The sequence below is a fragment of the Chionomys nivalis genome, chromosome 4 (genome assembly GCF_950005125.1).
Source record: "Chionomys nivalis chromosome 4, mChiNiv1.1, whole genome shotgun sequence".
Classification (NCBI taxonomy): domain Eukaryota; kingdom Metazoa; phylum Chordata; class Mammalia; order Rodentia; family Cricetidae; genus Chionomys; species Chionomys nivalis.
Genome location: NC_080089.1, coordinates 76,675,045 through 76,747,133, shown reverse-complemented (window position 1 = coordinate 76,747,133; position 72,089 = coordinate 76,675,045). Strand labels below are relative to the sequence as shown.

Below are 72,089 nucleotides of genomic sequence, written 5' to 3'. Positions count from 1 at the left end.
CTGAGGAGAGGGAGGAGGGATTGTTGGAAACAGGGAGGGCAGGAACATTGCCGGAAAACCCACAGAAATGGCTAGCCTGGTTCATGGGAACTCACAGAGTCCGAACCAACAACCAGGGAGCCTGCATGGAACTGACCTAGGCCCTCTGCACATATGTGACAATTGTGTAGCTTGGTCTATACATGTGCGACTGCTGGCAATGGGAGCAGGGGCTGTCCCCAGTGCTTTGACTGGCATTGGGAACCTATGCCTCAGGCTGGACTGCCTTGCCCAGCCTGAGAACAGGGAGAGGTGCCTGGTCTCATGGCAGCTTGATGTGCCAGGCTTTGCTGAAGCCCATGGGAGGCCTGCCCCTTCCTGAGCAAATATGAGGAGGGGGGGCAAAAGGGAGAAGGGGAGAGGGAGTGGGAGGGAAGGCTGTGATGTAAAATAATTTAATTAATTAGACATTATTACTTCTTTGAAATTTTTTTTAAATTTCATTTCCTTTTAGTTACACGTATATGCATGTGAAGTGTCCTTGGAAGCCAGGAAAGGGTATTAGATCCCAGAGAACTGCAGTCACAGGTGGTTGTGAGCCACCTGGTGTGGATGCTAGGGACTGATCTCTGCTCCTCTACAAGAACCACTGTGCCACCTCTTCAGCCCTTACCATTTCTTTGCGATGTCCTTTTTATCTTTCCTTGCCCTTCAGTTCTTGCTACCTCCATCCTAATTCATGTGTATGTAGTAAAGAATTGCAATGCTAAAGATCTGTGTCTAAACAATGCTCCCAAGAGGAGGAGTGTAAAGGTTTGGGGGACCTATGAGCCTGCTCATGAGGTTCATGGTCTCTGAGCACACCGCATTAATGAGGTAGGTTTGGAGCTGCCACAAGTGTTGTGGAATACTAGTTGAAGATGTGTTACATTTGTTTATGCTGTGGAACATTTCTTTAATGATGCTGCATTTTTTTATGTTGCAATTGTTTAACTCTGTGAAGCTGTGCTATTTTGCTTGTCTAAAACATCTGATTGGTCTCATAAAGAGCTGAATGGCCAATAGCAAGGCAGAAAAAAGGATAGGCGGGGCTGCCAGGCAGAGAGGATAAAGAGGAGAAATCTGGGAAGGGAAGATCAAGGAGCAAAAGAAGGAGAGGAGGATGTCAGGGGCCATCCATCCAGCTACACAGCAAGTCACAGAGTAAGAAGTAAAGAAAGGTATACAGACTAGAGAAGGGTATAAGCCCAGAGGCAAAAGGTAGATGGTATAAAATTTAAGTTAAGGAAAACTGACCAGAAATAAGCCAAGCTAAGGCTGGGCATTCATAAGAAAGAATAAACCTCCATGTATTTATTTGGGAACTGGGTGGTGGGCCCCCAAAGAGCCAAAAGAATAAAGAGTAAAAACAACCAACAACACAAATGCATCTCCAAGCCCCAATATTCATAGTAACTTATATTGACGGCTTGGCCTGTTCATAAGCCATTTGAGTTGAATGTGAGGCATGCCTGGAGCCTTCTCTTCATTTGGAGTTGTCTGAAGGCAGTGGGATATCAAATTGAAACAGCCTTTATTTAGTTGCTCTTTGTTAGGCTGGGCAGCGTCAGGCCAGACGCTCTTCTACATGCTAACATTGTGGTGGTGAGCAGAAATTCTCCTGTAGGACTTGCATCCTACTGGGAGATGAGACCGAGACTGAGAACATACACATACATATGCAACTTAAAGTGGGCTTCTGGAGGAGCAGAGCTAGAGACAATGTGAGCACAGGAGCAGGCACATAAGAGGGGCAGAAAGCGCAATGGCAGTGGTGGGGCTAGAGAAGTCCAGGGACAGCAAGCGTCCAGTGTGACCCGAGCACAGAGACAAGAGTTCAGGGAAGGATCAAGAGAGACAGCTGGGGCCAAGTCACTGCAATATTTTCTGGCCAAAGAAGAGACATTGACCTTAGTTTTGAAAACAGAGAAGAATACGCAGGCGATTAGGAGATAAAATTCCGGGCAAAGGCACTATCGCATGCAGTGGAAACAGCAGATGCTGGCCTCACATGGCATCTTTGGGAAAATTCCCTAAGGGGTGATGATGGTAGGCTAAGGGTAAGGAGAGGTTAGCCTGCCAGGGAGGTCAGAGCCCAACCAGCATTGGGTGGCTGGTGAACTGAGCGTGCTAAATCGTCGGTCTTGTGGGACTGGGTGTTCAGATCTTTGTGTCTGAAACAAAACTGCAACTAATCTCTGTCCAGAATACATTCTGCAGCTGTTAGGTTTCCCCAAGTCCAAAGGGAGAAGGCACAGGAAACTCTGCTGCCTGAGAAGGAATCACTATCAACTAGTGGGATATTGCAAGAGAGGAGCTGAAGGAAGAGAAGACTCCTGAGCAAATGAGGGGTTTTGTAAGAACTATGGGCAAAAGTGAGAAAGCACAATAATATTCCTGGTTAGGAAACCAGAAATGACGTTGGCATGGTTGGGTTTCTATCGCTAAAAAGAGACACCATGACCATGGTGACTCTTAAAAAGGAGAAAGCATTCAGTTGGGTGACTTATAGTTCAGAGGTTCAGTCCCTTATCATCATGGTGGGACATGGTGGTGTGCAGGCAGACATGGTGCTGAAGAAGGCCCCGAGAATTCTACATTTTTGATCTGCAAGCAACGAAAAGTAAACTGTTTCACTGCATGTAGCTTGAACATAAATGAGACCTCAAAGCCCGCCTCTGCAGTGACATTCTTACTCTAACAAGACCATACCTTCTTCAGCAAGGCCACACCTCCTCATAGTGCCACTCCCTTTGGGGGCCATTTTCTTTTGAAGCACTGCAGTACAGAGTCAGACAACTAGCGTGTATGTCCTCTCTGAGGAAAGCCTGGCCCTATAGGCCTATAGCAGCTTTCTTCTCATGAAGGTGTTCGATTCTGCTTTTCCCATCCTTCTCCATAAAAAACAATTCCCACTATCGCGTAGCAGCTACCCTCATGGGGAGCCAGCAGTTGTCTCTGTTCTTCCGAGAAAGTTAGAACAGTCGAAGTGAATCTTTACTGCCTTTGGGGTCCTCTGGAGTCAGACCGTTGCTGTGGTCTCAGAAGGATGGTAGCTGATATGGCCTAATGTGTTATTGCTGTTCCAGATATCCAAATACCCTTGTTTTGACCGCCTTCAAACTACCACCGAAAGTGACTTTAGAAGATTGTTTAACTAAAGATTGTTTAACTAAAGATGATAAACAGGTGCATGCATGTTCACCCTACACGGTGACCATTGTGCACTCATTCACTTCATTGGCCAAATTTATTGAGATCTTTTACATGCCAGGTGTCATCAAGATGCCATAGTTACAGCTCTTATTGCCTATTTTAAATATGACATGGCCGGGCGGTGGTGGCGCACGCCTTAATCCCAGCACTCGGGAGGCAGAGGCAGGCGGATCTCTGGGAGTTCGAGATCAGCCTGGTCTACAAGAGCTAGTTCCAGGACAGGCTCCAAAGCCACAGAGAAACCCTGTCTTGAAAAACCAAAAAAAAAAAAAAAAAAAATGACATGGAGTGGATAAACATCAGGAGAAACACTTCTCTCCTTTGGTATATTTTGGCAGCAAGTTACTACTGAACATTCTCTAGAACAGGGGGGAGGGGGTTGGACCTGGCTCCATCATTGAGAAATTCCAGAACCTGTCGAGTATTTCTGACTGTTAACCCAGAGGAAGTATATAAGTAGCTGGTATCTCCCAAAGTGGGTAAACTTCAAAACAGAAAAGAGCTCTTTGAGGCAGTGAGCACCATGCTTCAGCTTTTCTTGACTGTCAGTTTCCAAGGTTGGCTCTAGAAAAGTACAAGAAGCTAGGTGGTTTCAAACAGCAGAAAGTTATTCTCTCAGGTTGCAGATTAGCAGTGGAAAATCAAGGTGCTGTCTGACCATATTCCCTTTGAAGGCTCAGGGAAGAATTTTCTTCTAAGTTCTGGTGGTTTCTAGAGGTAAATAATCACTTTGTAACATTAACTTCAATCTTTGCCTCCATGACCTTCCTTTTTGTATGTCTGTATGTCTCCATTAAAAAAAAAAGGACAGTGGTCATTTGTGTACAGCAGTCACTGTGGACAACAGGCTTCGATAGCTGTCAGTGGTGGACACCAGTCAAGATAGATAGCAGACATTGATGGACAGCAGACATTGATGGACAGCAGACACTGATGATGGACAGCAGACATTGATGATGGACAGACAGAAGACATTGATGGACAGCAGACATTGATGATAGACAGAAGACATTGATGATGGACACCAGATATTAATGTACAACAGACATTGATGGACAGCAGACATTGATGATAGACAGAAGACATTGATGATGGACACCAGATATTAATGTACAACAGACATTGATGGACAAGAGACATTGATGATGGACAATAGACATTGATGATGGACAGAAGACATTGATGGACAGCAGACATTGATGATGGACATCAGACATTGATGGACAGCTGACATTGATGATGTACAGAAGACATTGATGGACAGCTGACATTGATGATGGACAGAAGACATTGATGGACAGCAGACATTGATGATGGACACCAGACATTGATGGACAGCAGACATTGATGATGGACACCAGATATTGATGGACAGCAGACACTGATGATAGACAGAAGACCTTGATGATGGACAGAAGACATTGAAGATGGACAGCAGATATTGATGATGGACAGCAGACATTGATGGACATTGATGATGGACAGCAGACATTGATGGACAACTGACAACAAATTTAGAGCTAATCTTAACTTAGTTATACCTTCCAGAAAAACCTGTTCCCAAATAAGGCCATGTTCATGGGTACTGGAGGAGTGTGTGTTTGTGTGTGTGTGTGTGTTAATGATTCCACATGTCTTTTGGAAGACACACCTCAATGCCCGACACTGATTTAAATTAAAGACACACCTCACCAAAATGGTAGAAAGAATGGCCTTTCCTACATAGACATTAAGACAAAGCATTGTCTGTAGTTGACTTAAAAGCAACAATTAAACTGATTGAAAGTCAACTGGAAGCTTTTATTACCACAATCATTGACTTCTATTACTATTAATGGTCAAATACTCCCAAAGACCCTTGCTACCCTACAGGTCCAGTGAGGTACAGGCTGACATACCACTAATATTATTTGTACTGTTACTGACCTCCAAGGCTTGTTTTAATCTTGTCACATCAACAAGAGTAACCATGATCCCCAAGAAGTCATGTCACAGGGTAATAAAAACTCCTATTCATAAATGAAGTCTATTGTCAGTTAAGGTCAAGGAGTGGAGAGAGTAACAAGACTTAACAAACTGAGTTTTTACATTGGCTTACTCATCTATACTTTCTGAAAGGTGCTCTGTAGAATAAAGTTTAAAAAAAAAAGACCTCCTGATTTATGGCAAATACTTAAGGATACAAATGTTGTAGTGATCTTACTAAGAGTATGTGTGATAATGCGTGTTTGTGTGTATGTGTGTGTGTTACTACCATATAACCACATGAGCCTTGTAGTGACAGCAATGAGACTGTGTTTTATATCTAGAGTTTAAGACATGAGGAAATAGGCTTGAGACCTGAAGGGGATGGCATTGCCATTAGCCCCAGTGTCCACTAACTGGGAACTGTTGGCAAGCATCCCCGGTGCAGAAGAGATGGGATCTTCTGCAGAGGCCCTGGAGCAATCTTAGCTGGGACTACTTCCACTCATCGGCCCTACTTTAGTGTGCACATTACATATGCACTGACAGATATTATACAGTGTATGTGGTGTTCCTAACCCTGTTTCATGTACTAACTTTACACCAACAATTTTCTCATGCCATTAACAGTTGTTTGGAAATACATGGTCTACATGAAGTACATTCTATCAAGTAACATCTGCAACCATTTATGTATTATGTATTGCTAAGCTTTGGGTTTTCTGATTTTGTTTATTACAAATAACAGTGAGGAGAATGGTGTGGAAGGTTTCTTTTTTTGTCTATGTGTTTCTTTTATTGGTTAATGAATAAAGAAACTGTTTTGGCCTATAGCACGGTAGAACTTAGCTAGGTGGGGGAAAACTAAACTGAATGCTGGGAGAAAGAAGGCAGAGTAAAGAGAAGCCATGTAGGTAGCCCTGCTGGAGACAGACACTGGAACTTTACAGATTAATAGATATGGGTTAATTTAAGATATGAGTTAGCAAAAAAACATGATTAATCTATTGGCCAAACAGTATTGCAAATAATATGGTTTCTGTGTGGTTATTTCGGGGATGAGCAGCCGGGAAATAACTAGAAACCTCCTACTACAGGAGAAGATCTTTGAATAGATATAAATACACATTCAGTAGACACTGCATTTCTAATCACCTTTACTAGACATAATAGACAGCAAGAGCAAAGATATGGATATTTTAAAGCACTTGGAGTAATGCTTTAAAGTGAAGACTGTGGCCTTCTGCTTCATTAATACCAGCATTGGCTGTTGTACTGGCAAACAAGATTTGCTGTGAAAATCAATCCGTCTTGAGCCTTTGCTTTACATTGTGTGTATTTTTATTGTCCCATAGGTCCACTGACGTTCCTTTCCTTAAAATATTTTAACTATATATTTTTATCTTTAACTGGCAAAATACTTCTATAACATAAGCTTATCACTTTAACCGTTTTACATCTTCACTAACAATGCCTTATGAGCACTGTAGTTAAGTACATTCATAATTTTGCTCAACCAATTTTCATACTTGTTTTTCATCTCACAAAACTGAAATCCTAAATTCATTAGACAACAGCTCCCACTCTTCCTTCCCATAGTTGCTGGCAGCTACCATTCCCTTTCTGTCTCTCTGAATTCGACTATGTCTGTGTCTGTTATTGGAAGCTCTGATGCCGCCATGGCCTGTTCCCTGCCCCAGAGGCTGCAGGGATACTGGCCGGTCTTACACTGCCACCATGGGGGCAGTGCTGGAATTTCAAGGCGCTTACAATGCTGTTGTAGTCCCAAAAGTCAATTTTCAAAAAATGAAAGTGTGCAAGTTAATTTTACATTATATTATTTACGTAATATTAGATTTAAATTTATATATAGTTCATCAAAACCCATGGGGGCATGACCTGCCATCTGGAAGGCTTTGAAGGGGTAAAGAGAACTGGCATGTGTGCCTGAATTAATACAAATATGAAAACTCTCCAAAGATCCCTATGGTGAAGGCTTGACACCCAAACGTGGTAATGTTCAGAAGTGGGCCTAGAGGGGTAATTGGATCTGAGGTGCACTGAACTCATCTACTGAGCAGTGGATTTATCCATTGGTGAGTTCATAGTTGAATGGTTATTAGCTTATGGGGCCTAACTAGAGGGCGAAGGTTACAGGAAGAGCACCTTTGAAGGCCTTGTCTCCCCATCCCTGTTCACGTTCTCTGCCTTCTGCCTGCCAGGGAACCCTAAAATTTCATACTGCATTCCCCTCCCCATGGAGCAAGCACCAAGCGTTTAAGTCACTTTCAAGTGACTCACTGGCAGTGTGACCAGAGGCTAAGCTTTTCCACAAATCATCTAGCGCTCTGTATACAGCATCAAAAGGTCACTAAATCAAGACCTCCCTCGACTGGACAATTACTTCACCCAGCTGAGAGTCATTCTCTTTATCAGCAATAGGGATGTCCTGTTGCAGAAGCTGCAGTGGAGGTCTGTGAGATGCTGTGTGTCAAGCGTGTAGAATCCCGCATCACTTGCTACCAGCGTGAATGCCAGCAGAGATGTTATAAACTAATACACAGTTACAGGAAGTAATACCAAGACAAAACAAACAAACAACCACCCTGCATTGTTTATCATATGGTCTCCAGTGCCCATGGTTGTCCAGGCTGTACAGTATCATCAACTGGAGGCTGCCCTAGTTTTAACTCAACTGTTCTTCGTGTGTTATCACTGTACACAGTTCTGTCACCTCTGTAGGCTCCTGTATTCACAACCCCAGGCAAGATGGTGAGCAGCTCCATCATCCCCAGAATCCCTTGCACTGATTCACCAATTCTGACTACACCAGTTCCTCTCCTGTATCCTCATTACCTGTCCTGAAACTCTAGTGACCTAACTGACACGGGGCTTTGTTTACTTAGTGTGATTCACTGAGGATCCATGCAGATTGCTGCTCAGATTGTGAGTTCATCCCATTCGTTACTACGGTCTGAGAGGGTGGAGATGGACCACTGTTTGCTTAAGAGCCCTTGAAGGATAGCTGGGCCTCTTCTTGTGTTTGGCTTCCAGGAATAAGGCTGCTATAAACGGGTTTGTGCAAACAGGACTTTCCATCTCTCATCTGGGCCAGATGACAATTACATGCTCGGTATCAGAAGCTCTGAAACAGTTTCCCAGAGTAGCTGTTTCCATTGTCCTGACCAGCAACTTAGTTACACTATCTTTTTTTTTTTTAATTTCAGTGTTTCTAGTAACTGTGCCATATTCTTTTACCTTTCCATAGCAGCTAGTAAAGCTGAGCAGCTTTTCATGTGTTTATGTGCCCGCTGTTTCAACTCTTTGCTAAAATATTCCTTTCTGTCTTTCACCTGTTTTATAATAGCATTACAGTTCACTAATAAGTTTTTGTGAGTTATCACTACTGATGGTTTTTTTTGCATTTGTAAAATATATTTATTTTGCTACTACAGATGGTTTTTAAAAACGTATTAGTACCAACATTGGATTGTGAGCAACGTTGCCACCTCAGTTACTGAGGGAGGGCAGAAATACTGAAGATTTGAACATTTACAGGAAAATTCCTACCTGAATGTGTCAAGTGGACATTGTAAGGAAGTTAATATGGAATATTTCCCATGAAAGGGCAAATACTGAGCTATTTAAAAGTGGTTTTTTAAGTGTAGAGTACTAGAGTAATTCAGAATATTTTGGGAACAAAGAAATTTTGCTAGATATACAGCATAACAAAAAGATACCTAGACAAATTCCCAAAGATTTTAAACTCAAGTTACACACTTCTAAATAACACCTGGCCAAAGAAAAACTCCAAGAGTGGTAAAGCTCTGACAATAGCCAGGGGTTCTGGTGCACACATTTAATCCCAGGACTCTGGAGGGCAGAGGCAGGCGGATCTCTATGAATTCAAGATCAGTACATACTAAGAAGCTGTCTCAAAACAAAACAAAGCCCAAAAACAACAACCAAACAAACAAACAAACAACCCTCCCCCCAAACCAAAACAGAACAAAACAAATTCACTTATAACTGAATAAGGACAATGGGGCTTGTAGATAGTTCAGGGCACAGAGTGTTTTTGTGCAGGCCTGGAAACCTGAGTCCAATTTCTTGTCCTGTAAGGTGGTCACGAGAGTTGTCCTCTGACCTCCATGTGTATGCAGTGGTACATATGAGGGGTGTGTGTGTGTGTGTGTGTGTGTGCAGGCTACTGCATGCAAAAAAAAAAAAACCCAAAAACTACAGCATAACCAAACAACAGATCCCTGTAGCAGTAATGAAAACAAGCCCACGACTTACCAGTTTATGTTAAATTGGAAGGTCAGTCATATCTAAATATAAGAATAGGATTAAAGTACCTCTCAATATGGAGTTTCCCAGACCCAGAGGATCCAAGTGCACGCTTCTGGCTTCTGGGCTCACCAGGCGTGAATGTGATGTACAGAAATACACAAATAAAACTCCCATACACATAAAAACAAAAATTCAATATGCAGTTTCACTTTGCAATAAGCTGTTCAGAATAGGTCTATGAATTGGGGAGTATTTGTAAATGAAAACAGACAAGACCAATGTTGTAGAATATTATTGTAAGGTGTGTTACTTTTGGTTGTGCTATGGAACATTTGTTTAATGATGCGAAGATGTGTTTCATTAAATAAAATTCACCTGCGGTTCAGAGGCCCAGTCAGCAACTCTCAGACAGGAAGTAGTAGGGAGGAGCCAGAAGGAGAAGAGTTTATAAAGACGCGGAGCAAAACCACAAGGACTTCTTAGGAGACGCGAGGAGGTGAGCTAGGTGAGCTGCTTGCTATTCAGCCTCTCTGGGGAGCAGGGGTTTACCTCAACCTTTCAATCTTGAATTCTTTAGCGGGACAGAGATTTAGATGAGTTCTCTTAGTAGTTTTCAAAGAGTTGGTGCCTGAGGGAGCAGAATTTCTTCAGGCTGCGACTCTTGCGTCCTAGAAGCCGCTGTAGCGGTGGAGCCACAGTTGCTGACTAGCTTAACGGTAGTGTGCGAGGCAGACAATTAAAAGAGAGGGCCGCAGCCAGAACTCTGAATGAAACTGCATGAAAAGGCACCGACCGAATGGATGGCTCTCAGACCTAGCTACAAAAGGAGTGCGGTTTTAATGTAGAAACCATGTCGGCCCTGGAGTAAATCGGAGAGAGTATTGAGATTTTATACACTTTGAAAAGAAGAAAATTGAGGTTTAGAGAGAGCAAACAATAACCCTAATGTCAGCCATCCTGGAAGGACTGGGGACAGGAGCCCGCTTTGGGAGTGAGTCTCCACTACTCACTCAAATGGACTTTGCTGTGGACGCGTGACCCATGAGCACAACTGGTGTTGATGGAGCTGCTGTGGCAGGCTGGGGGCACACCTGGAGTTGATGGAGCGGCTGTGAACTCAGCCCATGGGCACAACTGGTGTTGATGGAGCTGCTGTGGCAGGCTGGGGGCTGTATTCTGAGAAAGCACAGACCAGCTGTGGCTGTCTAGGACTTGGGAACATAGTGTCACATTTTGGACATTTTACTATCCAGGCAGACAGATTGTTTTGATTTGAATTCCAGGCCAGTCAGCCCCAGGTTTTTCTGCCACCTACACCCAGCTGTTCTAAACATGCCCAGCACCTCCACCTTCTGAAAAGGCTGAGAGCATTCGAAACACATAACTCTATTTTGATACCAAGCAAAGCCAAATCCAAAGACTCTAGGAAACTCACTAGGCCCATGTTTGAGGTGACTGAAAAGAGAAAGAGCTTACAACGCCCTTTCCTTCCCCAGGAATCTCAGCTTTAGGCTTCAGCATGCCCGGGGTTTTTTATTGTTGTTCTGATTTTTCCTTGCATTGTGAAAATGTCTCCTATTTCAAAGGTGGCTCTTAGGAAGATGTATTAGGCTGGTTAGAGTCCCTTGGGCATGTCATCTGTTACAGAGGACCATCCTCTGAGAGGGCAATAGTAGGGATAAGACTCCACAGAAGGCTATGCTTCCTTTTTATTGCTCACCCATGCAACTTTTAGAAACAGAGGTTCGATTTGTTATTTATCTACTCACTGAACAGTATATGCAAACATTAGGTTTTTGTTAGGAACATGGTCGAAACCGTTTTGTTTAAATTAAAACACCATTTCGTGTGACTTGGAACATTGTGATGCCTGAGCATTGTCACCAGGCAGCTCTGGTAAGACCTAGGCAGGCCACTGGGCAGCTCAGATATAGCCTAGCCCAGGCCCTGCCCTGATATGCTAATGAGATAGCCTCAAGGTGGTGTTGATGAGTTAGTAAACTAGAGTCCCAAACTGTGAGTCCCTAGATAGCAAAGCTACCTCCTGATGAAATTATACACTGGAACTTTGGAAATGGTCTCTAGGATTGAGCTGCCATGCTTCTACCTCTGCGTTAGGAATATCTATCCCCAAGAGGGCTTGAGATACCGTGCATGGTCCTGGCTTCAGTGACCCTTGAACTTCCAACAGGGTCGCTGGGCCCATGCAGGCCCTCCTGTCAGCGATCTCAAGGACCTCGTGGGGCTTCTACCAGGCCATCCTCCCAGCCAGCCGCAGCTGGGCTTCAAGGTGAATGTGGGCAGAGCCTGTGAGCTTCTAAAGCGTCCTCGTGAAGAAGATTCCCCGGGAGACCCTGTAGCAGCCTTTCTGTCCCATCAGCGGCTCTTTGTCTGGTAAGATGTCTGCCTTACTTTGATACTATCATGATATTGTAAGAAATGTTTGTGTGAATAAGCTGAGCGTATTCGAAAGGTAAATCTTGTGTGGACATCCAAATCGCCAAGCACCTTCCAGCCCGTAGGTGTGCTCCCCACAGGTTTGAACTTGAATCTGCATGCCGCCTTTTATGCTGGAAGTGCTTGTGTGCTGTCTGATCCAGAATGATTAAGAAAGAATTCCAACATCAACCTTAGGCCTCTACGTACACACACACGTGTGCACAGACAAACACACAAACACACTCATACAGTCACCTACACACATGTGCTTCTCCCACACATATGCATACTCATACACACATGCACTCACACATATACACACGAAAAAACAACCTAAAAATGTTCACTTTGAAAACTAGGTGTGGTACAGTAACAGACGGAAGGGTGGGTTGGAGGCTAATTGAAGAGGAAGAGGTGCGGGTGACCAATGTCAGAGGAGAGCCAGGTGGCAACTGAAGTCAGCCCACCAGGAGGAAACTCCCTGATGGATGAATCTCGGCAAGACCCGGAGACCTCCGACTCCAGAATGTCTTTTGCTTCTGCTGTGCCTTTGTATGTTTGCCACTACCACCTCTCCCTGGTATCTGCCATGGTGTGAATGGGGTGGGGAGACCCCACTGCCTGTAACGTGGTGTGTTTATCTCATGGAAACATCCCGTTCTACTGGGCATTTTTACCTGTGGATTATTATAAAGATGTTTTCTTTCTAAGCTGTACTATCTAGCTGATAGTGTTAAATAGAGTTTTGATGATTGTTGGGGACTGTGGGCCCCCAGACCCTGAATTTCCTGTGACTCCCTTTGGCTGCCGGAGTAAACAGCTTGTTTTCCTGTGTTTGCAGCTGCTCTGAGCACAAGACCCTGATAGCAGGGGAGTGGTTTCTGGTGGCTTGCAGCTGAAGGATCCCTAAGCTAGGGCGTGGCCATTGGTCAGGGAAGGCACTACATAAGCTGCCCTGGAACACAATAAAGTTAGCATTCTTGTTTCAAGGATGACCAGTGTCTCTGTTTGTGTGTGTGTGTCAATCTCCAGGCCCGACTTGCAAACCGTCCCCATAGTGCAGGTGGTACACTATAGGCATAGTACTGTAGTACATGTAGTAGTGTGGATGCTACAGATGATTAAAAAAAAATGAAACAAGGAAGTGTCACACCGCTAGAATATGTGAGTTTCTATTGTGGAGCCACATAGGATAATGATTAAGAAAAACAATTGAGGCCCAGTAGCCCAGTTAGCTTAAATTCTTTAAGTCTTAATGTTGGGAGATGTGTTCACAGGTGTTGGAGTGCATCATAGCTGAAACAAGACCTTAAAAATAAAGTTAGACTAAGATGTTTTTGTTAAATGGTTTGGAGGTGAAAAAATCCAAGAAGACAATCTAAGGTTTTGGAAAGGCACAGAGTTGAGTGGGGAACTGGAAGGTCAGGGAACAAGACCCAAGCAGTCCAGTTCTCCTTAGCTGACACACCTTTCTTCACAGGCTTGGGAGATGAGCAAAGGCGATGATTAATTCCTTATACCCATGTCTGCCCTCCGTCTCCTGATATAAAAAACATTGATGAGTGGGTAGGTACCCTAAAGGTTTAAAGTAGAGCTGACTGTTTTTCATGTATGAAAGTTTAGGCTTGTGATTCCTTATAAGATCACCTTTCAAGGTAAGTAATAAAGTGATTGGTCCTTCCTTAGTAACTGCAAAACGCAGCCTGCCAGGAAAAGAAAAGCTTGCTTGCTTACACTGTTAATCTGAAACAAGTTGCTTGGGTATGAATGTATGTGGGCTCTTGAGATAATTTGTTTTTCACCTGTAATATTTAAAATGCTTAATCATGTAACATGCTTTTTACTTGTATTCATTATAATCATTCACATGAAAAATAGAATGTAACCATATTGAAACTTTTATATTCCCTGAAAGATTTTGCTGAGGTATATAAGCTGTAAGGGAAAGAATAAAGATAGAGTTAGAAGGAGTTACAAGGAAAATATCAAGACTAGAGTTAGCAGAAAAACATCAAGAATGAGAGAATAAGGAAGAATAAAGATAGTTAGAAGGAAAATGCCAAGAGAGACAGAAGGGACATTTCTGGATAGAGAGAAGAAAAGCAAAAGAATAAAGAAAAGGTCTGCCTGGGTGGTGGTGGTGCACGCCTTTAATCCCAGGACTTGGGAAGTACAGGCAGGCTGGTCTACAGAGTGAGTTCCAGAACAGCCAAGGCTACACAAACTCTGTCTTGCAAAGCAACAAAACAAAACAAAAAAAGGAAAGAAGAAAGAAAAGAAAGGTCTGAAAGAAACCATCAAGAGGGTGTTTTTTCCCTTAACCTCCTCAGATAAAAACACTCCCTGGATCCCCTTTGAGCCCTGTGCTTCTAGAGGTTTGTCCCCCAGGCAGCCGAAAGAGGAGGATCGGGAGGCAATACTCTGTACGGGTACCACAGGAGGACCGTGAAGTAGGCTTTGCCTTCACTTTCTTTACTGCGTAGGTTTTGCCCACTCTTTCTCTTGGCCATGAAGTGAGTAAAGTGCCCTCATCCTAAGTGTACAGCGCCCGTACGTTTCAGCACACCAACGCATCACCCGGATTAGAGTAGAAACCCAGCCTGGAGTTGCAACAGTTGCGGGCTCTCCAGTCAGTGCCGGGCACTCTGGAGTAACTGCTAGGAACCCAGCGTCACTCAGCTTTATGCACTGAATCACACATGGCACATCGTATTTGGCTTCTCTCTTGAAACAGCCTGTGCTGTAACAGCGTAGTTCGGGTCACCACTACGCTGCTCTTTCTCGGGGCAGTTTCCATACTTCTCTGTGATTCATTCCCATGTGTTTAGAGTGAAAAGAGATTCAGACTGTTTCAGCCTTTGCTTCTCAGCCAGTTCAAGGATATACCTTTCTCAGCTGAGGTGGGAGCAAGGTCTCACTCCCAGTCCTGGTTTCCCCACTTCCTTTCTGTTGCTGACTGAATGTGTCCTTCTCAAATGTCTGACTCCTAATGGGATTTACAAGTAGGACCTTAAGTTAATGGTTAGGTTCACGTGGTGGTCGCAGCTTGTGTAAATGCGATTGATGCCCTTACCAGAGCAGACTTGCACCGTCCATCAGAACAGAACAAAGTTAATCTGGAAGTCAGGAGGAGCTCTGCTCATTTCCAGGCTCCGAAACCAAGAAATGATGTCAAGTCACTGAGTCTACAGTGTTGTTCTGTCGTCTGCACCAAGACAGTTCAACTTTTCTAAGCATTATTTGGTATGAACTCCGAAAGTGTTCTTGGGAAAGGTGGAACGCTTACAGGAAAGGCAATAGAAGGAAGAGCAGCTGGTAGGTCTCAGGCAATTGTCTTCAGGGAAAGATGACAGCCCTAACTAACCTCAAGGGGAGCTCATGACCAGGACCTCTGAGACGCCTGTGACCAAGCAGCTTCCTGGAAGCTGAGACAACTCCTAAGCTAAACTTTGAGAGACTCTGCCATCACAGGCTCACCACCATCTTCCTTGCCCATTACCTGTTTCTGTAGGTTTCTAATATACTTCCTAGCACCCCAAGACTAGGGCCTAACCATGACCATGTCAAAACCCCTTCATCTATGGCACTGAGTTTTCAATTAGGCAAGGTATTGCTCCATCTCGAGATGAAAGAGGCATTTTGGAAATAAGGAGGATCCGCTCAACCCCACAAGGTCCCCTCTGTGACCAGTAGGTTAGAAGCAGGTGAAACGGCCGTGTCTAAATAAGAGAACAGAGTCCAGGCTTGGGCATGGTTTTTTAAGGTGAATATTTGAAAATTATGTATAGAATATATCTTGCTCATAACCACCCTTCCCTCCAGCTCTCCCCAGAACCCCTCATCACATCTCACCCCCGTCAACTTCATAATTTTATAATTATGTATCTATTTTTAACTCAATGCCGTCCATACGTACATGGCTGTAGGGTCATCAACTGGAGCACACTCCCCCAAAAGTACCTAACCCTCCTCCAGCAGCCATCAACTCCAGTGTTCCTCTGCTAGAGGGGCCCAGGAGACCCTCCCCTTCTTCTTCATGGTGTGTGCAGGTAATGGACCCTGCTGTGAGTTCCTGAGCAACAGTCATGTCCAGAGAGCAGCTCTTCTACCCGCCCCCAGCTCTCCTAGTCCTTCTGCCCCTTTGCTGTGAAATCCCGCGCCCTAGGCAGGTGTGCTGATGTAACTGTCCCATCCGCAGCTGAGCACCACCCTCTGAACAGCCATGCATCTCCGCACCAGCCGCTACCCGCTGCACTAAGAAGCTTCTCCGAGATGGAGGCACCAATCTATGGGATACCCTAGAAGGCGGTCTGACAACATGGTCCTTTACGATAATAGGTTCTCCCCTGAGCACTCTGCAGCACCGGGTATTCATTTCCTCCTGCGCAGCAGGCTTCAGATGCAACCAAGTCTCCTCACTATTGCTCCAGTGGGCACCTCTTGCCTGGCAGGTGGGTACTGTGGCACCCTGAGTCTAGTCTACCACTGGGTAAGATGATTAATCTTTTTTTCCCCAGCAGCCTACATAGCCCCTTCTGGCACTATAAAAGCAAGCAGGGAAAGAACTTCCTGGGCAGTTGGAGTTCTGTGTCCTGCAATTAAAGCATGTGCATCTTCAATAGGGTCTTACCACCTTGCTGGGTAATCAAGAGCATTGGCAATTATCTGCATCGTTTTGGGTGCCTCTGACCTTCTCTAACCACACAAAGGATCCTATGCCTGGCACTGGGATTTTCACTTAATAACTTGTCTTCTCAGCATTGTTCACTAACGTGGTATACTTCCATCCAAACTCCCTCTTTAAAATTATGTTTGATTAGCTTACAAACCAGAAGTCTTCTTCATATACTTTTACTAAAAACAAAGCATCTTTTATTCATGTCAGTGTTTTATAATTTAGCTCACAACCCTAAATTCTGTTTGAATGGTATAGCTCATGAGCTGCCGGTCATACTTATTCTGTTAGGAGTGGAGCATATATGTCAAGCTGAAATGTGTCTGGTTTAAAATTTGGCAAGAGAACAGTCTAGATATATACTTAAGGCAAATGTTGGTGCCTAAGGTGATGTAGCTGTAACTTGGGTGCAAAGTGGTAATAAATCTTGCTATTCATGCAATCAGCAGACACCAGGTTTACATAGGAGCTTATTAGTAATGCAGAAATGTGGACTCCAGGTTATGTAGAAGTGCTGCCAGGGAAGTCATAGCCCGTGTACTGCCCAGAGGAAGGGAGAGCAAGAGAAAGCCCTTTGGGGCACACACTTCTGCACATACTTCCCATGTTTTTCCCTTTACTTGTAGCTAAAATTTTGATGAAAATCCAGCAATCAATGGGAGTTCTTGTTTTCCATTTCAACTTTTCAAAAGTGTAAACCATGTTCTCAAACTAAGCACACCCATTTTCCCTCTTAAATTATCACCTTAAACTGATCATGCTTGGGAATATCCCTAAAGTATTTTTCTGAATGAAGTCCCTGAGCAAAATAAAATCCCTTTTTGTGCTTCCTTTGCCTAATGCGAGCACTGCTTTGGGATAGCCTCCCCCACTGCTGTGTACACTGCCTCTCCTTCATGTCTGGGTTCCACTTGTCTTAGTTCTGTACTCAAGGTGTGGACCAACAAAAACGAGCTCAGCCTCTGTGAGGGCATGGAGTGTGGACTCAGATCCAGACAGGCTGAAAACAGCTTTGCGGGGCTTGTTAATTCTCTAGTCTAAGTGTCTCCAGTGTAGACTACATTTTCCAGGTCATCACTGGCCCAGCAGTATGAGAGTGGCTGAGATTAAAAGGAAAATTCATTTCCCAAGGCAAAGCAGTCTCTGTCACGTTCCACAGGGGTGTGTGTGAAAGCTAGCTACCAAGGGAGATCTGCCTGTCTTTATTACTGGTCCTCTTTCTTCTTAAAGGATTGGGGAGCTGCAATGATGAAATGACACCACACAATCAGGCCTAATTAAAAATCTTCCCAACCAAGACTAGGCATATTGGCACATGCTTTTAACAGTCCTAAGGAGGTAGAGGCAGGTTGGTATCTGTGAGTTCAAGACCAACCTGATCTACAGAGTGGGTACAAAATCAGTAGCCAGGTAACATAGTTTGAAACAAAACAACAAAAACTTAAAAACCCTTAAAACCACTCATACATGCACTAGCTTTTGAATATGAATTCCATTTTTTTTGTATGAGTGCTCTGTCTGCACATATGCTTGCACACCAGAGGAGGGCATCAGATCCCATTAAAGATGGTTGAGTCACCATGCAGCTGTTGGGAATTGAACTCAGGACCTCTGGAAGAACAGTCAGTGCTCTAAATCACAGACATTTCACCAGACCATGATTTCCATTCTTTTATTTTCTTATATCACAAACATTTTATTCTTTTTACAACCTGACTTACATAACAAAATTGTAGAGGAAAAAAGGACTTTCTTTAAATTTCCAAAATAAATGAAATATATAGCCAATCCTAGTCCTTAAAGTTTTAAGCTGAAGCAGCTTTATTGCAATCTTTCAAAATTGGCATTACAGTGTAAATATTTATATCCATAAAGCTTGGCTTAATCTACAGTACAGTTATTTCTGAAGTAGTTAAATTGAGTTAAGAATGAAGAAGATAAAGCTAAAGCAATTTATAAAACAAATTATTTACAATTAAACATTTAGGGTCCTGATTCACAAAAATTAGTGCATTTCATGATTGATCTGAGTTTTACAGAGAAAGCAAGCAGAATGCAGAATACTCCCCAGGGAAATCTGGAATGGTGGCTGTCAGAAGACAGCCTACTAATGTGCTTCCTGCAAACCAGAAAAAGAGTAACAAAAACCTTGGCAGCTGCACTGATTTGATGGTCACTAGGCACAGTGACCAGACAACCGGTGGAAGTGGACGAGCAGACACCAGCTTTGACAGAGCTGTTAGTGTGTACAGAAGGGAATGATTTCGCTTTTCAAAAACAAAATCATCCCCAATATTCTCTACACATGAACTCTGAGTCTGTATATTTTAGACAAATCCCAAAGGAGTTTCTTTTCTAAGAGCCGGCAGAGTTCAGTGCAGTGGTGAGAGCATGGGAAAGACCAGCACGGGCAGGGTGCCGCATCCGCGGGCGTCAGTGCAATCCAGTGATTTTACGTACGCAGCAAAGGAGGCAACTCAAAAAACAGTTACAAGAACGCATTTTTAAGTAAATTTCAGTGAATCAGGGCCCAGGTAGTATTAAAGGAAGATTTACAGTAAACATTTCAAACTCTGGAATGCAAGTATTATTGTACAATTACATTTACAAAACTGCCTAGACACTAGTTGCTCCAGAGTAAGGATTCAAAATGTACAAGCCAGTTCACTATGACTTTAGATACAATGTTATTAAAATACATTGTTAATCATAAAAATACTTTAGTATATACATGTACAAACTCAGGTTTACCTACTGAAGAAGCTGCTAGCACCGCTGGCCACTGGCACAGGAACACACAGGCCATGGTGGTGTTCGCGGCGTCGGGTTGGGTCAGCAGCAGTCAGTGCTGCAGCTGTCGCTCACTCGAGACGCACCTCTTTCTGCTGGATGTCTAGTTTGAAGAGTCACTTTTACCTCCACTGTACTTTGTTTTTCTAAATCCTGATCCAAGTAATTCTGGACATTCACATAATTCATTTGCAATTTGGTTACATTTCAAAACGAGGCTATAATTTATCTCATCAGTTATTATACTGTCTTGCTTGTAGTCAGGGTGGTTGGCGATGAACTCTCTCATCCATCTGGCAACTGTCATTAGTTCTCCTGAAAGAAAAAAATTAGGTGCTTTAAGAAATGGGTATTTGATGACTCACAAACACACGTATCTAAAATGAAATCTGCATGGCCTGGGAGTGTCTCATGCTAAGAGCTAAAAGGATAGCTTTCACCACATTCAAAAGATTGCTAATGGGGACAAACGGACGACTGCAGGACAGCAACAGGCATATACATCCCAGCCAGATGCCACCCATAGGCTGACACCATCAGCTCTTAAGGGACACAGGGTCAGTATTGTTTATAAGAGCTATGTTGTCCTTCTTGGCCAGTGGGCTATGTCTGCAGGTGATGCTGTTATGTGACTACTTCAAAGGACTACAGAGTCCCTACAGTTAAGGAGCACATAGAATAAAAAGGGCAGCCGTAGATAAAGTATGGAGGTGATGTGCTCTTACAGGTGACCTTTGTCAAGATGCTGTTAGCACTCACACTGAGGTTTGCGTGAGCTGCTCCCCGTGTAAGTACTGGCAAGGCCAGTGAGGCACTGTAAATAGATCTCAAACTGACAAAGGTCCTCGGAAGGCTGCTGTGCAGCACGGGCTGAGAGCTGCACACAAGCCAGCGGCGCAGGCTACTGGAGCTGTGGTTATTCAGCCTGCCAAAAGTTCAGTGACGTGCAATACACATAGATGACACCAGACTGGCACCGCAGCCACCACACCTCACCGAAATACCACATTTAAAAACGTATCACTATTTCCTACAGGTAGGGGGAAAACGCTCTCAATTTAAAACTGTGATCCTAGGATTTTAAGGTATATGCAACTGTAGAATTATCAAATGTTAAAAAAAAATAAGCATGGCTAGAGTGTGACATACTGTTAAGCATGTCAGAGTCAAATACTGTAAAGAGTCAAGACAAAGAAAAGGGGAAAAATCTACTATACCAGACGCTCTCTTCTTAATTAGCTTTAGGTAGTTCAGAATACTGCATCTGGTGTCCACATCTACTTCCATGTTTTCAAGATAGGAGTTCAGAATGGGGATGAGTCCAGGAAACACCCCTTCCTACAAGAAGAACACATTATAAACTCTGCCAGCTGGTGCTCATCGCATGAGCCCCATTCAGACTGCATCTTCCCATTGATGACAAGCCCCGTTCAGGCCGTACCTTCCCGTTGATGATGGTGTCTATGCTCATGAGGGTGTACTCCTCTGCTGCTGGCTCAGAGCTGGTCTGGGCCTTGCTGCACCCATCCACAACGGCATTGCCACCTGCCAACCAAGGGGGGCACAGAGGAGCTTCAGCAGCCTGTTCAGCATAAACCGACCCTAGAAACCCAAACACATGATACCTTTGCAAATGTCTTTCCTGAAATAGAACATCCCCTGCAAGACAGCATCCCGTTTCTGTGCCATTTTCATGTTTTCATCAACCTAATGGAGAAAGAGAATCAAGACTAAGTCAGAACATCTTGGGTGGAACAAGCAAGTGCCTTCATCACTTTGATGCTTCACAGCTGGAGATCAGATTATGTACTCCTCACATGCTGGTTTCTGCAAACACCTGAAGAGAAGCTCACTTTACATAACACAAGTAGAAAATGCTCCTTCCTAAGGCTTACCAAGGTCTTGAGACATGGGAGGGCCTGAGATCTTGGTGTCAAGCCTGTGTTCTCCCCAAGCCTGCCTCACTTAAGTGAGCAAAGGGGCAGCAGGCTTCCTTCAGGTATGCAGTATTGGCTCACCAAGGGCAAAGTCACCAATGCCATTTGCCTACCTGCTAACTCATTCATGAATTCTTTGAAGACTTAAGTTATTCCTGTTATCTTTCTAAAAGGTCACTGTGTATCTCTTATTTCCCGAATTTCCCCTTGCTTTGGAAATGTTCTACAAAAGCAAGCCATACTAGAGTGTTGCAATTTGATGTTACTTGTTTCTTCTTAAAAGCATTTTTACATGTATTTATCTTTCTGTGTGTCAGGAGACTGTTTGTGTGGGAGTCAGTTCTCTCCCATTACTACATGGGTCCTGGGAATCTATCTCAGGTCACCAGGCTTGGAGGCAAGAGCCTGTACCTGCACAGCCACCTCTGAGTCCTTTTCTGTCGCCCCTTATCTTTACTGCTTTCTCTTCTGTGGGTTACTCTTCACATTCCCTTCCTCACTCTGCTTTTTATAATGCTAACAAGTTTTCTTCCTTCTTTTTCTTGCTCTTGAGCCAGTCATTTGGAATTAACTTCAGTTTTAAACAAATGTTCTTTTCATATTTACTTTTTATGTTTGACACAGGTTCTTGCTTATGGAGACAAGCTTATTGAACTTGTTATCCTCCTGCCTCAGTTTCCTGCCGCTGATGATTAAATAGTGTTGTATTTTTCTTATTCTTTGTGGTGGTAAAGAATCACTCATGCTGGGCAGTGGTGGTGCATGCCTTTAATCCCGGCACTTGGGGGGCAGAGGAAGGCAGATCTCTGAGTCTGAGGTCAGCCTGGTCTACAAGAGCTAGTTCCAGAACAGGCTCCAAAGCTACAGAGAAACCCTGTCTCAAAAAACCAAGATAGATAGATAGATAGATAGATAGATAGATAGATAGATAGATAGATAGATAGATAGATAGATAGATAGATAGATAGATAGATAGATCTATGTGTATACAGTGCCCAGAATCCAGAAGAGGGTGCTGGAACCCCCCGATCCCAAATTAGAGTTACAGCTGGTTATGGGTGCTGGGAACTAAACCTTGGTCTTCTGCAACAGCAGTTAGTGCTAATAACTGCTTAGCTATCTTTCCAGACCATTTTCTTTGTTTCTTAGTTTTGAACGTATTATTCTCTCAGTGTCTAGCATTAGAATGCATTTGCCCAAAATTGAGTGCCCATGTAACCTCAAAATCTATGCAATGGTATCCAATCCCCAGTGTGACAGGATTAGAATCCTGGGCACCTTTGCCCTTCTGAATGAGAGCAGAGCCCTTATTCAAGACCTCAGACTGCAGCAGAGTGTAACTGAATTGTAGAGCACCAGCTTCCCATGCCTGAAGTCCTAAGTTCCTCTCTACCACTAAACAAAACCAACACTGAAGGAGGGAAACCATAAACAAAGGCGCCTCTGTCATCTGTGGGCACAGGGAGAATGTAATCCAATAATGAGAAAGTGGCCCTTGCCACATAGCATCTCCTCGCCTGCTCCACATACACAGAATGCTAGTTGGTTTTTTATGTCAAGTTGATACAAGATAGGGTCATCTTGGAAGAGGCAACCTCAGCTGATGAACTGCCTCTATCAGACTGGACTGTTGGCAAGACTGGGGGGTTTCTTGGTGCCAACTGATGTGGGAGAAGGGACAATCCCATCATGGTGGTGCTACTCCTGGACAGGTGATCATGGGTTGTATAGAAAAGCAGGCTAAAGTAAGCCTTTAGCACCCACCCTGACTTCCCTCATGATGAGTTAGGACCTGGAATCCTAAGATAAAATAAACCTGTTCTACGTTGCTGTTGGTCATTGTGTTCTCCAAAGTCACAGAAAACAAACTAGGTCACACACTAAATTAAACAACAGAGAGAACTCATTTGGATGGGAAGGGAGCTCAGACAGTGCTCTTTCAATCTCTCTGGCATTACATTCAGTAAGGAAGTAATGCCACCCTTTCTCCCTCGCAGGTGTCCTCACCGTCTCTCCTGTTCAGGACATTTCAGTGGAGAAATAAAATCTAGGAGATTTGGGTGCTGAAGTTAACTGCTTCACACTAGGACTGTCAAGTGAGGACGCTGAACCTTTAAGGATATTTTTTCTTAGCTTTCTGCCAGCTTTAGGACAGCTAGTCATGTTCAGGAACAGAAGCCTGGATGAATAACTCACAAGGACTTTTCTTTGGGTGGATTTGATGTAGTCAGCACACACCCATGGGCAATAAGCTTCTGAATTCCTATTTGCTCTGACAAAACCCTCTGACTCTTTTGTGGCCTGATTCCTTGGCAGCAGTCCACAGCAGCAGAGCCCTCCACTCTACTTAACAGTCTTTCCCACCCATTATTATGTCAAGAAGAACTCATGGTCTTGACCACCTTAAGGACTGCCTCAGACCACACATAAAAGCTTTGTGGCCTCTGAGCAAGGGCAAACTCAAAAACTCTACTGGCCAACTTCCTCCAGGAAGCCTCTCCTCTAGTCTTCCTGGGGTGAGATTTATAACTTAATTTGGTAATCTAATGCCATCACATCCTCCACAAACATCCCAAGTTTGGTCGCACGGAGACCTTTGCCTGAATTCTCTCAGTAAGCCTCCAATCATCCTAATTTTGACATTGTAGACCAAATGGACTTTTAGGGGGTAGCACTAGTTTGTGGGACCATCTCCAGCCATTGTCTTTAAACAAAGCCTTGAGAGATAAATTTGGTCCTAGGGGGAAAAGCAGAGTCAAAGCAGAGACAGTTTATCCTGATAGGTAAGAGAACTCTATGTAAGGACAGGCTGGAACTGTACAGTGCACACGGTAAGTAAACACCTCTGCATTGTATGCTCATGGCTCTAACCACCCACCATTACCTTGGACAGTGGGATGAGGAAATCCAGTTTGTATGAGAGGATCACCCTGGTGAGCAGAACCACAAACACCACATAGGCCGAGTTCTCAAAGTCTGTTAACTGCACCTAGTGGTGAAGACCAGACCGTTAGGGATCGACTGCCTGCCCCAGCTTCCCCCTCCCTAGCCCTCCAGACTGCATTATTCCTGAGCACTTTCATTATCCCCTTTGAGGCTGGAGCCCTCTCTCCAGGTCCACGCTCTGATATCAGCTCCCAGTGGCTTTTGGAGTTGCTATTCATAGGCTCATTTGGATTCCTACTGCTTTCGAATGAACTCAGAGCCCTCTGAGGAGAACATTAGGCGGGTGGGGAGTGGTCAGAAGGGAGCTTCTGAGCGGAAGCACGTGTCTCACCTCCATGGGTCTGAACTCTACTCTCCATCCAATATCTGAGTTTGGAGGAGGAGGCTTAAATCTCATTGTCTGCCAGTTTGTGGATTGAATATTCTATAACAACAAAAAGAAATAGAATAAAACCAACTTTCTACACATTCAGAACATAGATGACGTGTATTTAATGAGGGACAAAGACTGTTTACCATCTATCTATACCTAATACCTCCCAATTTACAAATACGAGAAAGTTACAACTTTAGGACTTTGTTGAGTGTGACCTGTTAGAAAACAAAAGTTTGTGAAGTGAAATTCATTTGAATGGGAGATACCTCAAAATGGTCAGACTCGTTGGCATCATCCAGGTGTATTTTCTCTTCAAAAAGGGTGAGTGGGTCTCTAATAAAGAGATGAGCAACATGCTGTGCCAAAAGATGATCAAGGCCTGCAAAGACAGATCGCAGGGACTAACTGCAAAGGGAAGGCCCCTCGTACAATTTCTAAGTCCACAGACTGAAGAAAGGGTGTCTAGACGTAGGAAGTGGCTGGGTGGTTCAGTGTTCTCACCTTGCCCAGGATTTTATCCTACGGACACTGGGGAAGAGTCGGAGTTTACTCACTCCTCACACAATGCCTGCTGGGCACTGGTGTGGACCTAGATACAGAGCTCCAAAAAGTTTCTTTTGCTAAAAGTCAAGAAGATCTCACAAGTATTTGGAACTTGAAACTTTAGGAACAAGCAGCCTCATAAGAAAAGTTAGAGACTTCACACTAAAAACAGAAACCAGACCAGGAGTCAGCAAAAGTTCAAAGCGCTTTCAAGAACAAAAGGTGCACATATGATCGGCTTAGCAGGAGGGCTGCTCACCTTCCCGCAAGAGCTGCTCATAGATCTCTTGATCGATGGTCAGGTCGATGTCATTGTATTTCTCCCCACACTTAGATAGGTAGCTATCTATGGAATCATACCGAGATTTACTAATCCTAAAGCGATTGTTCTTCAGAGGCTAAAACAGAAGACATGGTCTAAAATTAACACCCAGGAATTCAATAGAAGCACATTTGCCTGGTGACCTGTGTTCAACCCTTAGAACTTATGGTGGAGAAAACTGACTTACAATGTTGTTCTCTGACCTCTATACACAAGCTGAGGAACACCTGCACTCCCCAACGCTTTCTCTTTCACACACAATAATAAAATTGCAAGCTTGTTTTTATTTATAAAGTATGTTCAACAATTTGTGGGTGATTATGACAGGACCAGAGCAGAAAAGCCCTTAGTGGAGACATCCTTTGTGGAAACCTCTAAGAACACTGATGTCCAGTCAGGCCCTTGTCCTGGAGAGTCTCATCTACGATGAACCTGAGTTCCTGGCTCTCCGTGGCTGATGGTGACACACACTCTGGAGTGTGACGAGAAATGCTAACAGCACCGATCTGTCCTCATGGGGCACAGCCTAAGCCTGAGAATGAGACAGTCATCTGACACCAGCGCCTCCTAACAGACTCCACTGGACATACAGCACTCGCAGTGCCAGGACTTTCTGATAAAACAGCCATCAGTGTGACTTCTACCACTATTTTTAAAAGAAGCAACAACTAATACAGATTTCAAGCAAGGATAAAAACTGCCTCCCTCCCCAAACTAACCACCCACCTTCCTCCTCACATACCCACTTAAAACAAAGCCAGGCTCACCACCTGTATTCTCTTCCCTTATGTGAACACCCAGAGGGTAAGCATCTGAGAGAGGCTTCAAAATGCAAGTATGTGCAATATGCACACATTACCTGCTTGATGCAAAAGATTAAGGAGAAAAACATTCCTACCTCCAGGCCTCTCTCCTCCCGTGTTCTATCATCTACAGATGCAGAAATCACTCCCCAGCGACAATCAATGTCTGACACGTAGCCTCGGTAAAATGGAGACGCAGCACTCAAAGCCATCTAAAAACACAAGTGAACAAATGCAGGTCACAGTGCTGCACACACAGGGAGGTCCTTGAGGGTCTACTGGTAGCTCCCAGCTGCTGTTTTATAAACAGAATGTACAAGAAGGACTCCAAGGCTTTACTTATTATTGAATCTTCTCTTCTACAACATGAGGACATATTTAGCACAGGGAGAAAGGATGTTCATACTCAAACTTAGTATTATCATAAATAACAATAGCTTGACTCCTCAGTTCTCTATGTGTTATTAGTTCATTAAATAGCACCTGTGGTCTTATTTTCTTCACAGATATTGAAGGAAGACATACTTTCTACTTACAACAATTGGGCAGATAGTGGCCAGCTGATCATAAAGGTATCTGGCTTCAGATATGCTGCAGGCTTGGAATGTCACCTGTTTAAGAATAAAAGTGATTAAAAAGACAACATAAATTCATCGTCAGGCCCCATAAGAAGCCAGTCTGAGAAGAAGGGGTCACAGATAAGAAGGCTTTAGAGATGAGCTTTGTTTAGAAGTTGTCCTGGGCCGGGCATGGTGGCACACACCTTTAAACCCAGCACTCAGGCAGAGGCAGGAGGATCTCTGTGAGTTCGATACCAGTCTGGTCTACAGAATGACTTCTAGAACAGTTAGGGCTATTACATAGAGAAATCTTGTCTTGAAAACAAAAACAACAAAAAGTTATTTGGCCTGATGCAGAAAATAATTTATGTGCTTACCCCTTGAAAGAGCAGTCTCAGTTCTGACGGTTTAACTATATATCTCAACTATCCCTTCTGACATCAAACAAGTTCCATGGGGACACACCTACTGAATCACATGGGCAACTGGCTACTGAAACAACTGTTTAAACGGCCGGTGTCCTGATCTTCCTGTGGGTTCCATGTTAGTGCTAGCGTGAACAGCACACGTCAGTTATACCTCACTAGCCCCTGCAGATCAAGACAATGGGAAGCAATGCTATGGCCATCAAGGAAAATGGGTTTCAAAGGCCACAGTAAAAATTGAGGAGGGCTGTAGATGAGGTTACTGACAAGCACGGCAAGGTAGCTCCACCAGTGACATGGGACTTAGAAACCAACTTGTGAGGTCAGGGATATAGACCAGTGAAATGCTTGCCTTGTTAGCAGTTGGACCTGAGTTTGATCACTTGAACCTCCAAAATTTGGCATGTGTTTATAGTCTTGGAGCTGGGGCAACAAAGACAGGCAGATCCCTAAGACTTACTGGCTCTTGAGGAATGACACCTGAGGTTGGTCTCTGTCTATGCACACAAGGAAGGAAGGAAGCAAACATGCACACACACATGCACGCTCTTTATGTATAGTAAGGACTCAATGTGGAATGGGAAGACTGGATAAGCAAAGCGCGGTTTATTGACTGTGGTCTTTCCTATCACTTAGGGCTGAGCTATAGGACTTAGTCTTGCCATTCTAAATCCCAAGCATGTGGGGCAGTGTCTGCCACCCACTTACTAAATTTACAGAGGGTCATGAAGGTAAGAGGATAATAAAGACAGAAACGTGGGGGAAAGGTATGCAGAGCTACTTAAAAAACCTCTGAGATTTAAAAGATCCAAGTGTTTCCAGGTGTTGTGATGGTTCTGTTGGGCTTGTGTTTCTTAGTTGGTCTAGTTTCTTTCTGGGACTTCTGTGTTTGCTACTGTGTGTTACTATCTTTGGTTTGCAGATAATGTAATGAACATTTTCCCTGAATGATTTTGACTGACTTTTCTCAGGTAGCCTGGGAAACAGCAGTAGGTACATCCTGGAAAGTCAGGATTAGAAAAATCTAAGAAAAACAGCAACTTGAAAATTCCATTCCTAACGTCTCAGTTACATGAAGTAGATTCCCTGACTCTGGAGCTCAAGCAGTACGGAACATCGCTGGAGGTGCTGCCTCAGTGGAGAAGCAAAACCAAGGCGCTCTGACACCTTAGCAGATGCTTTCCTCTTAAAGGGTCACATAGGAGGAAATGTTATCATGACACCTACAAGAGGCAGAGGAGGAACTATAAATACACAGATGTCAGAATCCGAATCTACAGTTTACCTAGAATTCAGTTTTGAAGCCACATAATTTTCTTAAGTGGAAAAAAACCCAACAAACTCATAGCAGGTCATGACCTTTTTATTTATTAAATGGTTCTCAAAAAGTCCAAAGACTGAAGATTTACTTTCTTTGTAAATCTCATTACGGAGACCAGGATGCCCTGAACTTGCAGCCCTTCTGCAGCTGGGTCACACACAGGCAAGCACCACTAGCCCTCGGCAAGTCACTAATTTGAAGCTGTTTCGTTTTGTTCACTTAAGCCTTCCATTAACTAAAAAAATTCCCATCCTTTTTGGGGTGCTTTCTGTTCTAGTCAGGGACGTTTGTGGCTGTTTGTGAACTCATCTCATTTATTACACATTTTAATTATATGACTATAACTTTTTAAAGTGAAATGTTATGGGGAATATTAAATTCACGCCTTAAATAAAATAGAGAACTGTGTCTTCTTCACACACAAAAATGTCCCTCTGGAATTATGTTTCAGTAACTTGCTTCCGTGGTTCAGTATTAAACAAGGCTGGGTTCCCAGAGCACTCACGGAATACTTAAGCCAGGTAGTAAGTACTAGAGTTTAATGGTCCATTCTAGAAATGTTTGTATTTAAGATGGGAAAGCAGATAATGCAGTTAAGTCAGCCTCTTTGACCTCTGTTTGGAAGCCACATATCCAATCTTACCTAAATAAGGAGGAAACAAAATGCCTTGTCCTTTATCATGTTATAGAAACAGCATGGGAAAGTCTGACTTGGGTAGTCAATCTGGATTTCATCTGTAGTTTTAAAAACAACAGTTTGGAGGCTTATGTGACAAACGTGTGTACACCTGCAGCCTTGAGAAGAATGCTGAGTTCTGTGGCCTCTGGGCTGAGGCTATGGTCCAGTTTAATAAAATGAGCCAAAGAAAGCATGGAGGAAGTTGAATGACTAAGGCGGGGCAGAGTCACCAAGCAACCATGGACCTTGCCTGCATGGGAGTGGGAGCTCTGCATTCCCCATTCCAGCTGTGGGCACAACCACTGCCAGGGGCTATCAGTTACCTGACTAGACCCAAATGTTAATTAAGTGAACAGAGAAGTGTTGTTGTATCTCCTGTGTAACTTTGCCAGGAGCAAGGTATTTATTAAAGTATTTATTCCCTTTAAACAATGAGGTGACTGCACAAACATAAACATTTATATGCCAAAGAACTTTTCCCTTGGGTCACAAAAATCACCGGGTTCTCCCACCAGAGGTCATTTCCAGAGATAACGCCTTGTCTAATATCCTCAAAGGCTCTCACTAGGTGGCAGTAAAAATCAGGCTTTTAGAAAGAGAATTCACAAGTACTTTGCATTTAAGTTCACTAACAACCACACATATTTGTGGTGAATTCTTAAATTCTTACTCAAAAGACAGTTATAAATAATGCTACGAAAACAGTCTCATTTCAGAAAAGCATACTATCTTTGAATCTGATTAAAGGGTGATTTTTAAACAAGAAACATGCATAAGGTTAGTAAGAAGAAAGGAAGAGAACACTTAGCCTCTTCAGTAATGGAAGCAATACCTGAAGACAGCAATTGCCCATCCCAAATCCCATGGCATCCATGTAAATATGGTCTGGCTTAGAAGCCTTTGCTGCCTCCTCATCTTCAGGAAATGTTTCTACAAATGGAGATGGTGTGTTCTTGTCTTTAAATACTGTATTAAAAGTTAATTAAAAAGAAGAAGAAACGGTTGAGAATCAAGGACAACTTCAACAGGCTGCACCACCCCACAGCCAGACTTACTTGGCACGTTGATAACGACCTTTTCTCCTCTCCTATGCCGGATGTTTCTTGTTAGGGTGCTAAAACCAACAAACAAAAGAAGAGGTCGCCCAAGACTGCCATATTAAAGACTTTGAGAACATTAAAAGGAATGGAACTGAATCCTACTTCAAACTAAAATGCCAAGACAGCCATGTAGCATGCGGCTCTAGAGTTTCCTAGGAGAGGCCTGGCATCCGCAGCTCTGGGTGGTGCCATCTCTCCTGCTCATCTAGCGCTAACCCAAGGTCCAGCTCATGTGTTCAAGGTCTGCCACAGTCTGGTGAATTCTAACATTTCCCATAGAAAATACAATGATTTTACTCAAATTTAAGAACTTAGGTTTTGGTATTAAGGTTTTGGTATCATTGAAGTCTAAATCCTTTACCTGCCTCAGTTCCCCAATTCCGCAGCACTAACCTGACTCCCAGCTGATGCACACAATAACCACCGAGCACTTGCCGTGACTAGTTCTAATTCAAACACGCGATTTTAACAGCACAAAGAAAGGAAAAATTCCCGCTGATTTTTTAAAACTGATTACAAATTGCAATAACACTTGACACAGATCAAAATAAATTTACACAGGTTAAAAAAATTATTAAAGTAGGTTCACTCCATTTTTATGTTAGTCTGACTAGTAGAAGATCAGTTTAAACACTAATCTGCTCTGAGGCCCGTTTCCCTCAGTGGTCAGGATGCAGCTGGAGGACTTCTTGTGCTCTCGTTTCCTGGGAGCAACTCTGTGCAAGCACTGCAAAACTACCACAGTCCATCTTCTCTTCAAGTTCAGTATTTTTCTCCTTAAACACATGAAAATGCTTCAAGGAAACTGTATTTATAAATCTTTGTCTAGCTGGGTATGGTGATACATGCCTTTACCCCAGCACTACAGAGGCAGAGGCCGGGAAACTATGAATTTGAGATCAGCCTACTCTACACAACGAGTTCCAGGATAGCCAAGGCTATGTAGCTAGACCCTGTTTCAACAAAACAAAAAACAAAACCCAGCAGAGCAAATAAATAAATCTTTGTCTACCCTTACAAAGATTTTAAATGTGAAATAGGTGGGGGCCTCTGAAAGCAAAGACTTTGAATGTGACAGATGTGGGGACTATGAAAAGAATAACCGCCTAGAATTCCTAGTGTTCCCCACACTGGGTCAGGAGCATAGGTGAGCCCATCGGTAGAAAGCAAAGATCTTGCTGGTGCAGGACCTAAAGCAACTTAAAAGCTGAAAACTAAACTATAAACTACAGACCTAGAGAACACAAGAAGGCCTACGCTCTAAGAGGTGCTGTCCACATCTGACCTTGTCATGGGACCCAGAGTAATACAGAGCGATGGCAGATCCCGGTGGGAAACAGGTAAAGGAAACCTCCCAATACACGTGCTTGCAGAATTAGCACTGAAAACTACCTGTAAATTAAAGGGAAGAAAAGGAGCCAAGGACTTTAAGGATGACTTAGAAACGGGCAAAGCAAACCTGGATGCAGTTAGTGAAATAATTTTGGGCTCCTGTGGACATGAGCAGATGTGTGTCTGCTGTCTCCTCTGAATCCAGTATGTGCTTAAGAGGAATTCCCAGACCAAATATTGTATACCAGAAGGCAGAGTCTGTCTGAGCTACACTCACCCAAAGCGGGGGTGTTTGTTTATGGCTTCATCTGGAAAGAAGAGAGACTTGGATGCGCCTTCTTCCTCTGGGTTGGGTTTGTATTCAGGCAGTGTGAATCCAGGGCAGCCTAGTCTGCAACCAATTGAAAAAGGAAGAGATGAGAAATGGCTTCAGAATCAATTAGCTATAGTATCACCATAATTTGCAATGGTTAAAAACATCTAATTTCTAGGGTTGGAGAGATGGTTCAGTGATTAAGAGCACTGGCTGCTATTATAGAGTTCCTGAGTTCAATTCCCTGCACCCACATAGCAGCTCACAACTGTCTGTAACTCTAGATCTAGGGGATCCAACATCCTCTTACAGACACAGGTGCGGGCAAAACACCAATGCACATATAAATCACTAGGAAAAAACCCCCCAAACATCTCATTTCTATTACTCCTCACTCTGGAGTACCTAGCAGTGCTCCCAACAATGGAAACGCTGGGAATATTGGCCCCTTTGGGGTCTTTTTTTCTTCTCGAATTGCCTTGTATTGTGATCTCATTTGCTTATCCCAGCTGATTTTGACTTTATCAGCCTCCACTCAGCATCCATAAACATTTACTCAGCTTTCCCAAGAACGAATCCCTTGGTCACATGCTGTTATGAGGTAAAACATTGCTTTGGAAATGTTTTTCACTAGCTACAAATGCTCACATTACCTTCAACCTTATTTCCTACATTGCTCCAGTCTCCTGGTGATTCTGGACCAACTGTCTTGATTATTGCCTCTGCAGATCTCAGGAATCCCTCAAGGTTAAACAGTGTCTCTAGAAGCCCCAATTTACAGCAGAGTGCCCTCTGATGTCCAAGATCCAACCTTATTGTCTAATTTAACCTCAAGAAGACCTCACTTGCGGTAAGGCATTCCTTCCAAGTTAGTGAATGCAAAACAAAGCAAGCTCTTGGCAGACAACTGGCCCAGACCTTCTGTAAGGACAGTCCAGTCCCTGCAGGCTGCCCATCACCCTACAAACAACTGAAGCTGTGGCCCTCATCTGGAAAAGTTCCTAGCAGCAAGGCCTCCTGGGCATCCACGCAGAAAATGTGCATCTTTTCTGAGTCTGTGAACTTAAAAAAGTCCTGTAGGAGAGTGACAGACATTAGACTGGGGGAATCCTAGCCTCCTAGAGCCAGCTGGGCTAGACAGACCCTAAAGTCAGAATCCATACTTTGACATCACAGCGCCACCTGCAGCACTCACTTGTTCTGCCCAGCAGAGCGTGCTGCAGTGATGGAGAGCCTGTCAGCCATGCTGTCCAAACAACTACGAGAACCTCAAGTGAGGTGAGACTGACTAGATGCTGGATTTTCACTGCATATCAAGTTAATTTGAATTCAGTTTTGCACTGTCCCAGACTACAGAGCTGTGCCTCTTCTTAGAGAAAAACCACACTGTTCACACTTCACACAACACTTCCTCCTCAACCCCACGATTCAGCAAAACCTCATCATCTGCTGCACAGGGATTGGTTTTAAGATTTGTTTTTATTATTTTTAATTATGTGTGTGTATGTGGGTATGTGCATGTCTGCGCAGCTGCCCTTGGAGGCAGCAGGCAGAGGAGCTCTTGGAGCTGGAGTTACAGGCAGGTATGAGTGCCCAATGTGGGTGCTGGAAATTGAACTCATGTCATGTGCAAGAGCAGTCTGCACTCTCAACCACTGAGTCATCTTTCCAGCCCCTACAAGGAGGTTTTGAAGAACTAAATCAGAGGTAATTATTACTATTATTTCATTTACAAGTCAACAAATTTCCATCCCAATACACAGAACTTGGATTTTTTTTTTTTAAGAATTACAGACTTTTTGATGAACCTTATTCCTGTTTCCATTCATTATAGTGGAAGAAGTCACTATAAACTTTTTCTCCAGAGAACAAGTATCCCATACAGAACCATTAACTGCTCATAGAGTAACAAAGTTCCCAACACCTGCCTGCCTCGCCAATCACCTGTACCTCAGCTTCCGGGTCACAGCAGCTAACTTGCTTTCCTCTACCTCCCCACCAGTCTTGCCTATGTGACTCCTCTTCCCCAGAACAGGCCTCTGCTCCCTCCCCTATGAAGTGACTCCTAGAGTTTTAGATACTGCTCAATCATTTTCTCTTGGCGAAGCCTTCCTCTACCCCAGAATCCACCACATAGCCACAGCCCACAGCACTCCCTAATTCTATCATACAGATTGCATATTTATAGAATGGGTATTTGATTAATCTCTGCTATGCCCTCAGCTCTGCAGAGCAAAGTCTGCCTGGATCTGAAACAGAACAGGCTCCTGTATCTCTAAAGTGTCTTAAGACTGATTTTAAGTTTAGAACTCCCATATGTAGGTACTATACAAGGAGCTTATAAACCATAACACCTGTTGAAAATAAGTCCTTCTAAGATTGACGGCATGATGCAGAAAGCTCGCACGCTTAGGAAAAAAGAAACATCAGAATAGTATACTGGTTTTGTTGTTGCTGTTGCTATTTGGTTTTTTGTTTTGTTTTTTGAGACAGGGTTTCCTAGCTGACCTGGAACTAGCTCTTGTAGACCAGGTTGGCCTCAAATTCAGAGATCTGCCTGCCTCTGTCTCCCGAGTCCTGGGATTAAAAGTGTGCTCCAGCACAGCCTGGCTAATAATGTGGTGTTTTAAGGTTATGAATAGTCACCCCCATAGAGAAGGCAGACATCTAGCTTAGACAAGTGAGGTTTGTGAGTAGAACTCCGATCTCACCTAGGGGCACTATATTTAATATTGGACATTCGTGCACCCCTTTCTAATCTTCACTGTTTATTTATGGGTATTTACTGTCCTAACTAGATTTGGTGACAAACCCTGAGCTTACAGCACCACACAAATGTGACTCAGCTTGTTCAGTTGGTATCTGGCAAGAGCACACCAGGAACAAAGTGCCCAAGAAGCTCAGTGCTGCCCCCACACCCTGATCTCACCTTATCTGTGCTAGATATCTGCCAGATTGTGAAAGCATGCTCCCTCCCCAGTGTTCAAAGACATTCTGGGGGTTGGGAGCCATGGCTCAGAGTCAGCTGGAGGGCAGATGCTATGCTCCTTTGAGAATGTGAGCAAGCGCAATTGCTACAGTCTAATGAGAGGAGCCCCAGGGCTTGGCTCTTCCCCAGTAGGCCAAAGTCTCGGTCTCCCCACACTGCCAACCGGCCACCAGTCACAGGGTCTTTCCAAGCCAGTCCACACGTGCGCTCTCACCAGTGCACAGGCACCACCCACCAACTGAAGACGCTATGCAATATTGTAGCCGCCTAAATGTAAGAGTCTACCAAATGTCAATAGGCAAGTCCAATCCCCAGCCCACGGGCCCCACATGCTGCAAGTTAGCTGTGAAGGCGGTAGCATAAGACTGTAAACTCACTTAAAACATGAGACGTGTGTGTGCGTGCGTGTGTTATGTCTGTGTGAGAGAGACTTTGAAAATGACAGTGCTGCACGGTACAAAGGTACAAACTGTCTTTAAGTGTGAGAATTGTAAAGGGAAATGCCAGGTCTTCATAGTCTCTAGTCTGACACTTCTGTTCTAACATGTTGATGCAGAAACTAACCTGGGAAAAGAAGTTATCGTGCAAAGAGCCTGGTTTTCCCCTAGCACAGAAGTGGCCTCCTTCCGGCGTTTCCTCATGTTGTCCTCCACTGTGTTGAACTCGGACATGGTTCCTCCATAGGGCTGTCCAGGTGTCCCTTCGATCATGTAACTTCCATACTCCGGTCTCCAGAGGGTTGGGTGGCTGTAGAGAAGTCATTTTAGTGGTCCATTTACATTAGAATTTTTAAAAGTTGTATTAAAATTTTTAAAGCTATTAGGTACAATTGAATAAAAGGCATATTAAAAGCTGTAAATTTTCTATAGCTTTTCAAATACTTAAGTTTGCTAAGTGTTGAGTTTAAAATATTTCTAAGTAACTAAAAATGCACACAGGTATTCTGTCCAGGATGAAGTCAGCCCACGTTACAGGCTTTCAGCTCTATGTCAGGGTCCTCCAACACAGCTTCCCAAAACAACTAAATAGAAACTGAACTAGAGAGCAGGTGGCCTTGGCTCCTCTCTACTCGCATGTAAAGAAATACTTAATCAGAAAAAATAAATTGTTGAGTGTGGCAATGCACATCTTTAATCCCAGCACTCGGGAGGCTGAGGCAGGAGGATCTCTGTGAGTTCAAGGCCAGCCTGGTCTACAGAATGAGCTCTGGGACAGCTAGGGCTACACAGAGAGGAGGAAGAAGGAAAGGGGGGAGGATGAGGAGGAGGGGAAGGACGAGAAGAGGAAAAAAATGTCTTCAATTGTCTGAACTGTGGACCGCCATTCTATCTCAGAAATGTGTCTTGAAGAACAAACAAGCCTCCCACACTAGAGCTGACTGTGCTCGGTGTTCTGAGTTCCCCTGAGGTAACTACTGTTAACGACACTTTATAGTCATGAGAAGACTGAGGCACTGAGAGGTCAGGTGACTTGTTCAAGGCTACTCATCAACTGAGCAGATGAACCAAAGTTGGAAACCATAACTTGGGATACAAACCTACACTCTTAACCTCTATCATCTTGCCTTCTCGAAATCTGAGAAAAGATCCTAGGTTACTAGATCTTGGTTACTCTAAAGGCTCCAGAACCACTAGGCTGAGTCTCAAGCCATCAGCTTACTTGGGGTTTGTTCTTTCCCCCTTCTCCTGTAGAGTTTCAAGAACATCTTCTCCAGACAGCACCAGCTGGACTTTTCTATTTTCATGATCAAAGGACACCAACATGTATTCCACCTGCAGAAAGTAATAAAGACAACAGATTAATGCTTTCCCAGACATGAACTCAACATGACCTTCAGAAACAGAGCAAGTGCATGCCTTTAATCTCAGAACTCGGGAGGCAGTGGCAGAAGGATCTTTGAGTAGTGAGTTCGAGGCCAGCCTGGTCTGCAGCGTGAGTTCCAGAACAGCCAGGGTGGTTTTGAGTCAGAGAAACCCTGTCTCAAAATAAGAAACAGAGCAGGGAACAGGGAAGTGTGGTGGTTGTAAAGGAGTCACAGAGACTGGGAATGGTCACACCTGCTCACACTATATAAGTCCTTTGTGTGGTATGAAAACCTACAGGTCATGGGAGGACAAGAACTCATTCTTCAACCTCTTTCCCCTGTTCTAGTCCATATACCACAGAAAGGTCAAGATGTCCATTTAGACAAGTGCTACTTAGAGGAAAAGTCTTCAGAGTCAAGATGCTGAGAAATGCATTTGTAAAAAACCATTCTAATGCTCATTTCCTGAATTGTTTTAACAAAGAGGCTCTCCAGATATTTGAGTCAAGATAAATTACAGTCCCTGGTAGATTCTTCTACAATCCTCTAATTCCCCATTCTCCTTCAATGTAAAGATATTATTTTAGAGGCTCCAACAATTTAGTTTTGGTATGGTACAAGTAATTTAAGACAACTTCCTTTATCTGGAATGCAATACCATTTATAATGCAACATACACTGGTGCATGTATTACACCTGATAGAATCCTAACGAGAGAGAGAGACAGAGAGAGAGAGAGAGAGAGAGAGAGAGAGAGAGAGAGAGAGAGAGAGAAAGAAAAGAAAAAAATCATAGGTCAATATCAAAGACAGACTTTTGTGGACAGAGTAAAACTTGAACTTGCTTTTGTTTTCCCTGAGATGGCATGCTTTAAAACAATGAGAGCTGGTGTGGAAATTTAGATTATGAATCACTATCTGTGAATGAAGTAAAATACCCCCATTCATATGTAAACAAGAAGTTGTAGAGCTGAGTTATTCAACCAAATGATTAGCTGACTCTTCGGAAGCAGCTCTAGAGATCATGTTGTGACCCACAAGACAAACCAGCCCCAGATATATCTGGCTGGGCTTATTTTTATTAAAGAAAGGTGGGGAGGAAAAAAGGTAGGTGAGAGTGTATCTACTTTCCTTTCTCTATGTTTTGCAAAAAAATGCAGAATCCCAACCTTAAACCTACCCAGGAGCCAGTCTGCAGGCTCTGTCTGCTCCCTTCTGAGTGGAATTGATATCAGTACAGTACCTCATCTTTCAGTTGTGTGGATTTAGCTCAGTATTGACGGGTTTGCTGTTAATTGTTTTGTTTTTAGACAGGGTCTCACATAGTTGCCCAGGCTGGCCTTGAACTCACTAGTGGTACAGCCAAAGCTGACATCAAACTCACAATCTTCCTGCCTTGGCCTCCCTAGTACAGAGGAGTACAGATATTTGCCACCATACCAGGTAGAAGCAATCATTTTGAAGAGGCTCTTGTTTTTCAGTTAAAACATACAGAGGGATGAACATTTATAACCACAGGAAATGGTATGACAGTTTAAAATACAAAAGAAAACTAGCAAACCAACCAAGTGAAACACTTGCAATTATTGATATTACTAGCCATCTCATTGATGAATTTAGGTTCCTATCAAGAATTTTTAGTTTAAGAAATGGGTGACATGCTTGGTTTAGGTATGTGAAACAGAATAGGATGTTATAGCCACCTGATCAATGTAGTGAAATCAAAAGGCTGGAGAATGGAGAAGGGTCGCCCACCTGCCAGACTGCCCGCCAGCATCCACAGACCCAGGACTCCTAACTAGCTCAACACTGTTGGACCATGGTGCTTTGTAACTCAGGAGGGGTCCATGAAACTCACTATCCAAATCAGTAATGTCTCCTCAGGCATGTTAAGATGTCTGCAGAGGAGCCCAAGAGAAAGGTTACCTGTGACATCTTCACACATAGACCTTAACCTTTAAAGCCTAACCTTACAGTGGAAATGTGAAATGTTCCCCACAGCTTCCTGTGCTTGAACCCTTGGCCTCTAGCTGATAGCACTGTTTTGAGATCGTGGAGCCTCTGAGATTAGAGATACGGCTGGCAAAGGTGGGTCACTGGGGGGTACAGTTTGAAAGCTGTGTCTGCTGCTTATGGTTCTGTCTTGAGATCCAGGCTTCCTGCCACCATGCTTCCTATACCAAAGTTCCCACTGCTACGGACAGTCCACCCTGTCACCAGAGGTTCCCTCTCCCACAGACAGACCAGGGAAGTTCTCCTTCCAAAGCTGCTTCTGATAACCCGAAGGGGTACTCCTCCTTTAACTCAACGGCTGTGCACGTCTGCCTGGCATTATCCGTTATGGGTATCATAAGTAGATAATAAGGTTTCTAAAAGATAAGCTAAGAGATAACTTTTACTTTACTGGGTCTGCATCATTTCTCTGTCCAAAATAAGCAAGAATATATGTGGTCATTACACTGAAAGGACTTTGGATAGTTTCCGAGTTTAAAATTGAAATCCTAAATTTCAGAAAATCCTATCCTCAAATGTAAAGCTCCAAGAAAGGCAAAAGGGCAAAAAGCTTAAACACATTCTGTTTTATACCAGCCAAGTGAGAGACATTGAAGATGCTAATAAACCAGACTCTTAACTGGAAAACAATCATCCCATGACCTCATGAAGCAAACAGAATAGAAAATATCAGAATACTTACTACATGAGAAAGAAAAACTGACCTTTTAAAAATAAGGCCTAAGTTTGAATGAAATCTAACAAAAGTTCCTGAGCACTTTTCAATTTTAAATAAGTAAATATAAAACAAAGTGAGGTTTTTCTCTTGCTCACTTCACGACTCAGCGCAGCACTGTCACCTCAAAATGCTGGCAGAATGACAACCAAAGCAGGCCCACGAGCTTGGCTCGGCCACCTCGCGGCGAGCAGTAACTGCTCCCTTGATACAACCGAAAGAAAGCTAAAGAGAAAATAACACAGCAGTGGGGGCCTCCTGTGCACGCTGACTTCAACCATTCACACAAAAGTATTATCAGTTACGACCCCCAAACTAGGTCCTTCTTACCCCTCGGAAATGTGGCACCTACAAGATCGAGTGTCACCAGAGGAGGAAAGATGTCCAAGAATTGAAGTGTTAAATTATTAGATAAAATTCAAAAAAGCTTAAAAGCAAAAGTGCCAGATAAACCCACAGTCAACTTCTCAACACCTGGGGTCAAGAGATTACAGAGAAATAAGAGGTAGGGATGTGCCACGCATGGAAGAGTATTCCTGCCTTTTCCAGGAACAGGCAGGTTATCTGGGAACTCCTTTCCTACTTCATGTTCTCTCCAGTTGCTGCCATGGAAACTATCCGGTATGGGGGCACTGAGGATGGATTGTCGTGACATTAAAGGCGATGCGGGAGGAGGGGCCAGTCTGATAGCATCTCAGAATCGATTTCAGCTAGTCCATTCAGAAAGGGGCTTCTTTTTAAATTGTTTTTATTGAGCTATATATTTTTCTCCACTCCCCTTTTTCCTCCCCCATTCCCTTCTCCCATGAGCCTTATGCTCCCAATTTACTCTGGAGATCTTGTCTTTTTCTACTTCCCATGCAGATTTGATCCTTTTATGTCTCTTTTGGGGTCCTCATTGTTGTCTAGGTTCTCTGGGACTGTGAATTATAAGCTGGTTTTCCTTGTTTTTTTGTCTACAAGCCACTTATGAGTGAGTACATATTATATTTGTCTTTCTGGGTCTGGATTACCTCACTCAATGATGTTTTTTAGATCCATCCATTTGCCCGTAAAATTCAAGAGGTCATTTTTTTTTCTGCTGTGTAGTACTCCATTGTGTAAACATACCATATATTCTTTATCCATTCTTTGGTCGAGGGGCATTTAGGTTGTTTCCAGGTTATGGCTACGACAAATAATGCTGCTATGAACATGTCTTTGTGGTATGATTGAGCATCCTTTGGATATATACCCAAAAGTGGTATTGCTGGGTCTTGAGGAAGGTTGTTTCTTAATTTTCTGAGAAAACGCCACACTGACATCCAAAGAGGCTATACGAGCTTGCACTCCCACCAGCAATGAAGAAGTGTTCTCTTTTCCCCACAACCTCTCCAGCATAAGCTGTCATCAGTGGTTTTGATCTTGGCCATTCTTACATATGTAAGATGAAATCTCAGAGTTGTTTTGATTTGCATTTCTCTGATGGTTAAGGATGTTGAGCAATTCCTTAAGTGTCTTTCAGCAATTTTAGATTCCTCTGTTGAGAGTTCTCTGTTTAGGTCTGTACCCCATTTTTTAATTGGCTTATTTGTTCTTTTAATGACCAATTTCTTGAATTCTTTGTATATTTTGGAGATTAGTCCCCAAACAGGGACTTCTTACCCACAAGTACCCTGCCCTTCAAGAGGAACAAGTTAGAGAAAAGGAAATTCAGCAAGGTCACCTAGGCAGCACTTGGGGTTACCTGCAACAGTAGTTGCCCTTCCGTGAGGATTTTCTTTCTCTGGTTTCAGTTAGCCACAGTCCCAAAAACTTGCTATGTGTTTCCTTTTGACAAAGATCAGTCACATAACTCTTATTACAATGTACTACAATTATTTGTTAATCTCTCACTGTGGGCAATTTAATTGATTTGCTTGACTTGCATAACCCTAATGATTAAGGAGTGGGTATGCCAATTCTCTAACTCTGACTGGGCTATAAGGGCAGAATTCTAGCAACATCACATAAGCAGACTAAATACATATACCATTCTGAAAACATAAATGGGCTGCAGAGTGACTAATTCAATTTCGTGTAATCAATGTACCATCCCAGAAGTGGCAGGGGAAGAAACAAAACACTCAGCACACACCAGCATCAGACGTGTATTCTCCACAGTACACAGAATTTGAAACATGGCTGCCCAGCACCCATGAGTTATCCTTTCTTATGGAGAAAGGGACCAGTAAAAATGCCTGCACACTTTGCTATCTTTTAGAATGTATACTGCTTTCTCCATATATTAACACTTAGATCTCTGACATTTCTATTGGTGAGAGTAATTTTTATTCCATTAGCTAAAAGTCACTAATATCTTTCAACAGTTGAGTCAAGAACAGAGACATAAAAATCTAGTTTTGAATATCTGTGAGCTATTGAATCAAGACAAAGACACACATAGAGGCTATTGTAGACTCTGCTGTGTGTGTTAATGTTACCAGGAACAACCAGACACGTAATTCTAAGTCATAATGCTTGTTTGAGCAAAGGTGAGCATCTTTATGTTCACGTAAAATTATACCAATAAAAATAAAGAATCTTAATTGAGGGTGATCTAAGTACTCTGTAACATACTGAATACAGAACAGACATACAGCAAATATTTGCAGCATTGGAGGTTAAAATAACAGTAATAATACTCAGAATGTTACATGAAGCCTGTAAGTGGTACATGAAGTAGTACAAATTAAACCTTCTACTTCCTCTTACATTTATAAAATATAAGGCCTGTGGGAAGGGAGCCAGATGCTGAAGTGTGCTGGGCATTTAGGAAGCAGTGCCTTCTTGCTATCGACTTGTGCAAAGAGAAAGTCATCCATTTCCCTAGGACTAAAGGAAAGCTTCCCCGAGAAAGACTACTTTGAGAAAGCTCTTTTTCAGCTTCTATATAAATGACAACTAAGCAATTTCCACACTCAGAGGTGTTTAACCCACCCAGCATGCACCTGACTCCTGGAGAGAAGAACCCAGTACCTGTTGTGTAAGGTGCCACGAAGTACTGTTTCTCCCACAGGGTTGTGGTGGGTACTCTTTAAGCCCTAGGGAGGGTCAGTGTAGGTGGGAAGGAAGGCCAAGTGTCTTATAGCTTAGACAGGTCTCTCAAGGCCAGCCCCCACACTGCTGCTCTCCTCTAGCCTATGTCGAAGCTTGACTACTGCTAGAGCCACCAGCACTCCCTCAGAGACCCAGTTTTCTCTTCACACCAACTCCTGGACAATTCCACAGCCATTCTGTTAAAATTGGCAATTAAACAGTGATGGTTGGGAGTTCTTCCCCAAAGTTATTAATGTTTTGCTGTGTTGGAAAACCGTTTTATAGATCTAAGCCACAGTCCAGCTGCCCATTCCACTTAACATTATTTTTTTTGTTCTATCATTCTTCAACAAAATCCTGAGATGAGCAGGTATTGGGAACACTGAAGAGTCAAGGTCACACTACGGCTAGAAAGACAGTCACTAACGCTAGAAAACTAAGTTAACTGAATGGGTGCCCAAAATGTGGAGTATCAGGGCCTAATTAAATATAGGGATCCAGAGGGCTTTCCAGATGATGTGCCATTTAATTCAAGCTCATACTCAGAAGGGACACTGGCTACACAAAGGCAAGTGTCTACAGAACATTCCTGCGACATAAATACGACGTCCTTCAGGATGTTCTACTTCCCTCTCCACTCCTGGGGAGCAGATGTAGCATGTGCTCACGCACTGGGAATCATCTCACAATAGTTCTCCTCTAGTTGTAAACCCTTAATCCTGGACCATTCCCTACAGAGGCATTAGTAACTTATTTTGGGAGCACACTCTCAGCCATCAAGTTGGATAGCACTATTTTTTTTTTTTTGTTTTGTTTTTGTTTTTTTTCGAGACAGGGTTTCTCTGTAGCTTTGGTGCCTGTCCCGGAACTAGCTCTTGTAAACCAGGCTGGCCTCAAACTCCCAGAGATCCGCCTGCCTCTGTCTCCCCGTTGCTGGGATTAAAGGCGTGCGCCACCACCGCCCGGCTAAAGTATTTATTTACTTATTATGTATACAGTATTCTTTCTACGTGTATGCCTGCAGGCCAGAAGAGGGCACCTCATTACAGATGGTTGTGAGCCACCATGTGGTTTGCTGGGAATTGAACTCAGGACCTTTGGAAGAGCAGGCAATGCTCTTAACTGCTGAGCCATCTCTCCAGCCCGGATAGCACTATTTCTATATCCAGCCTGACACACAAACCTGAAGAACCTGTTGGTGAGAGCCATAGTGATATTACTTAATTTTTAACCACCCCATAGTAGGGAGAATCTGAATGTCAAAACCAAGAATATTTGTGCTGAGTACAGTGTAAAACTGAGTGAGAAATTTGTGGTAGTTTGAACAAAAATGGCTACCATAGGCTCATGTATTTGAATGCTTAGTCATCCGGAAGTGGAACTCTTTGAAAGGATTAGAAGGATTAAGAGGTGGTCTTGTTGGAGTAGGCGTGGCTTTGTTGGAGGAAGTCTGTCACTGGGGCTGAGCTTTGAGGTTTTAAAAGTCTCAGATAGGCCTAGACTCTCTTCTCTTTTTGTGGCTGGTGGATGAGGATATAGCTCTCAGCTACTGCTCCAGTGTCAGGCGTGGCCCCATGCTCCCCACCATGATGATAATGGACTTACCTCTGAAACTGTAAGCCAGCCCCCAATTAACTGCTTTCCTTTTAAGGAGCTGCCACGGTCATGGTGTCTCTTCACGAAGCAATACAACAGTGACTAGGACAAAATCCTAGAGCAGGAATTTTCATACCAAAATTTGAGATGGGTCAGGTTTTGACTCAAGGTAGACTCCAGTGTTATCTATCATAAATATCAGAACTTGTGCATTTCTGGTCATGTTTAGCAGCTTTGGCGTACAAAGTGTAAACTGTGGTTTTCTGCCTGGGATAATATGGAAATAAATTGGTGAGATGTTAACAGTAAATTGTTCGTGCCTCAAAAAGGTTTTCAGTGGAACCTGAAAACATCTCATGTGTCACAAGTGTCCCTTCCCCTCTCACATATACTTCAAGATGTCAATTTATGCCACAGAATTATACAATACACTCTAGGGGAAGTTCAGATATTTAGAAATTAAACTTGGCCTCACCCTGCTCTGGTCTTTGGTTGGCATCTGGCATGCTTGATTAGGACAGTAGCTTCCAGAGCTGGCTGCTTTATTAATTATTAATCTCATATTAATTATTAACCTCAATCTTAACACTGCATAAGTAAACTTCTCTTGTAGGCAGACTTACTTCTCTGAGTCACTCTGGTGCACAGAGGAAACTTTTCACATGCCTAGCTTAGTGAGAAGAGGCCCATGTGAAAAATGAAGATTTTAAGAGAAAAATGGGATTGCGATTTCATAAAAGGAAAATAGATCATGTTCTCCATATTTAGACTTTAACATAAAATAAAATTTCATTTATCTGGTGGCAAGTAGAAGTCCCGACTAGAACATTTCTATTTCTGTAGAAAGGACAGAAACCCAGGAGATACCAGAATTCTGACCTGGACATACTGACAGTGGCACCAAAGAGCCATGAATGCAGACTCCTCCCTAATGCTTACAAGTTTTTCCACATTAATCTATGACTTGGGCATGTTGGTGCCTGTGTATATACAGGTTAAATGATAGCTGTTAGGAGTCAGTCTCCTCCTCCCATTATGTGGGTTCTAGGAGCCCCACTTAGGCTGTCAGGGTTGCGGGGCAAACCATCTTTATCCACTAAGCCATATGGTCACCCCTGCTCTTTTATGCTTTAAGGATGACATAAAACATCCATTTTCTAGGCCTCTTAATTTAAGTTAACTATTTTTTAAGTGATTCAATTTTTCTTGGCATGTCTTTTTAAATTTTCTGACATGTATGAAGCCCTCCCTTGTTTATGAACCTAAGAAGGACACATATCAGGTTATCAATGCGAAGTCTGTCTTGGCCACCAATAACACACAGTATCGTAAATATAAGCAGATATTTACCTCAAAACAACCCTGCTTCTAGATTTTAACTTTAGCTTCTAGATTTCAAGGGCAATTGAACTCCTTAGCTCTTTCCCAAAACAAACTATGTCCCGTGTCAGGGTTCCAGTTCACATGTATGTGGAGGACATGACACGGAATCTGCTTCCCACTCAGAAGCCATTTGCAATCAACTGTTGAGAAGTAGGCAGAGCTGGGGAGTGGGGTGAGAGCCGTGCATGCTGCAGTGTTCCTTCCTAGGTGTTCTCACTTAGAAAGGTGAGCAAACACACCCCCTTTCCATATACTTACCTTGTCCTAAATCCTGTAAGAAACAGAGAAACTTGGGGGGTTTAGTGAAACCAAATCATGCAACAAGCAGTAGGGGCTTAAAACAGGTGACCCCAAAGCACCCACTGTACTTAAAACAGGTGACCCCAAAGCACCCACTGTACTTAAAACAGGTAACCCCAAAGCACCCACTGTACTTAAAACAGGTGACCCCAAAGCACCCACTGTACTTAAAACAGGTGACCCCAAAGCACCCACTGTACTTAGAGACAAGATGATAGTCACACAAGTCCCCTTTCTCCCAAACACTGAAATGCCATTCCAAAATATTAAGAATATGAACACAGATAGTCTCTGCTAATCATAGCTCATAAGGACAGTGCCAGGGTCCCATTCCAAACCTGCTCCTGATGTTAGCAGGCTGACCACCAGAGTCATCCCAGCCTGCTTTAGACATGACTTGGGACATTTTAGACAAGCTGAATCATGCCTAAAGGTCAAGAGCCCCTGGTCCAGCATAGGCTGCCTACTGTAAGGCAAGCTCGGCATGAGTATCTTATGAATAGGGCCAGCTTGCCAGCAGATTGGCTGGGAAGGTTGCAGTCATGGACTCAACTTGTCAGCCTTTGTCCTCGGGATACACAAGGAACACTGTCATTCTCGCAGTGCTGGCATTCACTGAGAGAACTGCTATCTGATAATGAGAAACGCTTATGCTCAAGTTTGCCTCTATTATGGCTCTGCGATACATACGTGTCCTCATGAGGAGGGGCACTACTTGCCACTGTCCCTTGCCCTCCCTTTCTTTTCCCGATCTGTTATGAAGTCTGTACACACCATCCTTGCTCCTGCCTGCTTGGGCAGCAACCCAGGGGAACAGTGGAGAATCCCAACAGTCCACTTGGAACCTGGAAACCACACACCTCAATTTCCTGGTGGTTTTTGTTGTGTTTTGTTTTGTTTAAGCAATATGAAGATAATACCAGCTCCATGGGCCCCAGGGAGGAATGGCACCAAACACTGCCTTTGCAGGCTCATTGGTTTCCATCTCTATAACAGGGGCAGAGGTTTTTCAAGTTGGTTACACCTTGGTGGTCATGGTAGGTACAATTAACACTAGAAAATACGAATTTATTGCAACAGAGAAAAGAACATTCAGGTGACAAAAACAGTTTCACTTGGAATTTTATTTTAGGTCTAGCCTTACTTAACTGAAAGTTACTTATGTAAAAATGTGCAATTTGGCTGACCTGGGGGTCCTTCTCACAGCAAAAATCCCCAACAGTTTTCCAGGAGCGTTAGGTAAACTGCCATCCTCCACCCAACCCCTGCCACCACACAACAAACACACTCGCCTTCCTGCTTCTCCAGGAACCACACAGGTCTGTCAGAGCACTCCTGTGTTACTTCTTCAGGGGAACTTGGTAGGTCTCACACACCGACCCTACTAAAGCGGCCACTCACACGGTAACAGGTAAACCACTTTACATACTCTGTTTCCCAGAAGCCCCTGTACCTAAATGCACTCTGGCTACCCAAGGTTGTATCTTCAGAACACAGGCTCACAACCCTCTCCACACACGAGTGGGAATCTGAAACGGAGTATACTCTGCTACTAGCACTAAGACACTTTTTTTTAGGTCTTCAGACTTCTTTACGAAATTTCATTTCTTTCTTAGCTATAATGAAGCAAGTCACTGGAGTTACACAGGTGGCCTTACTGACTCCCGTTCTTTGTCACCTTAATCCATTTTCCGTAGTTCAGTCTGAGCCAAGCAATTAAGACTACCAAGCTCCTCAGAACTGAGTACAGATAAGTGATTCCTGAGTAGGAGCTGGGGGTGAAGTGCATGAACTTTGTGCTTTCAGAACTTCTGTTGACTTCCTGCTCTTATTCTACTTGACTAGAAGGGCCAACAGATCATAAGGCCCAGAAACAGCTACTTCTCGGTCCACCAGCATAGGCAGGACTACTGAGGAGCGCCAGGCAATAAAGTAGCTTTTAATTCCCTTTTAGATGTCTGAGGCTTGCAGCTCCAGAATAAATTCCATGAGGATTTATTTCTTATTAACTTTCCAAGCTTTCCAGTCACTGCTGTTTTCTCTGAGCATCTTCAACATCTAGAGGAGTGTGCCTGATTTCAGACACTTTAGGACACTGCCTAGCTCCGCCATGCTCTAAGAATTCCAGCCCCTAACTCCTGTGGTTAATTTCAGTGAGATAAAAATCACATCTGCTATAGATATGAATACTTTGCCTTGGTGTGGATCTTGGTTTACTGATACAAATTTAAGGTCAATTTTGTTATATGTGCATTTTTAAAAAAGATTTATTATGTATACAGTGCCTGCATGCATGCCTGCAGGCCAGAAGAGGGCACCAGATCTCATTACAGATGGTTGTGAGCCATCATGTCGTTACTGAACTCAGTACCTTTAGAAGAGCAGGCAGTGCTCTTCACCACTGAGCTATCTCTCCAGCCCCTGTTACATATACATTTCTGCTCTTGATTAAGGTATTGTGTTTGTGCAGCTCATTTAAAAATGTCATGTATAATTAAGAAATACAAGTTAATAGTTGTTTATAATAGTCAAGCTTGTTGTCATGCTAGTTAGGTTTTCTAGATGTACAGAGATGTATTTCAGATGGATATTCTTTAAATCTTTCAAAGATTTACAGAATATGGCATTTAAAATGTTTAAGAACTTAGGACTTTTCATGACACATCTGCTCCTGGAAGCACCAATCTACTTCAAGAGGAAGATGGGCATGGAAGAGGCTCCTTATGAAGTTGGTTGGCCATTTGAGCAAGAAACTGCTCTTGCCTGGGCTGCTTGATGGTATGCTGTATGAACTGGACATGCAGGACCTGCAGGAAAATGACTGCTGAAGTTGAGTAAGTAAGACAGTTCTTCAGGGTTCCTGCTTCACGAAAGCGTCTGCTGCTAGACATGCTGCAGGACACAGAAGAAGAAAGCAAACGACAAACTTTGCCAGTACAAAGCATAAGAGATCTTTAAATTTACTGCTTCATGGAAAAGTCTGCCGGATACTACGGGTCTGTAGGCTGAAGATGGATGCCCCAATGGTATAGAAGAACTTTGGGTGACTGTCCAGGCAGCAAGAAGTCTGTCAATTCTAGAGTTTTGGAGGTTGCTTACAATGAACTTATTGTTTACATAGGTAATATTACATCCTTCTGGAGTCTTTGATGGAGCTGAAGAAAGATCGTTAAAATTATAAAAGATAGAGTAGGTCTAAAACTTTAGACTCACAAAAATAGATGATACAGTATTTTCAATAATTTGCCAAATGTAAATGAACTAAATATTGTAACAATAATTCTTGCTTGATACCTATTTTGTTATATGTAATCTTGCCATGTTAAAGTAAAAACATTTTTTTATAATTAGACAAAAAAGGGAAAGTGATGTGGGATTCCCCACTGTATACTGTGAAGAGAGAGAGTAGGCAGAATCAGAGAGACACCATGTAGCTGCCAAAGGGAAAAGATGTGAGCCACCAGCAAGAACATTATCTGTAAACCACGAGTGTTATGGTAAAATTAAAGTAACAGAAACGGATTAATTTAAGATCTAAGAGCTAGCTAGAAATACGCTTAAGCTATTGGCCAAACAGTATTATAACTAATATAGCTTCTGTGTGATTATTTCAGGTCTGGGCAGCCAGGAAATGAACAAGCAGTCTCCATCTACACATACCTCAGTTTTCTGTGTGTGCAACATACATATGTAAGGGTGTACATTCATGTCAGTTCTTGTCTTTCCGCTTGTTTGAGACAGTCTGCCACTTTTCTACTCTGTATGCCAGGCTAACTGGCCCACAACCTCCTGTGACCTTGTAAGAGTACTGCCATTACCAATGCAGGGACTACTACAGCTGGGCTTTCACAGGGATTCGAACTCAGGTCTTCACACTCTGTGAAGTACTTTATTCACTGAGCCATTTCACCAGTCCACACCTCAGATTTTTAATGCTTTCCAAGAGCATTAAATATTCAGGAGTCCCTTACTTTACGGTTTCTGCTAAATCAGTATGCCTTTTAGAAACAAAGACTTAACAGAATCATAAACGGGTACTGCAGGAAAACTACAAAGATGATGAAGGATGCGTGTGATACCTGTATCAGCCGGAGTATCTGTCTGTGGGGAACTTTTGTGATCTTGTTAAACTACAAAATCCTGACAACAGACACAATCTGAATATAGAACATTCCAAGACAGTCCAACAAAGTAGAACAGAGCAGGACCACAGCCAGATTTTCTGGTTACTTACTATGATGTACCAAAAAAATGTTAGGGAGAAAGAGCTCTTGCCCACATGTGTGAGGACTTTAGGTTTGATACCCAGGTGCTACAACACAAATGTTAAAAACAAACAAAAATCTCTGCTAGCAAGCACTACATGCTTAAGTGTGAATCTGTCTCTACGGAGCATTACTAACCCATTGTTTCAGGCTATTATCAAATGACCTAGAAGAATTAGCTGTTGTGTGCATTCCATGATTTTTCAAAATTTATATGACATTTAGAACATTCTCAAACAGTTAAAAAGTATTAAAAGCACTTGTCTAGGATACACGAAGCCCTTATTCGAATCCCTGGCACTACAAAACAAAGGGATACCAAAAGAAACAAGAAAAATTTGGCTGAATCTTGGTTGAGTGTCTTAGAACCAGGAAGACAGCCAGCTTGGACATAGTATATAGGCAGAGGAGAACAAAGTGGAGAGACTTCCATTTCCTACTCTTACTCAGACAAACAGCGATATAAAACCCTAACGAACAAGAAATGTTCCCGTCTGCAGAGCCTCTGCACTAAGAACTAGAATTCACTAAGTCAATGTTATGCAGAAGTGCCCTAAAGACACAGGTATTCAGACTCCAACCAAATCCTAATTCAGGAGTACTGGGTAGAGAGTGCAGAAGTGTGCAGATTTTTCTGAGCTACTCATGAGCTATAAAAACAATCCTTCAAAAGATCCTCAGCTAGATAATGATATTCCGGAAATATTATGGAAGCATACAGGGATACATGAACCCTGAGCACCTAACACGGTAACATTCCTGAGCATGGAAGCATGCTCAAAATGGGGTGGGGGCCACCAATGGCAGGAGACCTGAAATGTCAAAAGCAATTGTTAGAACCACACTAATTATTTTAATTCACTGTGTCCACAAAGCTGAATTTAGTAAGGTTGCAGGATAAAAGACAAATTTAGAAAATCAGCAAGAGTATATGGCCTTGTATGTGCAAAACCAATACACTGAAAGCTATAAAACACTGCTGAGAGAAACTAAGGGTGTAGAGATGAGGAGAGATGCACTTCTTCATGAGTAGGGAGATTAAATGCTTATGTATCAATTCTCAAATTAATATATGCACTCAACAGTATCCTAATGAGATAAAAATCTCATAAGGTTTTTTTTTTTTTTTTTTTTTATACACTCTACCTGGTTCTACAAGTCATGGATTCAGTGTATCTAAACAGAGGATATTTCCTGACTTCATTCTCTAAAGAAACCAAAGGAGAATGTTATCAGCACCAAGACAGATCATTGGACAGTGTAACAAATGCGGAAATAAAACTCCAGCGAGCAGCAAGGAGGTACACTTTGGGAGTGAAGGAAGGCTAGTCCTCCCAACAAGCACTGGAGCAGCATTCAATAAACACATCCATATGTATGCACACACACAAAACACAAGGTATCTCTCTTTTCCAGGGAGTAAGGGAGAAAACCAGAAGCTTTGTAATGTCTATGAAGAAATGAATTGTTTTTGCTTCAGACAAGAAGTTAATATCCAGAGTTTATGAAAACTGCAGAAATTAAATACCGAGGCAATAAAACTGTCATTCACTGAATGGACAAATGAATTGGACAGTGCCTAAAAGAGAAACAAATGGTCAGTGACTACTTATAAAGCGTGCAATACCCCTAGCAACCAGGAAAATGCACATGAAAACTATGGAGATACCAGCTCACCCTAGTCAGAATGGCTGTCATCAACATATCTGACAAATGTTACAAAGGATATGAGAGAAAGGAACCCTTATTCACTGTTGGCAGGGGTACAGACTGATATAGCCATTATGGAAATCAGTTTGAAGATTTCTCAAAAAATTAAAAATAGAAATACCATATGACTCAGCTGTTTCACTCCTAGGCATTTACCCACAGAACTCCATACTCCACCATATGAGATATTTGCGTCCCCATGTCTATCACTGCTTTATCCATTACAGAAAGAAACTGAAATCAACTTAGTTGTCCATCAGCAGATGGATAATTAAAATTTGACATACCGTACATATGTATGTATGTACACACAGACACACACACAATTTAGCACTAAAGAAAAAATGTGATCACATAACTTGTAGGAAAATAGATAGACTCGACATGTAATATTAAGCAAAGTCACACAATCCCATAAAGAAAAAACCACTCATATTCTCCCTTATATTTGGAAGCTAGCCAATACATGTAAACAAATGTACACGTGGGTATAGTATAATATAAACAAGAAAAGCTAAATATTAGGGGATGAGGAAATACTGGATGCAAGTAATGGACACAAACTATCAAACGATAGAAAACTAATCGCGTTTCTACTTCTATTCGTTTTTGGTAGTGGATATACAGATATAGTCATTCAAATGTCATCATATAAAATCCAGCATGAAATGCCAGTTTGTTCTGAAAAGCTATTCTGTCCAAACATGGCCCATGAATAGAACTGTGTGAACGAACCCTAGGTGCTTGTGAGAAAACTCCAAGAAAACAAGAGTCTTGTGACCTCAGTATTTTCAAAACAAGAACTGTTCTTGGAATGTGTTTTCAGGCTCCTCCCAGGTATTTCGGACAGGAAGTGCTTCCTTCAGGTTATCATTACTGCTTGCTTGCTGGTATCATTCAATTAAATGTTTAAGCTATCCTTTCAATGCCCCTATGGAAAAACATGTTTTGGGTTTTGTTTTGTTTTGCCATGTGTGGCTTGTCCTTGTAATTGTACACGTTATTCATGTGACTCTTCTTACCCTTCAGAATACACACTGTCTGAAGCTCTAAGACTGCCTATTGCAGGAGACTTTAGTCCCCCTCCTTCATCAGTTCCACCTCTCAGGTCCCGCCATCTCTAGAGTGGAGACACTATTCCAACTGCAGCAGAAGATCATTGGGTCTTTGGGTTTGGTCTAGTTTTGTTTGGTGTTCTATTTTTCTTTTTTTATTTGCAACATTTTGTTATTGATAAAGTTTAAAATAAGTAAAATCAAAAAAACTGAATTGTTTTCAATGGTATATTCTAATAAATCAATAAATGTGGTTCTGAAATACAACTGAGATTTTGAAATGCTATTTTATTATTATCATTTTATTGTTTTGTGTATGTTTATGTATGTCTGTGCACATGAGTGTAGTAACCTCAGAGGCCAGAAGAGGCTGTTGTAGCCTCTAGAACTGGAGTCACAGATGACTGAGAGGCCATGTGGGTACTGGTAACAGAATCTGGGTTCTCTGGGAGAGTAACCTAACAAGTGCTCTTAACTATTTTTTTTTTTTTTTTTTGGTTTTTCGAGACAGGGTTTCTCTGTGGTTTTGGAGCCTTTCCTGGAACTAGCTCTTGTAGACCAGGCTGGTCTCGAACTCACAGAGATCCACCTGCCTCTGCCTCCCAAGTGCTGGGATTAAAGGCGTGCGCCACCACCGCCCGGCTTGCTCTTAACTATTGAGTCATTTTAAAATTCTACATAATCTACTAAGCTAATGGAGCAGATCTAATTGCAAAACACAACACAACAAAACAAGACACCAGCTGATGTGGAATGTCTCACCCACAATGACCACGGTTACTTAAAGAGATATAAAGTGAAGCCTGGTGGCACAGGCCTGTAACCCTAGCTACCTGGAAGGCTAAAACAGGAGGATCACAAGTTCAAGGCCTGCCTGTTTCAAAATTTTAAATAGGGCTGGGGCTATGGCTCAGTGGTAGAGTGCTTGCTGTGCATCCTGGAGATGAAGAAAACTTGGGAGAAGCAGGTTTGCAGAAGACATTCTTTGATATTTGCTTACAAATCTGAAAATGCTTCCTTTCTTTCTGCACACTAACTTTGCATTGTTTAACATTTTTATTAACATATATTACTTAAGAAAGGTCTCATCTTTACCACATTTGGGGCAGAGATGAAGAAAAGGACAGACACACAAAAAAGCTCTGCTCACTGTGATGGCGCAGCACCAACTACACACAGGATGTAAAAATACTCTACTTGTGCACACAGTCAACATTCCCACTCAGATCAGAGGAGTCTGAGGCCTTGGTCCTTGACATGACTCAACTCAAGCATACATGTTCACTCTGAACTTCACTTGCTCCATGCACATCATGACAGCGCCATGGCCTGCTTCGTTTAAGTGCTGTAAAAGGGGATTTGGTAACATGCCAAATTTTAGAATCAAGTTTCAGTTCTGCTATTAAGTAACAGAAAAGGCTGTACACACAGTTGATAGTAATAATAATAAGTAGTTATTGCTATATAGATTTCCCAGATCAATGAATCCCCTTTCTTTTCTGGGAATAATGGAGATTAAACCAAGGGTCCTAGGTATATTAGGAAAGAACTCCTTAAATGAACTGTGTCCTTAGCTCTGCATCGATATTTATTAGTTTCTTTGAGACAGGGTCTCTTTATGTAGCCCTGGCTGTCCTGGAATTCACTACATAGACCAGGCTGACCTCACAGAGATCCCATGCCTGTGCCTCCTGGACACTGGGGGGGGGGGGGGGGTTGAAGAAGTGTGCTCCACACCCAGCTTCCTCCAACACTACACACTCACCGAGCTATAAACAAAACCTGTTCCTGGTTCTTCAAGTTAAAATTCCATTTCCTAAAGAAACAACGTAATAAATGGCGGCTAGAAGTAGAACCTGTCATACTAAAGGTGAGATAGGCAAGTATGGGAATAAGAAAAGACAAAATAGCAAAGCCAGTCATGGTTCCAAGGGAAACAGCCTAAAAACAACAAACCACCCAAAAATAAAACAAACAAACAAATACCTAGCCAAACTGTACATACCTGAACTTGAAGGCTTGAAGAAATAAGAGAAAGTGAAGCAAGCAGGTTCAAGATCCAGCTCAGTTTGGCAAGCACTAAACACAAGGTTCTTTCTCATGTGGAGACATAAACACTGTCCTCGTACACAGAGCCGCACATTTCTGAAGAGGCAGGCTCTCTTCCAAACACAACCATGACCAGTTTTAAGATTTGGCTGCAGTTCTTTCTGTTTTTTTCCAACCAAGCCCAGGGCCCAATAGATGCAAAGTCAAACCTTGTAAAGCAGTGGTTCTCAACCTCTTAATGCCGTGACCCTTTACTACAGGTCCTCATATTGTGGTGACCTCAACCATAGAATTATTTCGTTACTATTTCCTAACTGTAATGTTGCTACTGTTATGAATCGTAAATATCTGATATGCAGGATATCTGACATGTGATCCCCAAAGGGGTCATGACCCACAAGCTGAAAACCGCTCCTGTAAAGTAATATTTGGTATCAGGCCTACCCAGCGTAACATATCAACCTGAAACACTTCTACCAGCAGGGCTAGTCCTCATCTCCAGGGCCCACACCACTCACCACACCTTTCTCTACTTTTATCTGCTCAGTCTGTTTCTCAGTTATTCCCAAGGCTTCTACTTAGACTGTGTGTAGGAACCAACCAGCCTTCAGACATCTCCTCAGGGTATGCAACAGCAAACTCTCCCCATGCACAAGGACTTGTGCTGACTTTTATAGCTCTTGAGGCTGACATCAACAAGTACTTCAGCACGAGACCGCCAGGAGGGGAAGAACCACCACAGAGCCTAGGAGAGGCTCAGTATCTGCACTCTGAAGGTCAAAGGCAGAAGTCTGAACCCTGGAGGAGAGCAATGCTTCACTGAAGAGCCATTTCAGGAGAAACAGCAGGGTAGGGACTTTGCCTCCTAGGAACTTTTCGAAATTCTGATTCTTCCGAGTGTCAGGCCATTTTCAAGTAAACGCTCAACACTGGAAGGCTGGGGTAAATTCGGCTTATAGATTTATATATCAGTTATGACAGAATATTTGCAAAAAGAAATTTGGAAATATAGTTTCTGAAGCCACCAAGTTTTCACAGAATATTCTTGACATCATATCACATAGGAGCCATTTTAGTCAGGCACCTTACTAGAGGATTACACACACCTCCAAAGTTCAACTTCCCAACAGACACGCCTAAAGTGTTAACTGGCTCAGTGATCGTGGCAGAAGTCTTTAAACCCAGCACTCAGGAGGCAGAAGCAGGCAGATCTCTGTGAGTTCAAGGCCAGCCTGGTCTACAGATAGAGTTCCAGAACAGCCAGAGCTACACAGAAGTAATCTGTCTTTAGAAAACACACCAAGTGTTAACTGGCTACAATGCTGAACTTGTCCAGACAGAAGATGAGTGCACAGGGTTGCCAGGCTGCTCCACTCCTTGGAACTTTTGTGGGGAGAAAGGCAAACCTCGTTCTGACACCACCCACCAATGCCTCTCATGAGGGAAATGTATGCAGTACATACATTTGACATGGCCTACTCTACAGCTCTTCTCAGGTCGGCTTACTCAGCAGGGGCAAGCCACTTCAAACAGGTAGTTGTACATGCTCTTCTTGCCAACAGGGGGAGCACTCACTCCCCACCCCAAGAGAGGATCCAGGCAGTCCCTGGTTAGAGAAATGACGAGGAAGGGGGCTCTCTGGGGTGCACAGCTGTGCTTCAACTGCACTCATCTCCTCTGGATGTAGTTCTACCCGCAACAATAATTATAAAGACATTAACTACCCCCTCCCGTTTTTTTTTTTAATGGAGTATGGAGTCCTAGTTAAACGTCAAAAAAAAAAAATGCACAAATAAATTAATTGTTCAGGAGTGGTTAGTTCCATGACAACTTCAAAGGATGCCACAATTTGCTGCCAACCATACCAGGCACACGGTTAGGCCCTCGGAAAAACAGGTGAACGAGAAGCATGTCTCTGCCCTGTAAAACGACACACAAAACCCAGATGAATAACTGTCAAATGTTGCAAATAAACAGAACTTTAGACTAAAATTGGAGAACAGCCAAACATGTCCCTTTGTTTTCTTGTAGAAATGTGAATTATTAGTCCTTATACTTTCCTAGTTCAAGCATAACTCTTCCAGCTGCAGGCGGCAGAGTCATCTACCAACACGAGACACAGAAAAATTAACGTTTTGAAAGAAGATATTTCATGCTGGTGCACCAACACTTGAAACTTAGCCCAAGGGTGATGATACTATTATTACAAGAGCTGCACGCCATCTATGGTAAATGCCAAACCCACACAACAAAGGGGCAGACTCCTCGAGAGGTCATTTAACTATGTATCTTATATCAGTGTTTTTTTTTAAAAAAAAAAAAAAACAAACAAGAAACGCATAAAACTAAAGAAACAACAGTTTTAGCGTTGCCGATTTTGATTCCAAAAAACGGGTCCCAGAGACCGTGAACAGGTTTCAGCACTGACTGGTTTAGCTGCAGGATCTAACCAGCCTCCCCTAACCTTGAAGTTGTAAGCATTTACAGTTAAACGGGATACCTAGGTCTTCCGGACTGTTGAGAGACAGCCCTAAGCCCTTGGATCTAGTAATGTATTTGTTTAAACGTAGCACTCAAGTTGGCGGACAGGTGTGTCTTGTGACAGCCGTTTAAAAAGAACCTAGATGATGGAGGGCCGAAGCAAACACCCCGGAGAAATAAAACGTGACAGCAAGCCAACCGGGGCAAGTTAGTCCCGTATACACACTCATCTCCAAGGTGAATGGTGTGACGGGGCGGCGGGAGGCAGGTACACACTCACGCACACACACACCCCTCCTACTTAGGCCCTCCCAGGATCCGAGCGGCTTTCGTCCCGACAAGAATGAATGAGCTCCAGGCGCAGCGCCGAGCCCGGCCGGCGACGGGGCCGCGGGCGGCCTGGCCGAACAAAGGCGCGCGGGCTCACCTCGTCACCCCACTTGAGCACGTCCTTGTGCCGGTCCTTGACGGCGTGGTAGATGTGCAGGAACTGGAGGATGCCGTGCCGCCGCACGTGGTCGGCGTGGCGCTTGGTCTCCTCCCAGCTCAGCGGCGAGCCCTGGGACAGCAGCCCCATGGCCGAGTCCTCCTCCTCCCCGGCCGCAGCTCCGCCCTGGGGGCGCCCTCGGGCCGCGCGGCGGGCGTCCCGTCCGTTCCCGCTCCGGCTTGGACCCCGCCGCGCGGGTGACAGCCCGGGACGCGGTCTCTCGCCACCGCCGGGTCTCGCGCTCCCACGCCCGCCCTGCGGCCCAGGCCGCCGCGGCAGCGCTCCACTCGGTGCCGCCGGTGTCGTGCACTGGCTTCCTACTTGCGAAGCAGAGCTGCGCCGACACCGAGCATGCCCAGTTCCGCGCCTGCCGCTCCGTGCGCCGCGCTCCGGATTTTATAGGCTGCGGCGGGGGCGTTGACCGAAGCGGCGGGGCGGGGGCGGGGCCTGAGGCGGGGGCGGGGCTCAGGCCGTGGGCGTTCGAGGGTGGCCTGGCTCTCAGCGAGTAAGAACAGAGAAGTCATAATCCCAAGAGATAAAAGCCGGGTCAAGAAAAAATGATGGAATGGATGTAAAGCAGACCAGATTGTTTTTTAAGTGGGAAGGGGGCCTCATGCTTACAACATGGTGAGAGACAAAAAGATGTGTGATGACAAATATTATCTCGGGACTCAGCTGGAATATCTACTCAACTCTTCGAACCTGTATAAAGTTAGACTAATACTTTTTAATGGCTGTTGTACATGGCTTGGATTTGTAGAGTCGATTGCTGGTGATTTACATATATTCATGTGTCTACAAGGGGTCAGGCATATAGATGCAGTCACTGTAAATCGTCTAAGTTAAATAGGATAGACATAGACAAATAGGATCTGGTTGGTACAGACATCATTCATTGTGCAGAAGAAGTCTTGTGACTATCTCCACATGGGCAGTGTGAGGAGCAGTCTTCAGAAGTTTCCCCATCTCAGAACCTAGGATTCACCCAGCACCAGGTTGGAGAGCTTTACCATGTGTGCTTAAGGCACTAAGAGCTGGATTAGGTGGGAATAAAGGGAACGTAGCACCTTGCCCCTGAATAATTGTTCGATTAATGTTTTGCAACTGGATAAATATATGCAGTAACTAGCTGATCCATTCGTGGACAGAGGGCAAAAAAACATTTATTACACCCTTTCTCCTAGACTGTAGTTACATTTTTTTAAATGTACTTAGAGACAAGATCTCACTAGTAATCCGACCTGGCCTTGAATTGCCTGGAGCTTCCTGAGTTCTGGAATTATAGGTATGAACTTCTACACCTGTCTTAGAGTTAATGTTTAATAGACACTAGTCACATTTAATAAACACTAATCAATGCATGACAAGAATATTTTCTCACTGCCTTCATATTGAATGTGCCCATCAAAGAACTTGGGACCATGGAAATTGAAGGTATGCTGTGATTTCCATAGTGGGGGTGTAAGTGTGCGTGTGCATAGGTTAGATGATTTCTGAGGAGACAATGTATGTGTATACACCTCTGCTAATATATACATAACATTATATATGTTAGATAGTGACTTTCTTTGGAGTAGAGCTGACGTGTGTGTGTGTGTGTATTTTATATTTCTAGAAAAGTGCTCGATATAGCCTACTGCTTAATAAGTGTTAGCTTCTGTGTGGAAAGAGCCAGTATGGGGAGAGGCAGAAAAACTGTTTCACCTGTATGTAAACGAACCCAACGATCATTTGGTTAGTCTCAACATTTCGCCCTCCATTTCCATACACCTGCATGATTCAGCACAATAGCCACCAGCCTCAAGAACTATTAAGCATTGGGAGTGCCACAGACGTGACTGAACAAGTGAATTTTTAGTTTCATTAAACTTAATTGTGCTAAATGTTTCAGATTGATTTCACGTGGCAGTGGTGTCTCAGATCTGTAAACAACCCCTCACTAAAATTTCATCTTTCGGTAACAGGGACACTTATACATAGATTTGGAACAAGTTGGGAATGTGAACACACTGAATTTTCAACTGTAAATTTTATGGAATCGAAATGCAAATGAAATCTTCCAATGAAAATTTAGTGACCCAGGAGACTAGTGTTGAAGACTTACAACAAAAGTAAAAAATAACTCACTAAAAATCATACTTATTACATGCTGACACACTAGATTTCAGGCGTTTGGCTAAAATAAATAGCATATTATTTACGTTGCTCCACTATTTTCTTTTCAGTTCTTTAAGGTGGCAACTGAAAAATTTTGACCCGTGGCCCGCACTAGCTATACCTCGTTGAGTTGAAACAGCTGGGGCAGACTTGTTTACACGTTGGAAAGCACTTTCTCTATACACCTGCTCTGTTTTCTCAGAGACCAGGAAGCGGTCTCCAGGGAGAGCCTCAACTCAATGTCAGGAGGAAAGAGATTTGCACGGCTAACTGGACAAGTTCTAGCACAAATTCCGACGCGATGCTGCGAGTGGTGGCTATTTAATCGGTAATCTGAGTTGACCTGCATTGGATTGGGGTTCACCATCGCGTTGGGAGTTCTCCGGCCCCATGTCCGAATTTTGAACGTTCACTCCCACGCAAAGGTCTCAGAACTCCGGAAGATAGCTTAGGCACAGACACTGTGGCGCCACTGGGCAGATCTGCCAAATTTTAAGTCATGCTCCCTTCAGTGCCTTTAGCTATGTTCAAAAAGAAAAGAGGCATCCACGAAATCGCGGCTCCCTTCTGCCAGTGCTTTCTTTGCACCTGCACGTCTCCAGGATAGCACGGTACAGAGTGCAAACCCGTCGGCAGGGTTCAGCGGGGGAGCATAGTTTTCAGCCGGCAACGAGTCCGGGGCGGGGGGGGGGGGGATGCTAAGAGGAGAAAAGGCTCCCAGCTTGCAGAACCATCTCTTCCCTCCGCCACGATCACTGGCCCATCCGGGAGGAAAAGCTGGGTGTCTCTGAGCACCCAGCCGTGCGCGCAAACTCTGTGCGCCCACCCAGCCGGCGAACGAGAGAGCACGCGCGCGCGCTCAGGCCCCGCCCGCCGGCCGCGGGAAAACCCGGCCGCGGAGCTGGCGCTGGCCCCGCAGCGCCAGGGCGTCGTCGCACGCCCGCCGTTGTTGTGGTAGCGCTGGCCACGTGACCGCCGGACCGCCTCTCCGGCTCGCCGTGCCGCCTCACCGTGACTCAGCACTCTGCGCGGGCTGCTCGCCCTCCGGGTCTGGTCCCGAGCGGAGGCTGTCGCGTACCCACAGGAAGGTCGTTGTCGTAGCAGCCGTTTCAGAGACGCAAGTCCGGACCGCGCGTCGTTCCTCCGGCGTCACGCGATTACGTTTCCTCGTTGGCGGCTTTGCTGAGATCCTGGGAGGGGAGCGGAGGCGCTGTGCCCTGGGGACTCGAGCTCCCCTGGATCTGAGACAGTGCCTAATGGCCTCCTGCGGGTTTTAATAAACTGCCCTGTGCTGCGTCTGCCTTATGTCACACACTTGACTTTCAGGGGGAAGCCAGAGAGTGGACCTATTTACCGAGTTTTATCAGTGAGGCCATTTTGACCCAATAATATGTCAGCTACACCTGTGGGGACTGAACGGTGACCTCAGTCCGCTTGCTTTCTGCTCCAGCTCAGTCTTCTTGCTTTCTGCTCCTTGCGTGAGGCCTGTGGGATTCCAGGTGTGAATCACTTGCCATGCACAGCTCTTTTGATACACCCTTTCTCCAAAGCCTTCAAATTCACTAGGGAAGAGCTTCAAGCTTACCTGGTGGTAACAGCCATTCCTCCGTGTATGTGGTAGCAAAGTACAAATGATGCGGAAAGGATTTGGTTTGCACCCTCCATTTAAATTACACTTGGCATTTGCTGAGACCTACGGATGTGTCCAGGTTCTGGGGATGGAAGAGGCCTAAGAAACAGGATTTCACGAATTTGCATGCTGTTGTTTACTGTCAAGGGACCTCTCCCTTCTCACCTGCTATAAGTGAGTCTGAAGGTTAGGTTTCCCCTTCATCCTAAACATTCTCTGTTGCCAGTACTCCTAAAAGAGTTGAGGATGTGTAAATATTTTTGCACTGTGTAGTATTTGAACTCTTGCTGTTGAGATGTGCTAACATTTTAATGAAAATGCAAAGCTCTTGTGAGTGATGTGTTTTGTTGTTCGAGATAGGGTTTCAAGCGGCCCAGGCTGGTCCCAGATTTACTGAGAGTCAAACATAGGCTTGACCTCCCGATCCTCCTGCCTCTATCTCTCATCTGCTGACATCACACACCCTGCCTCTTTCTTTAGTTTATTTAGACTTTTGAAAAGTAGAAATGGGCTTGTCTTCATGTAGTTGGGAAGATCAGTAAGTGATGAAGACCTGTAGGAAACTGGAGAAGATGTAAGAGCAAGACACGATGCAAGCTCTCCCAGGACATGGTGGGTGGGATGCTGGACACGTAGGTGAACTCCCCATACCTTGTAGAATCATTTTCTACCTAAAGAGTTACTGGGGAAGAAGATATGGGTGCCAAGATGATGGGCTGGGACAGGAAGGGCTAAATCTGCACCTACCAGACTTAAGTCTTTCTAACAAACATGGTTAAAAAAAATAACCTTTCACTGGGAAAATTCCCAACACCATGAAAGCAGATATAATGGAGTACACATCCATTCTCTATTATTGGTATCACTATATGGCTAGTCCTGTAGCTTAGTGTTGGTGTCTGCTGTCTGTCTGTCTGTCTGTCTGTCTATCTATCTCTATCTATCTATCTATCTATCTATCTATCTATCTATCTATCTATCTATCTATCTATCTATTCCATCTGTCCGTCCATCCATCCATCCGTCCGTCCGTCCGTCCGTCTGTCTGTCTGTCTGTCTGCCTATCTATCATCTATCTGCTGGAGGAATGTAAAGGATGGTTTCAGTGGTAGGCTTGGGGCCCAGGGAGATGGAAAGAATAAGAGTGGGTTGGTTCCCAGACAGAAATGGTTTCCTTTGTCCTGAAAGGGAGGATTCTACACATTTGTATTCCATGTGTTTTACATTCCAAGTAGCTAGATATTTTAAATCATGGAGCTTTCCATTTAAAAAACAAAACTAAAAAACAAAACAAAAGCTGTGTCTATTACATGTTATGTAAACAAACTGTTTCACAATTACTGGCATGGATAATGACACTGTGAAGTAGGCCAGATGCCAAATTTTAATCCTGCTCTCTACCTCCCATCTCATGCACTTGAATTCATATAAATATTCATTCTAGATTAGATATCTTCAAATAATTAGGCCCGGAACACAACAACCTATGTTCTATAGGTGATCAGATTTAAAACAGTCAAATAATCACATGTGTGTAAAGGGAATGTAATAAACATTGAGCAACTGTGTTTAGATAAGACCAATTTCTAAAAGCCAAAAATAATAGCGTAATTGTATGTAACTTATTTTCCCACACGCTGTACCTTTGCCACTTACTTCACTGTGGCTCTTAGACTTAAATGCAATAGATTCTTATGGGAAAAAAAAAAACTGAAGTCACCTAGAAGCAGTTTATCCTACAGTATACAAGACAGTTGCACAACAATAATCCAGTTTACAAGATCAGCAGAACCGAGTGTCAGAGTGAGAAATGGAGCCCCCTCCCACTCTCTTGCTTGCGCTCTCTTAAATGTCAATGGTACTTTTCTTTAAATATTGCAAGGCCTTCCAAGGTCATCAAAATAATTAGTTGAGAAGAATATAAAATGATAGTAGTTCTCACTTTCTCTCACGCGCACATGCGCACACCACTCTTCTAAGAAGTATTTGGACATGAAAATGGGTCCCAGGTGAGCAGGTTACCTGTTTGTCTTCAGTCTGGACCAGGATGAGGAACTAAGACATTATTCAATAATTATGACTTGGATAGTTTTATATACGTTTTATTCCACATACCAAATAAGTAAAATGCTCCAAGAGTGTGGCCTGAGTATCTCAGGGTACTCCTGTGCTGACCTCCTCCATCCCTCCATCCCAGGGATGGCAAAGCAGCTGATTGAATGGCAGTCTTCCTCATCTGGTCACAGCTTGCTGTGGGCAGCAATAGCCTTTGTGGGGAATATATTCTGTGACCTTATTGGGGCATTAACTGGAACTGGACTACACAGCAAGAACCTGCCTCAAACAGAAGAATCAGGTGGGGTGCAGGAAGAGAGGGCCAGTAGAGAGTTTCCAAGTGTACAGGACTAGGAAAAAGGTTAGGAAAGACTATTTACTATAAGGTGCTACTCCATTCTACCCAGGAGGGGCCCTCTCAGTGGGGAAGCCCAACAGGGCACACTAGTAAACAGAATCAGATTTGATCCAGTCTGTTTGCTTTCAAAGTCCAAGTTCAATCCACTCACCTCACATAGCTAAAAACAAAGCTTAAAAAATGCAGAGTTGACATTTAAATAGGAATATAGCTTACAGAGTGCTTAGCCACAGAGTGTGAAGTAAAGGTATATATTTCTTAAATACCTACAATATTTAGATTCCTTATCCATAAACTTACAGGAGAAAGCACTGGTTTTTATTATGGATTTATAGTTTGGTTATTTGTTTGTTTGCATGATTTTCTATGTTACACTCCACTACTTCTAAGAGCTGAATTAATTCATAGAATTTAATTCTTACTTTCTATGCAAATTAACCCCAGGTATCTTGACTGAGTGATGGTTTAAATCTGCTGTGGGATAATCCTTTTGTACTCTGTGAAAATGAATTATTTTCATTGTTAATAAAAAGCTGATTGGCTGATAGGTTGGCAGGATTTTCGGGGCAGAAAGAATGCTGGGATAAAGTATGAAGTTGGAAGAGATGCCAGCCAGCTGAGGAAGCAGGATGTGTAGAAAATGAGGTAATAAGCCATGAGCCATGTGATAGAACTTAGATAAGACGTATAGTTAATTTAAGTTGTAAGGAGATGGTTGGAGATAAGTCTGAGCTATCGGCTGAGGTTTTATAATTAATATTAAGCCTCTTTGTGTTTATTTGGGAGCAGCTGCTGAGACACAGAGAAACTCCACCCACAGAAGTCATTCAATACAGATTTTCCAAATAATACGATTAGGTTTATTGGGTCAAAACTGTACAAAACCCTCTTAATCTTGCTATTGTGGGGGGTATTTTTATCTCTATACCCTTATATTTCTTTATCTGTAGTTTTTGACTTTAGAATAATGTCTACTCTGGGCAATGGATGCGGCTTAATTAACATAGCACATGCTATGCTCCTGAGTTTAATCTCTAGGAAACCCTCAAACATGTACTCGTTACTGCAGTAGAACATTATGGACTTCATTGTGTGCTGATGAAGGGAGATACGGGGAGGCCTCCAGGAGTGCCAGAAGTTGTGGTCATAAATGCAGACTTGAGAGAGAAGAGTACACAGGAGTTAGGCTAGCCAGAAAATCTGTAAGCAATGGTTTGTTTTAAAAGGAAAATTCTTTCTTAAGATGGCCCTTAATAAGCACAGATCTTTTCTTATTAGCATCGTTTCATCATGTCATATATGAAAATTCATATCCAAAATGAAATACCGCTGTCTAGAGCTGTCTTTCAAGGTTATGGTAAAGTGACGTTCTTCCCTCTCTACAGATAAACAAATACAAATTTCTTGAGAGAGTGCGAACTGTTTCCACATACTGGAAACTAAGTAGTTTACACTGCCCCCAGTGGGGTCAGGAACAGGCCAGTGTGATGAGGAAATCCCCATCCTGAGTCATAACTTGTTGCAGTGATGGTAGCAGTAGCTCAAGCCCCGAATGTGAGGTCGCATCTTAGGAAGTAGATTATGGCTGAGGTCACAGCGGCAGTCTTTTGTCTTCCTTGTGTAAACAAGTGGTTACCAAATCCTTTACAGAGCTGGGAAAGGAGTCCACCGGGTAGGGCTTGCCCATGTGCTCAAGGATCTCCACACAATCCAAGTGGGGCCACGGAGAGCTTTCTACAAATAGCCATTATTATTTTCTAATCTGGACTGAATATCTTTGCAGATTAGCTTGGAAATTAGTGGTAGTGTTGATCTGGGCCATAAAGAATTTACTTTGAAAGTTTAGCATGATTATCTAACCCCACCAGCGTTACTCTCATGGAGACTTCTTTCTAGAATAAGAAGACCAGATAATTAAATAAGATCCCTTTTAAATTTTTTTGAGGAATATTATACAGTGCCTATTATTTCATTATCAGGCTGTGTTTTGTTTAGTTTGCCGAAAATTTAGCCGCAGGTGCTGTGATCTGTCCTGCTGGGAAGCTTACCAAACTCCTAAGATAATTTCCCTCTTTTTTCTTCTGGGCTTGACATAGGTCAGTGAGGTAGAAATGCTTTCTCCACTTTCTTTTAGGTAGGCTATCTAACTTCCTTCTTAAACACAAAGTAAGGAAATGAACAACAAAACGAAACAAAAACCCGATGCCTAGTCCCTTGACTAGCCTCCACGGTCTGTTATGAATCTACAGGTCCTTACTGTTAGATCCAAAGTGAGAGGCGGGGTGGGGGGATGGGGGGGGGCAGGAATGGCAGTGCTGGTGACAGCGTCCTAAACAGGAGGACTTTGGCCCAGGTAAACAGAAGGATTCTTATTGGGTAAATAGAGGCTTAAATGTGGGTTGGGGGGGTCTGTTTACCAGGAGCCTCCCTTAAACCACTGGAAACTTCCCTTAATCTGCCCCAGAGGTCAACTTCCTTGGGCAAGGGCATCTAGTTCCCTAGTCAGAGACTCCACAAGCTGTCATATAAAATATACTTGTTCTCCTAACAGGTAGCTCTTCTCTCTGTTGTCGTCATCCCCACCCCACCATTGCCTGGGCATTTTGATTCCCAATAAACATTTCTTTTTGTTCCCACAGAGTGGTCCAGTTTAGTGTCTACAGTGCACTGCTGCTTATATGCTTATAAATATTGTATTTACCAAATATTTAAAGTACAGCAGGTTTATGAGAGATTTATAATAGAATACATTCAATATCCAAACTAGTATCAAAATGTCAAGGAATATTTTATATTATAAGTTGACTTGACATACTAGATTTTTTCTCAAAATTTACTTGGGATGACAGTAATTAGCGGCATGGTTTTGATATATTATGCAGTAATATCTGGTAGGAAGACAGTACTAACCAGGTCCCTGGCACAGAGCGTGTTGTAATTTAAAAAAGGGTGCGCAAGAGAAATATACCATGCAACAGGGCTCACAGGGAGGGGCTTTTTATGCGGGGGGGGAAAAGGGAATAAGAAAGGGGGGGGAGGAAGAGGGAGGAAGGGGGAGGCCGGCCTCTAGTGACAGGAGCAGCAAAAGAGAAGGAAGGACAGAAAGAAAGAAAGAAAGAAAAAGAGATGGGAGGTGGGCAAGGCCCATCTTTTTAAAGGGAGCATAGTGTGTGTGCACAGAAGGTGCTCTTAGTGGCTGCAGCTGAGGAGGACCTATCCTGTCAGATCCCCAAGGGCAGGCCAGTACAGATGCCTGAATACCAACAGGATGGGGGAAGACAGAGACTGTAAATCAAGACTGAAAAAGTACAAATAGTCCTGGTTGGTACATTTGATGATGTAAGATTTATAAGAAGTAACAATCTATTATTTGTATCATGCTCTAAGTTGTTTGTAAATCTGGAAGTGCTTCTTACAAGATGTAAAAAGCTCTGTTGATGAACAGGGAATCATTAAAACTGGTCTCTTCTCTATCTTTTCTATATGGAAATGAAGAGTCATGGCCATTGTATTTTAATTATAGTAGTGTGTTTTGATGTTTCCAAATTTTCATTTTTCAAGTTGTGACCAGTTTATAGTCCAAAGCTACTTTGTACTCTGATGATTACACAGTAATTTACTTAAAAGGCAAAGGAAACATCCACATGGGTCTGCAAGTATTTACTTCAACTCCTAATGTCTGTTAAGGGCTTGGCTCCGGTAGCATGTTGCTGCATGGTTAAGGGATACTGGGTTTCTTTTAGCTATTTGGAATGTATACTGTTCAAATAATGTAAAAACAGGGAAGAGGGTGCTTTTGGTTTTGGATGTAGTGATCAGTAATTCCAGTGTTCCAGAGGAATGATGTTAGAAACTGATGTGGAGATAATAAAAAAATGACCAGAGAGGAGGGGGAATGGGGGAAGGGATAAGGAACGCAGAGGAAGACAGCCTGGGTCAGTGGTCTAGATCCCTCATTTGTAAGCTCATTCTCCTTCAAATGTTAGTGTAAATGTGATAAGAACTTGGGCAAATATGTTTGCCTCTTAGCCTTAGTTCTGGCTGGAAAAAATAGTAAAACAATAATCTTCCAGGCTTGATGCCGTATGCAGCTTTAATCCTGACACCCAGGAGGCTGAGGCAGAAGGATCCTGCAGTAGGAGGCAGTCTGAGTTACACAATGAGATGGTGCTTTAAACACACAAGAAATAAACCTGCACCCGAGTCCTGTCACAGTTACTGTGCGTACACAACATAACACGTAAGCGTTCTTTGGGAAAATTCTCTACAAAAGAACATTCTCTGCAGATATCATTAGTAAAGAAAGCCGGGGCTAGTTCCTGTCTTATTTCTAGAGCCATATTTAGGTTATTTCAAGCAGCCTTCAAGGAGAGCCCAAGACCAGTCATACAGAAAGCAGGATGAGCCATATCCTCACCTTCTGAGAGCTAGTGTCTCAGTACTCGGGTCTAGCGCATGAGAGCGCCACAGAACAGTACCGCTTCGAGTGAAGTCTGTGGCAAAATAACAAAAAACACTGCTGTGCTTAAGATAAAATAGCTCATCGGGGGTAAAGCAGATTCTTTCTACAGGATAGGAATCTATCAAGGGGATGATTCATCCAGTTTAATGTCTGTTTTATACACACACACACCCCTTGGATAGTTTACAGACCTCAATCAAATTACTGATCACTTTGTTTTGTAGCTGAGGCCTCAGTGTCTGTTCCTCACTGTGTTCTGATTCTTAAGCATCTTCTCATAGAATTTCCAAAGCAGCCATGAAGCTGTCAGCAGTTTCTTCATTTTGTAGCCAAAAAGGTATTGGTTGGGTATTTAAACATCGCTTTAAAAGTTTGCCTTTTGATAGGTTTGAAAGACGATGGCTAAGACACAATGTCTATCCTATCCTTTTTCCTAGAGTAGGCTCTGTTGAGCATCTGTACCTTGGTTGATTCATGTGCACACGTGTGGAGAGGCCAGATGTTGTCAGGTGTCACATGTTGCTCCTTAGGTGTTGTGTGCTCTCCTTTGATGATAGGGTCTCTCACGGTCCAGCTGACTAACCAGTGTGCCCTAGGCATCTGCCAAGTGTTGGGATTAAAAGCATGTGTCACCATGCCTGTCATTATTTTGATGTAGGTTCAGGGGATTGAACTCAGGATCTCATGCTTGTAAGGCAAACATTTTACTGACAGCCACCTTTTCAAAATTTACATTTTTTTCTTGAATTTTAAATACGTTTCAAAAACATTGTTCAAAATTGCCAAATTTTCCCAGGTGAGAGGAGTTATCTGTGGAAATACCTTAAGAAGCACTGAGAAACTCATATGGTTTTTGCCTTACCTTCCACTGGAGAGCGCAGTGTTAAAGTGTCAACAGGATACTTTAAGTCAGCTTGGTCGTTAGCCTAGGTAACTATCAAAATGTAAGGCAGTGTGCCTTGTGGCTGTCACTCTTCATGTTTCTCTCAGTTTTTCTCTTCTGATCCACCTCACTCCCCTTCTCCTTTCTTACTGATTTCTCTCACAACCTCTAAAACACCTACAAAATTTTTTGCCAAGAAGCTCCTAACAGTCTCTTCCTAGACTTGCAGCGAGTTTCTCCCTTCATTTTTGTACATTTCCCAGGGCTTCTCCTGGTCCCGAAGTCAGTATCTCCCTTCCTAGTGTGGGCGGCTCATTGTCTATGTTCTCTGAAGTTGGGATCTGAAGTCCAGCTTAAAGCGCCCTTTCCATCTTACTGCAGTGTGCAGGTGTTTATTTCCTTCTCAGTCTTTAATCATTGGTGCCTTTGAGATTGGTACTGCCTGCTTACCACCATCTGTCATCTGCTAGCAGACCTGTTTCATACACATGAATACCATCTAGTACCTTGTAGTAGGAGGCCGCTTGTTTGTTTCCCATCTGCCCAAACTCCCGAAATAATCACACAGAAACTATATTAATTAAATCACTGCTTGGCCCATTAGATCTAGATTCTTTTTTTTTTTTTTTTTTTTTTTGGTTTTTCGAGACAGGGTTTCTCTGTAGCTTTGGTGCCTGTCCTGGAACTAGCTCTTGTAGACCAGGCTGGCCTCGAACTCACAGAGATCCGCCTGCCTCTGCCTCCCAAGTGCTGGGATTAAAGGCGTGCGCCACCACCGCCCGGCTAGATCTAGATTCTTATCGGCTGGCTTTTACATCTTAATTTAACCCATCTCCATTAATCTGTGTATTGCCACGAGGCTGTGGCTTATCAGGTAAAGTTCTGGCATCTGTCTCTGGCGGGGCTTCTTCTCTTTTACTCTGCCTCCTTTCTCCCAGCATTTAGTTTAGTTTTCCCTGCCTAGCTCTGCTCTACCCTGTCAGTTTCTTTATTAACCAATGGTATTCACAGCATACAGAGGGGAATCCCTCAGTACCTCCCCTTTTCTGTTTAAATGAAAAAGGAAGGTTTTAACTTTAAATAGAAAAATTACATACAACAGAACAGGTATCAAGCAAGAATTACAGTTACAATATTTATATCTACTTTATCTTTTATCATAACTAAGGAAAACTATAACTGTCTATTCTTCAACTCCATCAAAGACTCCAGAAGAATATAATATTACCTAAGTAAACAGGAAGTACATTGTAAGCAACTTCCAAAACTCTAGAATTGACAGAGACATCTCACTGCCTGGATAGTCACCCAAAGTTCTTCTGTAACATTGGAGCATCCATCAGGTCAGCAGAGAAGTGAAGTCTGAGGGTGTGACCCAAAAGACTACCTGATCTTTAATTGTGGGCTTCTACTTTTTGAAGTCTGATCATGGATGCTCTTTTGAATGGGTTGGAACTACCTGAGCAGGTGGAGAAAAGAGTGCAATTTGCACCTAGGCTATTATAAAAGGGTTGTAATTGAAACTAGAATTAACCTTTTTTAAAACCTAAATTTTATGTATTTATTTATTTGTGTATGGGTGTTTGGCCTGAATGCAGACATACTCATGGGGTGTAATTGGTGAGCAAAAGAGGACACCACACCCCTTGGAACTGGAGTTACAAATAGATGTAATCGACCACGTGAGTACTGGGAATTGAACCTGGGTCCTCTGAGAGAGCAGTCAATGCCCTTCTTAATCATCAAGTTATCTCTCCAGCCTTGTAAGCCAGAGTCTCTTTTCAAGGCGGGGTTTCTCTGTGAAGCCCCGGCTGTCCTGGAACTTGCTCTGTAGACCAGGCTGGCCTCAAGCTCAGAGATTCACCTGCCTCTACCTCCCTCATATTGGGATTAAAGGTATGTGCCACCATGCCTGACTAAAAGCTAGAAATTTAAGGTGGCTATGAGCAAAAGGAAGGGAACATGACCCTGAATTCAAAAAACAAGCAACTTTTAGGTCTGTAGTCAACTTCTTCAGAAGTTCACCAAAGCTTCTCTTTTTTACAGCCAGGTCCTTCCCCACCATGGAGAAGTAACAGGAAGGGTAGAAAGCCAGGCCACAGCACGGTCTCCAGCGTGAGCAGCTGGAGGCTTGAGCTTGTTGGGTCTACTGATTGCTGCTAAGACCCATGATTGTTGTGACTGCAGCGGAGGAATTTTGTTACTCCCCCATGACTACATCCTCTTATACTTTGCTTATTTTTGAGTGGGAGAACATGCCTTTCTTTTGACATTCTTCCTGGAGTGTGGTTGCTGTCCCACATTCTCCATTACAGAAAACCTGTTTTCCCTTTCCCAGCAGGTATCAATTACAAATTGCTTCTTGGGATTTTGTGTCCATTTCTCGTGAGTGCTGGGCAGGGTTCATGCTTGCTGCTCCAGTCTGTGAGCTCACATGTCTGTCAGATCTGCTATGTCTGGAAGAAGTTGTTTCCCTGATGTCACCCACCTCTGGCTTTCACAATCGTTTTGTCTCCTCTTCCCCACAGATTCCTGAGCCTTGATGGGAATGGTTCGATAAAGACATCCCATTTAGAGCTGAGCGCTCC

The 72,089-nt window shown here is 43.3% G+C and overlaps 1 protein-coding gene across 1 annotated transcript; it reads right to left on the bottom strand.

Moving 5' to 3' along the window:
- Positions 1-18,273: 18,273 nt before the first annotated feature.
- Positions 18,274-58,312, bottom strand: Gclc (glutamate-cysteine ligase catalytic subunit). Its single transcript, XM_057767260.1, has 16 exons — positions 57,897-58,312; positions 36,702-36,814; positions 35,607-35,789; positions 32,018-32,131; positions 30,364-30,422; positions 30,141-30,274; positions 26,860-26,934; positions 26,419-26,535; positions 25,458-25,596; positions 24,922-25,034; positions 24,611-24,703; positions 24,218-24,322; positions 21,022-21,103; positions 20,838-20,941; positions 20,614-20,734; positions 18,274-19,711 (listed from the first exon to the last, which is right to left on the bottom strand). The coding sequence occupies exons 1-16, from the start codon at positions 58,044-58,046 to the stop codon at positions 19,500-19,502; spliced, it is 1,914 nt and encodes a 637-aa protein (XP_057623243.1). The 5' UTR covers positions 58,047-58,312; the 3' UTR covers positions 18,274-19,499.
- Positions 58,313-72,089: the final 13,777 nt, after the last annotated feature.

Excerpts from the sequence above, each read along its gene's own strand:
- Gclc (XM_057767260.1), bottom strand. The coding sequence starts at position 58,046 with ATGGGGCTGCTGTCCCAGGGCTCGCCGCTGAGCTGGGAGGAGACCAAG. Across the intron at positions 24,704-24,921 it reads ACGAGTCTGACCATTTTGAG|AATATTCAATCCACAAACTG; the intron begins GTATCTCCCATT and ends TTGTTGTTATAG. Across the intron at positions 20,735-20,837 it reads ACACCATCATCAACGGGAAG|GAAGGGGTGTTTCCTGGACT; the intron begins GTACGGCCTGAA and ends TTCTTCTTGTAG.